Source organism: Diadema antillarum, unplaced genomic scaffold (genome assembly GCF_040938485.1).
Source record: "Diadema antillarum isolate AM-2024a unplaced genomic scaffold, OU_Dant_1.0 seq00000082_RagTag, whole genome shotgun sequence".
Lineage (NCBI taxonomy): Eukaryota > Metazoa > Echinodermata > Echinoidea > Diadematoida > Diadematidae > Diadema > Diadema antillarum.
Window position 1 is genome coordinate 2,055,402 of NW_027271175.1, and position 72,089 is coordinate 2,127,490.

Below are 72,089 nucleotides of genomic sequence, written 5' to 3' on the forward strand. Positions count from 1 at the left end.
CCTTGATTTCTGACCTGCATTGTACATTTTGCTACAAAATGCTACTCCTTTGCCATTTCTAACCCAATTTCATTTCCGTTTGCTTTATGTGATGGCACTACAGTCTGTAGGTGAGGGCTTCAAAACTTCTACACAGAATTTTGACCCTTGACTTCTTTGACCTTTGACCTTGATTTTTGACCTATATTGTACACTGTACATTGGCTACAAAATGCTCCTCCTTTGCCATTTCTAACCCGATTTCGATTCCGTTTTCTTTATGTGATGGCACTAGGTGAGGGCTTAAAAACTTCTACACAGAATTTTGACCTTTGACTTCTTTGACCTTTGACCTTGATTTTTGACCTATATTGTACATTGGCTACAAAATGCTACTCCTTTGCCATTTCTAACCCTATTTCGATTCCGTTTGCTTTTTGTGATGGCACTAGGTGAGGGCTTCAAAACTTCTACACAGAATTTTGACCTTTGACTTCTTTGACCTTTGACCTTGATTTTTTACCGATATTGTACATTTTGCTACTAAATGCTACTTCCGGCGGGGACATATTTTACGCACTGCGTAATTTCTACTTTTCCTTGTTCGACTTAGGCACAGTGAATTTAATGGTTTTTCCGTGAAAGTGTTCTTGGAATTTCATCGACTTAGGCGAGTCTTCGACTTACAAAATTCGACTTGTGAGTGAATTAATACACGTAAGTCAATGGGGAAAAATCGGGACTTTTTAAAATCATCGACTTGTGCAAATATTCGACCTATGCGATGTCGACTTAGGCGAGTTTAACTGTATTTTGATTGTCCTGATTAACATTTTTACATTGGTTGTTTCTATCCCTAACTCACATTTTAGAACTATTTTGAAGCGAAAAAGTTGTTTTTTTGTTTCATCTGCAAATGGTAAATTAATGGAGATGACTCTGTGGAGGACTGTTATCTGATTTTAGCAACTGTCCTGATTAAGGGATCAGGTATTGATTCATTAACAAGCAAAGTTTGTTACATGTGACCAAACACTACACTGTAATTTGGACACACCAGATTATGAGATAGTATCTCCTAACATCTCAGACTTTACATATCTTCCTGTAATTATTAATTGGAAACAAGTTTTTTACATCATTTCCGATAAGTGATTTTAGATTTTGTTTTTGCTAAGCTTGTAACAGGGGTTGATGTTCAAAAACGATTACCTCACACTCTGACTTGAAGAAAATTGTGACATTTGTATGCTCATCTCTACAACAGCAAACTATTTACTGGTATTGTCTTGGTTTCAAGGTGTGATTTTAAGCATGGTGTGCATAGAACAATCAAATGTAGGCTGTTGAATGGGATCATTCCTTTTTACCATACCTAGAAGAATTCCATAGAAGTATTACCACAGAGTACTGTGATAGTGTGAATTGGTGCTGAGTCTCAACAAAGTCACCTAAGGTGATTATGCTTGAATTAAGTGGTCAAAATTATTGGGACGTCTACAACACTGGATATCATCATACTTGTGTTCACACTAGACCCTGCATCACCGGGACAGTCATCAAAGATCTTTTCGTTTTTCATAATGACTGACCATCTACACTACTATCTGGACTGCCCCGCCCCCAAGCCATGGGGGCAATTTAGGGCATGGGGTGAGCCCTGTCGTTTGAAACCAGACTTCAGACATGGGCACACTTGATGAATACAGCTGGGCACTATCAATTGTGGCCCAAGGTCACTCTCCCCTCCAAAGTTTGTCCCCGACTTGCTTAGCCGTGACGGAGGGAAAAGTCCCAATGAGCGTCCACACTGTGGCTTTGGAGGGGAAAGTCCTGCCATGCGGGACTTCCTGCAACGTGGGGACTAGTGTGAATGCGGGATATATATCAAATCATGGGAATAGACACAGCTTGTGTTTTGTTATTATCTTGCGTTAACACTCCCTGCCATCATCTTGACATTCTCCTCTGTAGAAGAGCGATAATCCCAATAAAAAGAAGAGGAAACGCAAGACATCCATCAAGCAAGGATGCCAGGCAAAGATTGAAATGAAAGAAATCATCCGCTTTCAGAAGTTCCAGGTCAGTATGTTTCAGATTGTCCAGCAAGTGCTGGCCAATTCGTGGTGGTGCTGTTCAGACAAATTAAAGATCAATATGTAGATCATCATTAGTTCATATATGTCTCTGTGCTTGTCCTTGATATAAAGCCTTACTTTGTTAAGTGTTTGCTGATCTGTATATTTGCTGACATTCCTCTTTCTATAGTTTTATAGCACAGTGAGATGTCTATAAAACAATCTTGAGAGAAAGTAAGGTGTAATTGTTTGATTTGTTTCCTTTCATCCCAATTTTTGACATTGTCTTGATATGTCTGAGTGAGTATGGTATTAAACCCCTATTAATCCATTGAGGACGAGTCCGGAGTATACCCGGGCAGGTGTCTATGGGAAATGCGTGTTGTAGCAAAATCAAACCGTCCTCAACGGGTTAAAACAAAAATAGCAATAGCCTGTAACCGACAAATTGTAATGAGTGTATGATGTTAACAACTTGTTTTCTTGAATGCCATTTTCATGCAGTGCCCACCACACTCTCACCACAGGCGCAAGAACATCAGCCTTAAGATCCGGGATATGTGGTCAGCGGGAATACCGCTCCACATAGAGAGCCGAATTTACATCCGCTTGCCTTTTAAATCAGAGCACCAGGGTAGCCATGTGTACGAAAAGGTAATGCAGATCAGAGGCAGATGTTGTAAAAGATGTTATATGCATTTGTAAATGCATTTGCAAATTTCTGGAGGGGGAAGGGGCATGATGCATGATTAGGCTTAAAGTCTGCTCTTTCAGAATCTTCCCTGAACTAGGAATCCATGTCTGTCGGCTTTTTGTTGATTTTGTGGTGCAGGGTCTTACTTGGTCACTCATTAAATGCACAGTGTACGATTTCTGAGAGATATACATCATGAGAGTGCCATGCATGTATGAAATTTGCAATATGTGACTCGCCACAACAAAAGGATTCTAAAGTCACTGGGCCGAGAAAATTGATCCAGCGCTTCAGCTAGACTCCTCCCCTAGCAATGAGAGAATGATCTTATTGGTCAGTGCGTGGCATCCTGGTTTCTGATTGGTCATGCATAGCTCGCTGGCATTAAGCTTGAATGAACATCGCGGAATTTGCTAGGAGCATACTTTCTATTGTCCAGAGGTGAAAACCGTCTTGCCTCCCCTTGATCTCGATAGTGTCAGACGGAAAACTTTGAAGGCGGTTAACAACGGTTTTCTCGAAACGCTTATTTCTCTAACCACTCGACATGCGTTACTAAAATCATCAATATTCCTGCTACTGAGTACTGTTATGGTTTGTGTTATATAATTATTATGAAATTACAGTGGAAGAGTAAGGAAATGAGGTCATGTCATTTTCAGAAAATTGTCCTCCCATGACTTTCGGATCCTCATGTTGAAGCGTGTCACATATAGAGATCTTTAATAATGAGCAAATGACAGATAATTGTGCTGCAGTTCTCAGTATCACCAATGCGCTAAAGCTTCTGCACATCCTGCAGAGCCCTGTCACAGATTTACTGTGGGATTTCTCAGGAGCATTGTCCCCTCCAGTTGTCTTGTACGTGTCTCAGTTCCCACGCGATTCAATGCAATTTTCTGTGCTTTTTTTTGGTTGCTGCTTTTTTTCTCCAGTTAGAAATAAGCAAAAAAAAAAGTTTAAAACATCTAAATTTTACTAATTTACGGTCACTGGAGTTATGGTCCGCTCATGCAAGGCTTCAATGTGCTGGTCACATGATGGAAAGCGAAGAAATCTTCAACTTAACCTACCCCTGGAAAAGATGGAACATGACTTCAGACTTGTCTCCAAGTGCATATGCAGCCAAAAACTGGTTGCAAGTTTGTCCCCTGAGCTATCCCATAATGCATCTATAAAAGTGATGCTCGCTGCGCGGCACCCAGGTATTGCCGATCCCAAGAATTTTGTTACCGTAACCCTAATCACCTTTTTACAGGGCCTTATAACCCTTTGATTCTTGGATCTCGTTATTATCCACAGGGGTAATAAATGGTTCATCTGATTCCTGTTAGCAAGGGGTTAACCCTAACTAGGCCGGGCCATTTAGGTAGGTCATACAGCCGGGGGGGGGGGGGGCTCCTACGCCCCCCCTCCAGATCTCGGCCATCGGCACATACATTGCCTATGACGTAATCTAAAGTACCACGAAGTTGAATTTGTAAAAAATGTTCATTTATGCTGAATTATGCTAATTTATGCATAATGATACATGAATTCAGACAATTTGGTATAAATTACTAAATAAAGCTCAAAATGGGCACATTTTTTGTGTGAATATTCTTTTTAGTATCCTGAGCAAAATAAGAGAAAAAAACGTGCCATCAGACAAAAATTTCTTAAGCATTTTATTGTTTTTTGAATTTCTTATGTATTTCCCTGTTTTTTCGACTTTATGTTTTTCATTGTTTTTTCTATGAAACTTGTCCGCGACATTGTTCCGAAGAAGAAAATATGTTATTAACTGATTTTAATCATGTTTTAATCAATAAAACCCCAAAATAATCATGCTTTTAGGAAATTTGCCTGTAAGCACAGTTTGCATTGAATTTGTACACGAATTCACATTTTTGAGCAATTTTGGGTCTGACATGCACGTACATATTTATGCGCAACTTCAGAACCACGCGCCCAGGCATCGCAAATTTGGTGTCAAAAGATGTGGGAGACTCGAAAAAAAAAAGTCATGAAAAGTCACGGCGATAGCTTTTCGCGTTAGCGATACATTGCGCAGAACGTCGAAGGGGGGTGGCCTTGGAGGCCCCCGGCCTAGTTAGGGTTAAGTGTGTACCACCAAGTAGATCCCTACCCCTTTCCACCCATATAATAGCCTAATTGTAGGCTTTGGTGCCCAGGAAAAAATGTTTCACACATAGAGCATGGAGGATCCACTTTAATTTGTTGCCCATTGAGGTATAAAGGCAGCTGATGATGGCATTCTGTCAGTAAGTTTGACCTTTGGACTCAAACGCCAGTTATCTGTTGCACCCACTCATTTGGTGAATTATAGACTTTTTCAAAGGGCACATGTATGCCTTTGGGTAGAAATTAGGGACCCAATGGTTGTACGCATTTCAAAGTTCCTTTGCAAAGTTTCAAATTGTGCACAATTTTCTTTGTAGATCCATATTCAACTTCACTTACAGCAGTTTGGTATTTATTTTGATTTTGTTTTGAGTTTTTATTTTTCCCAGTGGATTGGTGTAATACACGTATTGTTATGAAATGTATAGATGTTATGATAAATGTATCATGTAACACAGCTGCAAAGTCTCCCTGATTGTGCAGGCAGCTTCATGAAGACTCATGGTGTGGTCCCGATATCAGGATGTAAAAATCTTCCTGATTTGGGAATTACAAAGTACTTTTGCCCCTTGAGATGCATGTAACACGTAAGTGCCCTGCCCTATGGAAGCTCTCTGGTTTTGATGGGTAAATTTAATGTCCTCAGCTCTGCATAATGCCCTAGAATTTCCTTAATGAGGGCTGTGGAGTCCTGTATCAATCCCTCTCTGATGTCAAAAGTTATTGAAATACCTGCACAGGGGAACACCCATATAACAGCACATGCTACATCTGGATGAGCCAAACCCCTACTGTTCCTTTAAGCACCCTAAAATCTTTGGGGGTCCAAAGTCCACTGCCCTGGAGCAGGTTTTACCATTTTGTCCATTGAGTGTGAATGAATAGTGGGAGCTTCTTTTAACAGTGGTGTGCTCGTTTGTTACTGTGTGAGACCAGTGTCCCTTGGCGGTACACATAATTGTTGTACTTTTGCATAGGTTTGTTTTTGTTTTCCATTGATTAATTGACATTGACATGCATGCAATGTACGTGTACATGTATATATGTAAATACTGCAAGAGGAATTTGTATTTGATTGAATGTTTACTTTGTAGTTTTGCACGCACTGTGTTTGATTTATGCCAGTGCTCTCCTGCTGTAATGAAATAGTGTACAATGCATGCAGGTCCATGCAGCATTTGGCAATGTAAAAGCAATATGTTGTGTTCAGTATTGTAAAGTCAGCCTAGGGTTTATGCGTTTACATTGGATTCACACATGCATATGTATATAGAGAAAAACAAGTCAAACAACTGCAACACTACAATGATGTATTATTTTCTTCTATTAAGAGAGAATGTGTTGAAATACTGCCTTGCTATGCTTAACAGGTATAAAAAGTATGTTCGTATGTAAAGTAAAGTATTTCTGATCCAATCCTTGAGCATGGATGATCCCTACCCCCTCCCCATCCCCCCACCCATACACAGTGTACATAAGTGTGTCACTCAAATTTGCTGATTTGTGACTGACACAGAACTACCCAAACAAGTGACATTTTTCCACCCATTTTCATTTTTCACTTCCAGAAGCAAACACGTGCCAGAATCATGCAGGCAGTAACACTAGAATCAATAGAAGAAGCTGCCCTCAGGGTCAAAGGTCACATTCACATGACCCCGGTCATGACATGCGGGATGCTTGACAGTCGGGCCCCGGGCAGGAAGCTGTTCTTCAAGTGTGAGCTACTACAAAAGACTGGGTCCTTTAAGGTAAGAATTCTTGTGAAAATCTATGATCTATGTACAGATACTTGTCGATGATTTGTCAATGTTATGCATGCAATCACTCAAGTGTTAAATGCAGTGAGGATCAAAATCAATATGTTTCGAGCAGTGTCGTCACGTCAGGTAAAATGGCGTAATTTCAGAAATTGATTGGCTGCCGACAGAGCCAGAATAGAATGATGCTTTATGTAGACAATACAATATTACATATATTGTCTTGTATATTCAATATATGATACTGGCAGTTCATTGGTAGTTATATTTCCCTCTCAAGACAATATTATCCCTCAGCTCTGCATGCTTCAGGAAAGTATACGGTAGTCTCTTAAGGAAAATATGATTCCCCCTGGAATGTCTAGTACGTATATTCAATTATTGCCTGGACCTTTCTGTGGCAAGTGACAAGTGTAATCTGCCCCTTGATCAGGCTGTCACATTCATATTTACTTTCATAATTTTCTTTGTACATATATGAGAGTTTTCATTTACAAACTTCAGTTTCATATGACTATTTTCTACATGTAGACCAACCCTACTGCCTCATGTCATATTACAATAACGATATCATGTATTGTTATTTTGGCTTTCTATCCTGTGATGTTGAGTAATGTGGATTATAAACCATTGTAAAACATTAACTTGAAAGTTATGAATGGTAAAACAGATAATGTTAGAAATGAAACCATTAAATCACATGAGACATAATTTTTCTTCTTTTTTTTTTTATAATTTCAAAAGCAGCCACATTCTACAGAGAACAAAATTCTTGCGAGGCTATTTATCATAATGATTCCCTTCCTTGTATACAATGTATCTCTAAACTAAGATGTATTTTTTAATGTTTTATCATTTCAGCTACAGCTATATCTGTCATAGTATGTTCACAGAGACTCCAACCCCAAGCACCTTCTGATCTGGAGATTCTCCCGCCCGAAACCCCTAGCAAACGGGAGACTCCAAGTTGATGTGTGCGAAGCGCGAAGTTAGGGTTCTAGATGTTCTCTGGTGCTATCTATATAAGGCTTATTTTTTCAACATACGATAGCAATAAGTGAAAAATTCTTTCCACCGGGAGACACAGAGCCAGGGCGGGAGAAATCAAATCTAAAACGGGAGAACGGGAGATTTTGCAAAAATGGGCTTTCGGCGGGAGATCTCCCGTCAAAAACGGGAGAGTTGGAGTCTCTGTGTTCATCAGAAGTGGTCTTGATTAAATGATAACTAAGATCTTTGTTAATGGACATCCTGTAAAATAGATTACATTTCTTAGTAAATGTGTATGGTAAGCTGTGTAAGGGTGCACTTGTTATGACGTATTCCAAAAGGTTAGAGTGAAATTGTGTGTAGGGGTCAAATATCACAGCAGATGTCGCAGCAATACATACTTACGTAGGAGGGGCAGATACATCGAGCAGTCACAATTGTGAGTGAACGAAATGCGCATGTTCATGCTGAATCGTAATTTTTTTTTTTGTGTGTGTGTGTGTGCATTTGCGTTTTGAAGATTCGCGGAGCTCTGAATGCAGTTACGAAGCTGAAGGAATCTCGTCCTGAAGAAGAAATCAAAGTGGTCACGCACAGCTCGGGGAATTTTGGACAGGCGCTAGCCTATGCCGCCAAGCTGAATGGGATCGAGGCCTTCGTTGTCATGCCAACCACGGCACCGCTGTGCAAGAGGAATGCTGTCTTGGGGTATGGTGCTGGAGTGGTGATGTGTGAGCCAACTGAAGAGGTTTGTGTCACATTGATTCACCCTAGAAGTGTTTTCCATTACAAGGGTAGGGATAGTCATACAATTTTTTTTTTTGTTTATTTTTGAATACAAGTCTATTTTATCAATCTGCATTTGATTTGATTTCCACAAAATGTTAAAGTGTGTTTTGTAGTATTTCATTCTGATTGATAGGCATTTGATTTTTTTATATGAGATTACTTTTGTGGGCTTTTTTTTTTTTTGGTGTTGTTTTTATGTGAACTATTTCCATAAATCTTGACGAAGGAGCATTTTTGTTTCAGTTTTTAGTCTTCCCACACCAAAACCATGACATTGCTGCCCAGCCTTCCTGATTCTGTAGGAGGTTTCCCGAAAACTCAAATATCTCTGTATGTCGATAGCAGAACGTAACAATCTTCCTGACTCAAGAATTATATTTGGCGATTGAGATGTATGTAACACACAAAAATCTGCCTGGCTGCTCTGTGGAATCTCCCTGATTGTGATGGGTAAATTTTGGCAGCCCTACCATGACACTGTTCAGAGCATGTTGCAACAAGTCTCTGATAGGGTGACCATGTAAGTAACACAGGCTTTCTCTTTCATGGACTCTGATCTCTCATGCAGTCTCGAGAGGAGTTTGGCAAGCGGGTGGTAGAGGAAACCGGAGCTCACTTCTTTTCTCCGTCACAGACCTATGATGTTATTTCAGGCCAGGGCACCATCGGCCTGGAGCTTCTTGAACAGGTGACCACCTGAATGGCTTGTTTACTGGCACCTTTCCCATTGGGTGTCACAGTTTAAGTCCCCTGTTCCTTGTCAACCTGATAACTTCCCATTGGCAGGCACACATTTATTTTTCCCCTTTTTACCCTCAATGGAGTCAATTTACTGTAAAAGAGGAAATTCCAATGAATTTCAGTGTGTATGGTTCTCCATCTTTACTTCACGTACAACTAAAAAAAAATAAAATAATAAATCATTAACTTTTTAAGTTTGCATAGTGTGTTTTATGAATTGCCAGCTTGAATTCAGTATATAGCACCAATATATCTGTGCTCTATGTTAAACACAGCTGCCTAACAGAGCATTTGGATTACCAAGGTACCCCAACAGAAGAAAAAGTAATGTGTATTCAGTGTAAGTTTACTGTTCAATACATACATGAAGACATATATATATATATATATATATATATATGTATATATATAATAATAATGGAAGTCTGTCGGGTTCGACAATGACGTCAGTGACGCCGGAGGTGGGAGCGGAGCCCAAAGGCGGACGCACAGACGCGGCCACATGTTGGGCATGCCACAGCAGAAGTAGGGTCCGGGATCCTCTCTTTGCGGGCTTTTCGCTTCTGGTCCAGGCTCCTGAGGCGCTTCTCCTCAAACAGTCTTGCACCCCTTTGGACAGCTGAGCGCCAGACGGTGCGGTCAGAGGCAAGCGACTGCCAGTCATGGGCTGAGATGCCACAGGCAACAAGGGAAGTTTTCAGACTGTCTTTGTACCGCTTCAGGGGCCTTCCAATGCTCCTTGCTCCAGAAGCCAGCTCGGAGAAGAAGATCATCTTTGGTAGACGAGTATCATCCATTCGGACGATATGTCCGACCCAACGGAGCTGGGCCTTCATGATGAGGGCCTCGATCCCAGACATTTTGGCTCTGCGAAGCACCTCAGTGTTTGAGACTCTATCCTGCCAGGAAATTCCCATGATTCGTCGCAGGCAGCGGAGGTGGAACTGGTCAAGTGCACGGTTTTGCCTCCTATACAGCGTCCATGTCTCACAGCCATAGAGCAGGGATGTGACGACGACTGCCTTGTAGACTGCCAGCTTGGTAGAAAGCCTGATGCCTCGTTCACCCCACACACGTGTCCAAAGTCTGCCAAACGAAGTTCCTGCTTTTGCGAGCCTCTTGGAGACTTCCTTGTCCATGCTGCAGTTTGAAGACAGGCAACTTCCCAGGTATGTGAAGCTCTCCACGTTGTTCAGTTTTGTGCCCTCGATCTCGATCTGAGGCTCAGGAGGTGACAGGCCAGGTGCAGGCTGGAGCATCACTTCTGTTTTTTGCAGGCTGATGGTCAGTCCAAAGGCTTTTGCTGCTTCTGCAAAACAAGTGGCAAGTTCTGACAGGTCTGGTTCATTCAGTGCTGCAAGCGCACAATCGTCTGCAAACAGGAAGTCTCTCACAAGGGCCTTCAGGACTTTGGTCTTTGCCTTCAGACGTCTAAGGTCAAAGAATCGGCCATCACATCTGTACCGAATACTGACACCAGCATCACACTTGGAGAGGGCACAGAAGAGCATGGTAGCAAACATGAGGCTGAAGAGTGTAGGAGCCATCACACAGCCTTGCTTTACACCATTGGAGACTGGGAATGGGTCAGAGATATCTCCGTTTGCCACAATGCGAGCCATCATGCCATCATGAAAGGACTGGATGATCCTGACAAACTTAGGTGGGCAGCCCAGCTTGGTCAAGATAGCCCACAGACCCTCACGGCTGACAGTGTCAAAAGCCTTCGTCAGATCTACGAAGAGGATGTATAAGTTCTGGTTTTGTTCTCGGCACTTCTCTTGTAGCTGCCGTAATGCGAAGATCATGTCTATTGTCCCCCTGTTGTTCCTAAATCCACACTGGCTCTCAGAGACCACGTCGTCCAGCAGATGGTGTGAGATGCGGTTCAGAACAACACGGGCCATAATCTTTCCTGCGATGCTCAATAGTGATATGCCCCGGTGGTTGTCACATGAAGCTCTGTCCCCTTTGTTCTTGTACAGATGCACAATGTTGGCATCCTTGAAGTCCTGCGGCACCGATCCTTCTTCCCAGAATTGCTGTATCAGCTCGGTCAGCTTGATGGCAATGGCGGCACCTCCCTCTCTGAAGATCTCTGGGGGTATTCCGTCAGGACCAGGTGCTTTCCCCGCATGTAGTTGCTTGATTGCCTTCAGGGTTTCTGCCAACAATGGGGGGTCATCAAGGAAGGCCAGGACTGGGCGCTGTGGCATATCTTGAATGGCCTGCTGGTCGATCTGAGAAGGTCTGTTTAGTAGCTGGCTGAAGTGTTCGCTCCAACGCTGTATGATGTTGCTTTTCTCAGTAAGCAGGGTTCCATTGGCAGAGCGCACAGGTGCCATTGCATTTGGCGTGGAGCTATACACATCCTTCAAGCTGGCAAAGAATTTCTTTGAGTTGTGCTCGTCTGCATACTGCTGTAGTTCTGCAGCCTTGTTCTCCCACCACTTGTCTTTCATCTGTCGCAGCTCGGTCTGCACCTTTCCTCTGATGTTCTTGAGGCGGTCACGCTTCGCTTGGGAGTCTTTGTCATTGAGCCAGACTGTAAAGGCTTCTTTCTTCTCCTGGAGGAGGGTGGTGATCTCCTTGTTGTTGTTGTCGAACCAGTCTTGGTGTTTCCTTGTCATATATCCAAGAGTCAGACTGGCAGAGTCATACACCACATCCCGGAAGTTGGCCCAGGCCTTCTCGTAGTCTTCCTCTGCTGGTAGATGTTCAAGCTGGTTTGCAAGGTTGGTGATGAGGGCTTCTCTTGTGTTTGGTTCATTTAGCTTCTGGACATCCATTTTCTTTTTAACGTCAGATTTCTGACGTCTATGCCTGCTGACAATGGAAAAGGACAGTTTACACCTCAGCAGCAGGTGGTCTGTCCAGCAGTCAGCTCCCCTCATTGCTCTTGTGATGCGAACATCCTGGATGTCACGGCGCCTGGTGATCACATAATCAATCAAGTGCCAGTGCTTGGATCTTGGGTGCATCCAGGTAGTTTTGTGGATGTCTGGCAGTTGGAACAGGGTATTGGTGATGGTGAGTCCATGTTCAGCACAGAGGGTGAGTAGCAGTTGGCCGTTGGTGTTCTCATGGCCAATGCCATGTGGCCCAATGACATCTGGCCAAGACTGGGCATCTCTACCCACCCGGGCATTGAAGTCCCCTAGTATCAGCAGCTTGTCGTCTTTAGGAACTGACCGAAGCACTTTGGAGAGGTTCTGGTAGAACAGCTCTTTCTCCTCCAGAGTATAGGTCATGGTGGGGGCGTACACACTGATGAGTGACAAGTGCGTCTTGCCATGGAGAGGGATTCTCATCACCATCAGGCGGTCGCTGATACCCCTTGGGAGGGACCCCAGGTTCTTGACAAGGGTGGTGCGAATGGCAAAACCAACTCCTGCCTCCCTGCGTTCATTTAGTGCCTTTCCCGACCAGAAGAAAGTGTATCCAGCTCCAGCCTCGGTGATCTCCCCAGTGTCTGCAAGGCGTGTCTCGCTGAGGGCAGCAATATCGATGCTGTATCTCAGCAGTTCTCGACCCACAAGTGCTGTTCGACGTTCTGGTCTGTCACAGTTTTGGTTATCCATGAGTGTCCTGATGTTCCAGGCTCCAACACATAAGGTGCTTTTCCGGCGGGATGATTTTGAGTTCGTCTTTCGTGTTTCTCTTGTATTTCGACCGCGTGGTAGATGTCCAGTCAGCTGCGGTATGCTGACAGGATGGAGATGAGGCAAGCTTTTTTTAGGTCACCTTTTCTAGACCCTTCCCCATGAGGGGGGAGCAGTGCTGTCCCTGAAGAGGGCTGCTCCGTCGTCAGAGTGGCTGCCGAACTATGCCCTTGCCCCGGTAGGCTGTAGAACGACCATCCTTGCCCTGACCGCCTGAGTGTAGGTCCATGGCTAGCAGCTCCCAGCACCATCTTGCACCTGCTACCGTTGCCACTCGCCCATCGCCTCAGGACTTGAGAGAAGAAGAGAAGAGATGGAGGGTGGAGTCACTGAATCCTGGGCGAGAAGAACTGTGGAGGCCTTGGGTTGCCCAAGCCCAGGACCCCCCTCTCGGTCCAGCTGATCTAGCCAGGAGGGACGCAGGGCGACACATCCTAGCCACAACTGGACTGCAGGAGCTGCCGGAGAGATGATGAAGCTGCAACACCTAACCGCCTTAGGGGCTCCGCTCCGGATTTGGATAAGGTTTACTCCCTAGCCTTTGATTAACCAAAAAACTGCCCGCAAGGCAGCGGGAGACTCGTGGAGGGCGGGGACGTCTCACTACCCGTACAGGACCAGAAGGACCTGCCCACTGCCCAAATATATATATATATATATATATATATATATATATGTATATATAGATAGATATATATAGATATATATATAGATATATATACACACATAGTATGTGTACTAGTAGTTTTAATACTAGTATCTGTTGCTTTTACAGATCCCTGACCTGGATGCGGTGGTGGTTCCTGTCGGGGGAGGAGGAATGATTGCTGGAATAGCCACGGCAATCAAGGTCAGTTGCAACCGATCTCCCTCTCGAGTTTTGCTTGCCATGTTGCTCTTGAAATTCAGGGCCCTGCTGTACTTTCTCAGCTGTATGAGCAGCACACATGACATGATGACTGTGACACATCCAGGAATGCTGCTTAATAAAGAGTAAAAACTAGATATATCGCTACGGCTACTGATATGCCTCCGCCATAATGCATGGTTCTCCTAATAGGTCTATAGTACAATGTCTTGACAATGTGTGATGACAGTTTCACACAATTGGCAAAATATTAAAACGACAGGTTTGACACAAATGTGCTGAATGTTCACTTTCCTAGAACTAGGTTCAATTGGATGAATGATTAAAATGTCAGAGTGCAGGTATTTGGGGAACTGATGATTTTTACTTGACTTTTGACCCTTTTATAAGTTTATGCATTGAGTAATTTTCAAGGTATTGAGAAAAAGTATAATTTCAGTATCAAATGGGAAAATAGCATTATCTAAACCTGGCCTTTGACCTTTGACCTCACAGTTCCAAAGAGAATCACTGTTAGGTTGAACATGCATAAATATGTAAGTTTCATGATGATACCTTGAGTTACTTTTGAGATATGGAGGAAAAAGTGCAATTTAGCACTTTCACTTGACCTTTTACCTTTTGACCTTTGACCTTTTGGCAAGAAACTTCCCCAAAAATATATATTGGGTAATACATGCCATACATCAAGTTTAAAAAAAAAACCTTCAGGCATATTGCATTTTAAGGAAAGTAGTGATATTTTGAGGAGTTGACCTTGACCTTTGACCCCCTGACCTTTGACCCATGACCCCCAACTTCCCTAGATAATCACTGCCCATCGGTACAAGCATATATACTAAGTTCCATGAAGATACCTTGAACCATTTGCGAGATATGGAGAAAAACATGAAATTTCAAATTTTTTTTCACAAAATAACCTGTGACCTTTGACCTTTGACCCTGTGACCCTAAAATCCACACAAAGTATTATCCCCCAAGGATATACCCTCATACCAAGTTTGATGTAAAACCACCACACGGTTCTTGAGATATCGACAAAAACAAAATGGGACGGACGGACGTACGGACGGACGTACGGACGGACGGACGGACGGACGGACAGACGACCTGAAAACATAATGCCTCCGGCCACTTCGTTGCGGAGGCATAAAAAGAAGAAATATTATGTACCTGGATATATTTAGCAGCTGATGCTTATATTATGTATTTTCACATTTCTAGCAAAATGAAAGATTGCTTTACTTTTCCTTCTCTCCTCTCAGAAAGCAGGGATCCAATATTACTCTTCACATGTGTCAGTAACAAGTCAAGGGAATGTGCACTTTTAATAACAAATGAAATTGGAATTCTATGGAATTCCCTTGATTTTTTCTTTATATTGTTGGACGTACATGACATCACAAATGGCAGTAGTTTTCTCATCCAGCGATGGCAGTACAGAAACTTTTACAAAAAAATTTATAACTTTTGAACGAAGTGTCAGATTTTCCTCAAACTTTTACTGATGTGCTCTACTAATATTGATGCATTCACTCACCCCACATCTGTATTTGGGCATTAAATTTTGTCTTTTAAGTCATGCCAATGTGACAAAGAGTTGTTTTGTGTGCATAGGACAAGAATTGAATAATAAATGATGATTAAATGGTAAAGCCTCAGTCTAATGTTACCAGCGTTAATCACTCCTGATTGTTGCAGTCAAAGAAGCCGAGCATCAAAGTGTACGCAGCCGAGCCAGCCAATGCCAACGACTGCTTCAAGTCGTTCCGTGCAAAGAAGTTCATCCCTCTGCCACCAGGCCCCGTGGACACCGTAGCGGACGGACTCAAGGTGTCGATCGGAAAGAGCACTTGGCCAATCATTGCCAACTACGTCGATGATGTCTTCACGGTGACCGAGGAAGAGATTGTGGTGAGTGGACAGACAGCTGCAACATTTTATTCCAGAACCTATTTATTGTTCCTTCACAAGACATCCACACACACATGAACACATACACCCACAAACACAAACGCAAGCTCAAACTTACACAAACAACATGCACATACAAGTGCTTTCAGATGAACCTAGATTTACATCATTTTCAGGTGAACCTTCATTCTCTTATTTGAAATCCCACAAGGTTTCAATAAATACTTCACAACCTAGTTGTTCTCAAATGATTCTTTCACACTATTTTGTGTGTAACTTATATGTTGCTCGTTCGCTGGTACTATATGAAAGCTGAACCTGTCTTTTTTAGCGAGTTGGAAACTAATTCCAAATGGATTTGACATCACAGCACACATAAATCCATCAAATCTTAATAACAAGAATACATGCATTATGCTATCCTCATGTGTGTGTGTGTGTGTGTATTTGTGTGTGTGTGTGTGTGTGTGTTTGCCCTATCAAGCTTCCTCTCTACAAAAAAAGGAAATTCCCATAGATTGTGTACAGTATCCAGCATGTTCTCATAAGCAATAGGTTTAATGATTTGTTTTACGAGTGCTGTCTCTTTCAATGTTATGGTACATTGATATACTCTTCACTCGTGGTAAACTTGAGGAAACTGAAAAGTTGGCGTGCATTTTTGTCATCTTTATCCAGCAGAGTGACATAGGGATAATTGTCATTTGCGTTATATAGAAATCTGTAAATCTCGATGTTATAGTGTTTTACACATGCTGTACATGACTCGGGTTCAATATATTTTGTAAATTTATTTAGCGGTACAACACATTTTGCACATTTTTTCAATATATATTCCCAACATATTTAGTGCTCCATCTTGTTTTGAACACCCCTTCTTGCTTTCATAAGGACAACAGGTGGATCATTGGCACTGGGTATATTTAGACACCAACTTGGTACATGTGTTGTTTTGTTTTGTTTTTTCCCCGCTCAGAATGCCACATGTTTGGTGTGGCAGTACATGAAGCAGTGGATAGAGCCCTCGGCCGGAGTGGGCGTGGCAGTGGTGATGAGTGAGAACTTCTCGCTGCTGCCGCCGGAGATCAAGAACGTCGCCGTGATACTGTGCGGAGGAAACGTCGATATGGACACGGTCAAATCGTGGCTATGACCCAGCGAGGAATGCTGCAGAGTTGCTATGCAAAGACAATGAAAACCTGTAGCACAGGATGCCGTCATCAACATCATTAAAATCATCATCGTCATCCCCATCATCCTCTGCAGGTGTGCTTTGATGATTTGCTGTCTTTCAACCACATCAAAAGAGTTTGATGCTCTGATGTCTGGAACATCATGTGTCGTTGAGATGTTGATATTCCCAAGTGGAACCTACTCTTGACTGCATCCTGACAAAACAGAACATGTTGAATTCATGTATAATCTCTGAAGACTTCCTGGACAAACAAAAGTGTTTTGCTTGGTTTCATCAACTTCTCTATGTCTACTTCAGAAATGTGCAAACAAAAGTGAATTAGGAGAGACGGCGTACCTAAATCCATCATTCAAATATGTGCTGGTCAGTTTGGTGTTGGACAACATTAACAAAAGTGATGGACAAGAAAGTCGTCACTGTACTAAAGTGTAACCAGACTGAGATTAAGTGTTGCTCTTTTTATAGAGACTTAAGAAGTTTTTCACCAGCGCAGTGGCGGATCCAAAGGGGGGCGCAACCGGTGCACGCCCCCCCCCTTTATTTTTCGTAAAAAACAAAAGAAATAAAAAGAAAAACAATGAAATGAAACCCGGAAGTGGCACCAGAAATATTAGTCACGCCCCCCCTTTACAGAATTCCTGGATCCGCCCCTGCAGCGTCTGTTCTGGTTTTATAACCGACTTTTAAAGATATGTTGTGTTCAACAGTGATTCATTTGATATCTGTTGCTTCCAGTGCCAACATGAGTATCTGTTTCACAAGGAGTCAACACTCCATTGATTTGTATTGGTTTGACTCAGTCTCAGGAGAGATCAAGAATCCTCAATTCCAACCCTTGGGAGGAGAGGTTGAACTATGGGCAATCACAGTAGAATATACACATTTAATCACAAGGGGCACTCAAGAAATCCTCTAGTTACTTGGTTATGCACAAGAGATGTATTTCTGCCATTTCTTTTGTTAGAAGAGTTTCTTCTACATAGATATTAACACTATTGTCAGCAATACAAATATTGATGATGGGGGGGGGGGGGGTGGTTAGTAATTTACCAGGTACATGGTAGTTAACATAATGTTGTCATCTCACAAAATTGAGTTGATTCTTTTATCTGTTTGTATGTTTTGGGGGTTCTATCAACAATATTCACAGTATGTCTGTCCCCAACTTTTAAGCTTTTTGTGAAAAGGTGGCATATCCTGTATTGGCAGTCTTAGAGCTGGAAATGCCTGTAAAATGGCGTAACAAAGTTTAAAAAAAGTAATTTTACTGCCACAAGTGGTCGCAGCTCTACAGATAACTGAATTCTTCTACGATCTTTCCAAAAAATTGCAGTGAAGTGTTTGTAATATTTGACACCTGCTGTGGATCAAATACAGGCAAGCAAGTAATCCTACCAGGCAGCACATTGATTTTTCTTTAACACTGTTGTTCCTATTCATACACAGACTGGTGTGCTTTAAATGACAAAGCAGTCAATGTTTGTGAGATAATTTCTTTGAAAAAAAAAATCCTGATAAATTTTTTGATCACCATTAATTCTTGGTGCCAGAAATAATGGACTATGTGTACAACGATTTACAGTCACCTGTGCAGTCGACCTCGCATAAGTCAAATAATCGCCAAGTTGAAGGTCTTTTCAAGTCCTCTTCTTTTTATATTCTATTGATTTTAATCCTTCATAAGTCAAAATTTCTCGAAGTTGCAGCTGTTTCTTCAGTCCAAGTAGATTTGACTTTATAATAGGCAAGGTTGACTGTTGCATTTTCTGTGCCAATCCACACTCAAAGCACACAAGGGTTATCAGGACACTGCAGACTTAAGATTGCTTGTAGGCCACATGTAAGGCGTCATTCCAATGCACAATGGCCCTTCTTTAGTAGATATTTTTGCCAGTCAATTAGGCCTTTCTTGCCTCAGCAATCAACCACTCACAGGCAGTCATCAGAAAGTGAGGCATATTGTATTCAATGAGGTGAAAGTCTGTTGATATCGATCTCTGGGCAACAGGTATCTCTCTCACCAAAGTTGACCTGTACATCTGACTCCAGATATATTTTGTTGTTGTAAGTAGAGCTGTTCCCACTCCATGCACGTGGTACCTGGTTTATGGGCCTCAAGATTTTTATGTCAAAAGGCTCATGATCAATAAAACAGAAAATTGTTCTTAATCAAGGGGTCTTTTGAAGCCTGATTATGCTCTCCAGTTATGTACAGAATGTGCTTGACATGAAGACTTAATAGACATGAATCCTTTTGTACTTGCTAACCCTAACTAGGCCGGGGGGGGGGCCTCAGAGGCCCCCCCTCGACGTTCCGCGCGATGTATCGCAATCGCAAAAAGCTATCGCCGCGACGTTTCAGGAATTTTTTCTTTCGAGTCTCCCGCATCTTTTGACACCAAATTTGCGACGCCCAAGCACGCGGTTCAGAAGTTACGCATAAATATGTACATGCATGTCAGACCCAAAATTGCTCAAAAACGTTAATTCGTGTACAATTCCAATGCAAACTGTGTTTACAGGCAAATTTCATATAAGTATGATTATTTTGGTGTTTTATTGATTAAAATCAATGAATAATGTACTTTCTTGTTCGGAGCGATGTTGCGGACAAATTTCATCAAAAAAACAATGAAAAACATAAATTAAAAAAACAAGGAAATACATAAGAAATTAAAAAAAACAATAAAATACTTAAGAATTTTTTCTGATATCACAAATTTTTGTAAATTACATTTGCTAAGGACACTAAAAAGAATATTTACACAAAAAATGTGCCTGTTTTTATGCCTCCGCCACGAAGTGGTGCCGGAGGCATTATGTTTTCGGGTTGTCCGTCCGTCCGTCCGTCCGTCCGTCCGTCCTTCCGTCCGTCCGTCCGTCCGTCCGTCCGTCCGTCCGTCCTTCCGTCCGTCCGTCCGTCTTTCCGTCCGTCCGTAATGAATTTTGTGGACAAGGTAACTATCAAAACCTGTTGAGGTATCCGAATGAAACTTGGCATGTATGTGTATTAGGGGGTGAAGTTGTGCCTATCAACTTTTGGGTGCACGTGCTCAAGGTCAAAGGTCAAAAGGTCAAGGTCAAATACATAAAATTTCACTATTTCCACCATATTTATGCAATGCCTGAAGATATTTTCTTCAAACTTAGTGTATACATGTATTACCCAATTTAGATTCTCTGGTGAAAGTTTGGGTCATGATGTCAAAGGTCAAAGGTCAAAAGGTCGAGTAAAAGTATTAAAACTTCTTTTTTTTCTCTGTAAATTGGAAAATTGTTCAAGGTATCTTCATGGAACATAGTATATACATGTACTGACTGGCAGTGATTATCTAGAGAATGTAGGGTTCATGGGGTCAAAGGTCAGGGGTCAAAGGTCAAGTGCAACACTTCAAAATTTGACTATTTCCCTCATGTTCATACAATGCCAGCAGGATTATTTTTTTTTTACACTTGGTGTATGCATGTGTAACCTAAAAGAAATTCTCTGGAGAGTTTTTTTTTTTTCTTTTTCTTTTTCTTTTTTTGCCTCAAAGGTCAAAAGGTCAAAGATCAAGTGAAAGTCCTGAACCAACTTTTTCCTCCATATCTCGGAAGTGGCTCAATTTATCGTGGAACTTACTGCATATTTATGCATGTTCTACCTGAACGTGATTATCTTATGAATTTTAGGGTCAAAGGCCAGATGAACATGGTAACAATTTACTATTCACTACAGAAATTGCACTTTTTCTCCATACCGGTACCATGAAAATTACTGAATGCATAAATGTATGAATGGGTCAAAGTCAAGTTAAGTCCTTAAATCCCCAAATACATGCTCTCCTATTCATCCAATTAAACCAAGGTCAAGGAAGGTGAACATTCAACACATTTGTGACAAACTTGTCATTTCATTATTTTGCCAGTTTTGTGAAAATGTAATTACACATTCTCCATATGTACTATCTAGACCTATTAGGAGAATCATGCATTATGGCGGAGGCATACCAGTCGCCAAAGCGACATTTCTAGTTGAGCTTTATTTTGTGATTTATACCAAATATTCTGATTTTATGCATCATCATGCATAAATTAGCACAATTTAGTATAAATGATGATTTTTTTGAAAAAATAACTTCATGGTATTTTAGACTACATCATAGGCAATGTGTGTGCCAATTTTCGTCGCGATCACGCAGTCGACGGCCGAGATCTGGAGGGGGGGCCTGGGAGGCCCCCCCCCCCCCCAGCTCTATCAACTACCTAAATAGCCCGGCCTAGTTAGGGTTAAGAGTCCAGGGGAGTCTTTTAACCCCAGACAAGACCCTCTTCCTGGAGCCAATCCCAGCTAGACTTTGCATGATGATATCCATGTATATTCAAACAATCACTGTTTGAATTTCAGTAAAAGTACATCTGACTCATTGCTGGATTAGAAGACTACACAGGTCCTATAGTTTGTGATGTCACATATGCAGAATGATATAAAGAATATATGAAGAGAATCCCACATTGTTTCATTCCTTATGAAAAGTATACAGTGCACTCCCGTTATAACGAAATGCTCGGGACCGGCAGTTTTCTTTTGTTATAACGAAATTTCCTTATAACCGAACAAATACAATATATAACGAAAACAAGGAAACCACGTATGTATATCATATTCTGTTTGCTGAATACTCATGATACACTGGAAAGCTATGTGAAATGTGATGGGATAACTGTATTACAATAATAAACGCAAGTTCCCCTCAGAAACTGTGCGTGACACAAGGAGCGAACACACAGTGGTGTGAAGCGTTCACCCATGCATAGACGCTATAAATGGTTGTTCTGCTACGTATTTTCAAAAGCAATTCGCATTTCGTTATAATTGAGCACATTTCTTTTGTTTTTCTTTGTCTGTGGCGCTCAGAAAAGACTTCGTTATAACGGAAATTTCGCTGTAACCGTGTTCATTATTAGCGAATTTCGTACCGTAGACTTTAATGGTGATAATTTTGGGACCAGAAGATTTACTTCGTTATAACGAAATTTCGTCATAACCGTGTTCGTTGTAACGGGAGTGCACTATACCAAGTACATTCCTTCAACTTGTTGATACTGACATTCACATTTATTTTAAGGGTAATATTATTCCCCCTGCTATCTGAAAGAAGGAAGTCAACTACATCTTTAATATGCTAGAAAAGTGAAAGTATGTTAAATTTTCTTCACACATGTATTTTTCTTATGTTATTCTTTGTATGTGACATCACAAACTGTAATAGTCTTCTCATCCAGCAATGGCTGCATAAAAAGTTTCAAAAGTTCATAACTTTTGTACTGATGGTCAGATTTTCCTCAAACTTCCACCATTATGTTTTACTGTATGTATCGCTACATTCGCTCAATCAACACATAGGTGTACATGTATATTGGGGTATTGGGGTATTTTCCCCAAAAATTAAGCCCCTAAATCATACTTCTTTTCCCGAAAAAAATCAGGAATGCGTATATGGTACAGGACCCATTTCATAAATAGGTGAATAGGCCTACAGCAACTTTTGCTGGGATATCATGGCACGTAATTCAATTGTCATGGTAATGACAGGAATCAAGCTTCCTGGGGATGAGATTATAGGCTGTTGCCACAGGAATTTGCTATTCCTTCAAGAGTTGCTATATCCTAACATCTTTCATGAATCGGGACCCATGAAATGATGACCACCTGAGTGGTGGTGTTGGGGTGTATGGGCAGGGTTGTTATGCCTAACAAATAGGCCTAAAGCGTATCCGGGCAATTACCCCCCAGAGGGCAATTACCCCCACCCCCCCCCCCCCCCCCCCCCCCCCCCCCCCCCCGGCTAAATACTGGTTATAGTGGTAAGGTTAGAGTAAAGATCCGGGTTAGGGTTAGGTTTAGGAAAAGGAGTTTGTGTAAGCATTAAGATTAGGATTAGGATCAGGGCCAGGGTAAGGGTCCGGGGTAGCCTACCGGTCAATTGCCCAGGGGATAAATTGCCCTAGACCCGCCTAAAGTAAACTCGTTTTAAAACGAACGCGTTTGACAGTCTTAGATCAAATTCTGGTTACAACGAAGTAAAAATTCAGGCCGCAACATTGTCCGTTCTGTGTGTTTTTTTTTTATTGTTAATCTGTTTGGTTACAACGAAATTTCGATATAATGAAAGAAAACTGCCGGTCCCGAGGACTTTGTTGTAATATGTAGGACCCTACTGAAAAAAAAGGGGGGAGTGTATATAACTGTATAGTACCACTGGCATAGCAATGCATCTGATTAATTGCATAACTTGTTGAATCATCTTTTTGTCTTATTTAGCCCCCCCCCCCCCCCCCCCCATGGCTGCCATAAGCCATAGTGTTTTAAAAGCGAATATGTTTTTTCTCAATTACTAATAGGCCTACTTATACTTTGTGTAAACTAGAAGGGGATAGCAAAATGAGTGTCTGCGAAATGTAGACTACTAGTAGCAAACAATAATAAGAACAAGAACAACAACAACAACAACCCACCGACACCGACATGTGTGTGCATGTTTTGGGCTGTTCTCACACCGTACGTACATTTGTACGTACTGTACATACACAACACCCCGCCGCGCCGATTCGCGATATACGTGGTGACAAGTTATGTTAGACGAACAGCTTCTCGCTCGGGTCCCCGCCTCGCCTCACGTTCATGAAAACGTCATTCTTACAATGTCAGATCCTGGGAATTGGGCACAGTTAGTGTGCATAAGTGATGCAGATGGCCTTGTCATCCCTATCTCAACGGACTCCTTCAGTATCGGTCGGGGAAGAGGTTTGGATGCTACTTTGTTTTTGTTTCTCTGGTCTAGTCCCATACGTGTTAAATTATGTTGGAGCGGTATTGCAACGTGTAATGAACATTAACGTGCTTGCTGTAAGTGTCCCCAGCAATTCCCATCTCATGAGTGTAATTAAAGTTAACCTAGAAAAGACACGTGATAGAACGTACTACGGCATACTCGTGAAATAGGCCCCACCACACCAATTTGTGTCCGTACTAATACTACGGCGGCCGGCGGCTCGCCTGTTTATAGATTATATAATTTACTCGTGAATTCAGCCCCACCGTGCCCGTGTGGAGTATGGCGTTCATCAGTAAATTTAGATAAGCACTGCACGGCATTGGTTATGGGGCTTTCTTCCACAGTATAATACTGACCACTGTATTCGAGCTGTTATATTCGCATACAGTTATTTTCGTGAATGACGAGGTCACAGACATTTTTCGTGAGATGTGGTTTTCGCGAATTGACACAGGCTACATAAGCCCACTACTAATGTAGTAGTAAAATATTACTAATTATAAACCTACTACCGTCACCGTGACATTCTCGCCTGTTATTAAATTCACGTCCAACTGAGATTCGCGAAATTTGCGAAAATTAAACCCTCGCGAAAATGACAGCTTATACAGTACTCCGACTCACTACTCTTGAATGCGGCCCCACCAAACAGCGTTGGTGAGATTGGTACAGCGGTGGGGCAGATTTCCACAACATTGAGCATAGCATCTTTCGTCCTCCCTTTCTCTCGTTTTTTTCTTTGGTCTTCACCTTTTTATTCTCGAAAGGACTCCCTAATAATGTCCCTCAACTAATTTAACGGCCAATTTAACCCTAACTGGGCCGGGCTATTTAGGTAGTTGATAGAGCCGGGGGGGGGGCCTCCAAGGCCCCCCCTCCAGATCTCGGCCGACGACCGCGCGATCGCGACGAAAATTGGCACACACATTGCCTATGATGTAATCTGAAATACTATGAAGTTATTTTTTCAAAAAATCATCGTTTATGCTAAATTATGCTAATTTATGCGTGATGATGCATAAAATCAGACTATTTGGTATAAATCACAAAATAAAGCTCAAAACAGGCACATTTTTTGTGTAAATATTCTTTTTAGTGTCCTTAGCAAATGTAATAAAAAAAATTGTGATATCAGAACAAATTCTTAAGTATTTTATTGTTTTTTTGAATTTCTTATGTATTTCTTTGTTTTTCAACTTTATGTTTTTCATTGTTTTTTCGATGAAATTTGTCCGTGACATCGCTCCGAACAAGAAAATATGTTATTCATTGATTTTAATCAATAAAACACCAAAATAATCATGCTTTTATGAAATTTGCCTGTAAGCACAGTTTGCATTGAAATTGTACACGAATTAACGTTTTTGAGCAATTTTTGGTCTGACATGCATGTACATATTTACACGTAACTTCGGAACCGCGCACCCGGGCGTCGCAAATTTGGTGTCAAAAGATGCGGGAGACTCGAAAGAAAAAAGTCATGAAATGTCGCGGCGATAGCTTTTTGCGATTGCGATACGTTGCGCGGAACGTCGAGGGGGGGGCCTCGGAGGCCCCCCCCCGGCCTAGTTAGGGTTAAGCATAAATACAACCCTAGCTACCTAACCCTAAACCCTAACCCTAAACCTAGCCTTGCTTGCTAACGCACGGGTGCACACGCACTGCGGCGGGGCCTATTTCACGATTTTGCCCCTACTACTCCCTTTTTATTAAATGTTAAAATCTAATATTGGTAATATAAAATTTTGTACTGTACAAACAAGTCCGGAAGTAGGCTTTGGATTTGTCTATCTATGTGGCACTTCTCTTCCTCCTACATACCGATAGTCATAGAGTCAAGTTACCCACATTCAGCAGTCCAAGGTGACATTTGCAATCAGAGCTAGATCTAGAGTCTAGTAGTTCTAACACAAATATGGTTGTATCTTTCATTGAATACAATTAACACATTGGTGAATGTTACCTGTGCATACCACCATTACCAAACTTCACACAGTCTCTTCTTGACATTTCAGCATGTCAAAAAATGCATGAGATATTGTTTACAATACAATCAAGATTTAGAACGAGTAGAAAATGCTCTCAGTAGAAATGTATGGTAATGACTCTGGAGAGTGGAGTATGTGCCTACCCATAGTAAACTACTCATGGGAATTGCTAGCTGGGGACCATGTACAATTGTACATAAACCCTCATTGATTACAATACCTCGCTTAGGCAAAGGGTTGATTAATGAATGGAGAAAAAAAACACAACTCTACCACTTAAGTCAGTGACAGTAGAAATCTTGGCAAATCGAAGTTCAAGGCTCTTACCGGTACCTTTGAAAGCTGACAAGTGGTGTGGTCACTGCAGTGTGTAGATACAGTGTATGCCGTACTGGAATCATTTCATGGTTGTTTCTCTCTTTTTTCTCTATTTCTTTTTTTTTTTCTGGCCAGTTTGTGATCTGTCCATGCCAGATAATAAGGTGATATCTGGCAATCACTGCAGGCTCTACAAGCAGGGACAAAATGATACTGTCTGGCTGGAGGACACAAGGTTAGTAGAATACTCGTAGGTTGTACGGTGTTCCATATACGATATATGTGAATGCAAAATACTAGTGTTTGTGGTATATATCAACATACATCCATGAATCCTGACATCTTTCTCAGATACACCATTTCTCTTCATTTTTCAAAGGAACATGCAATTTTTTTCTTAATCTACATTCTATGAAATCCAGCATTTTGAAGAATCCCATGTTAGTTTGCCAAGCAAAGCTTTTTAAACAGAAGTTACTTGCACTGATAAGATTTCTTGGTTCAAAAAATTAGAAAGTTTCTAATTCATATACCACAGAAAAAAAGAAAATCTTCCTGAGTGTACACTGTATGATGGTTTAATCATCATTTTATTGTGTTTTCTTTGTTATAGCACAAATGGGACTTGGCTGAATGGAGTCAAAGTTGGAAAAGGACAGGTGACTCAGAATGCTATTTTATCTACTGTTTAAGTTAAAACAGTCTTTGAGGTATCTGGTACTCTGGATGCAGAGTTGGGAGAGAAAAGGATGCTAGGATTTTTTTCTTCTTTTTGTTGTTCTTCTTCATATATGTATTTAAATAGATAGTACCTTGAATACCCACTCAATATCAGTACATGCAAAGATCTAAAGTATGTGTTGTCACATTATAGGAAGGGCATTTTACTATCCCTCTGAAGTGATGAATTACACGAATACTGTTCATTCCACAAGAAGAAGGGACTTGAAATGTCTCATTGATTGAGGTAATTGAAGGAGACACCTTTTTTTATTTTGTTATTTTGTTTATTTATTTGGGTTTTTTTTTTTGCTCCTTTCTGCTCTGTATCGGTATTTCAGTATACCCTGCACAGACTTAGTGTTGTTGACAAGAAAATGGCTTACACTGCAATTTTTCATTTCATTTCACTCCGGATATAATAATGTGACCCTGCATCACAGAACCAACAAAAAGTCGCCCGAGATGGATTTTTGATTAAGGGCAGATTCTAAAAGAGCAGACTCTGAGCTTTAAAATGATGTATAACTCAGTTCAAATGGACTCTCCTAACCTATCTAAATGTTGGAAAGAAAGCACACACTCTGTAAATGTGTGAACTGAGAAAAGAGGCTCTGAAATAAAGGGTCTATTCAAGCGCTTAATCTTTAGAAATCGTGCTGACTGTGCGATGAATGGGACAAAACACAGGATGTAAACCACTGTAGCAACAACAATGAATGGATTATCAGTTGAAATTGAGCATGCTCACTTAGCACATTCTGTCCATAATAAATGCAAACTTTCAAGGTGGTAGCTCTATCGCTTCAAAAGTTATTTTAGAGTTGAAACTGAAGGGTGTGTAAAGGATTTTAAAGAAATAAAAAGGGACCTCTGAAGACGTACCTAATCGCACTATTCTTCAAAAAAAGGGGTGGTAGAAAAACTGTTGAAAACACACTTTCCTGTCCGTTTTATGACCCCAAACTTATGAGTAATGTAGACGAAGAATAGCTCTTTCAGAAACTATGAAAAACTCAAGATTGACGTGGTCAACCTGTTTCACCCTTTTGAGGTCCTCACCGTCACGCAAAATCAAGGGCTGCGACTTTGTGTTTGTTTTGTGATGCACGGTCACATATGATAAAAGACTGAGATTTCCAAAGATGAATAAGGAGAACACAAGCTTTGCTTTTTAGTGGATCACTATTTTCCATAATCGAATCTATTTTCCACATGCCCACAAAATATATATGCATTGTTTCTCCTAATTATTGTTGTTGTTATATAACTTATCTTATATATTACATGGATCTTCTGCAAATGTTTGAACAATATCATTTCATAACATGTATACTTTGTTTTTTGTTTTAATTTTCGTTGATTGGAAATAAACTATGATTGAATTAAATTGAACATTTCAAATTTCACATACACTTGTACTCCCCTAGCCTCTTCTTCTTTCTTTGGATTGATGTTTGACACATATTACTATCTAAAAGAGTAAAATTTTGATGCAAGTTGTATTTGTGTAGCAGTTTGCCATACACTATTTGTAGTTTGACTTCATTGTAATTGTTTGAATTTGCAGAAGCAAAGACTATGTCACGGGGATGAGATAGCTCTGGTATTCCAGAAAGGAGACAAAGCACAAGATAGTAAGTACAAATTAGATAAAGTAAAGCTACATTGTGTTTCTTTCCTTTTATATTTGATTGATGTGGATAGGGAAATGTTATTCTCTTCAAAGCTTGTTGCTATGTGCATTGATGTATGTAGCTCACTTTTAAAGGCTATATGTGTGCTCCTCTGACTTTCTTGCCTCATCAACAAAGAGCGTTATAGCAATATCTGCAGAGTTCTACAGTTTTGAAAATCATCTTATTCTCAAAAAATGTGTTAACATTAGTGAACAGTGAGATCACATAGTTTGTACAACTGTATGTCTGTTTTTATTTTGTTTATTTTGTCTTGCATTGCTAGAACAGTCAATACTGGGTTTGATACTCATAAAACTGAGTGTTTATCTGATTCCAAGGTAAAGTATGTGTATAGAATGTGTACTTCAAAGTTATACCTGTAGGAGCTTTCTAACCATGGTGAAATCTACAGGGATTATTTACAGTATGCATGATCTAATTGTTACATACAATGTGATTATTGGTCTTCTTCTTTATACTCAAGCATGATGTATGATTTCCATTTCCGATATTACAAATTCTTTTATTCCTTCAGATATAGTCTACAGGTTTGAAGACATCGAAAAACTGGATCAAACTCAGCCACTGGAAGACTCAGGTAAGGGCCTGGAGGCATTGGAGGGGTGATTTTTCAATTTTGGTCAGTTATAATTATAACAATGCAAATATATATTGATCAAAACTTGCAGAAATTCAAAAAAGAAAAGTGTGAGATGAGAAATGCACACTGGGGAAATCATCATGATAAGCTGGATTCAACCATTCATTTGTCAGATGTGGTGTTGCTGTAACAGTTTTATATTCTTCAGGAGGTCAACATGGATATGATTTTTGATACACTAATTCACTGCTTCTGTTTGGTTGACTAGTAATTGCCTACCTCCGTCAGTCCTGCATCTATATACATCAGCTGTGCTCTCAACATTTGAAGATAATGTTCCATGTTTTTAAAATCAGAAGTCCTGTTGACAATTACATTTTAAGGATAAAGAAGATAATGCCTCAATTTTTGTTTTCTTTATGTGCTTTGTGTGATTTGTCATACCCTGTCAGAAAGACATCGCAATTGACATAAATCCTCCTACTGTAGTTGATCTGTTAATAGGCTTTCTTCTCAGAACTTTATGTGTGAAAAGTGCTAACTATTACCATGGACCTATTTGTTGTAGGTCCATGCTATTACATTAAAGTTGAAAATAGAAGTGTTCCGGATAAGATAGAAGATTTGACAATATTGGAAGAAGCATTTCAATAAGAGTTTCTTAGATAAGCTATACATGATGCATTCAAAAAATAGAGGGAATTGTGCAAATAGATTAATTTGTGTTTCTCAGATGAAAACACTGAAGACTATGCCTTTGACGAGCAGCATGACGACAAGCCAAAAGGTGTGCACCAAGCAGATAATGAGCAGGCTGAAACTGTCCAGGAGGAAGGTGCGAGAAAGAGAGAGATTGACAATGAGCAAGTAAGTATTTTGTGACAACATCAAAAAACCTAGTTTTCCGCCCTCATTTTGTAGTTATACAAATGACCCCCATTAGAACTACAGTCCTCGGAATCAGCTGTATTCTTTTGTTATGTAAAAATTTCATGACAGCTGAACAAATGAAATTTGTAAAGATGTATAGATGATAATTTGTGACTTTTATTTAACTGTGTCGAAAAAAGTTTCGTTTTAACTGTGTTTGATATAATGAGATTCACTGTAATACGACATTGTTGCATGATCACACTGTGAATAGACTAATGCAATAACTGTGTGTCATTTTCCACCCTTCAAGAATGAAAATTAAACTTCCAATAAGCAAAAGAGCCATGAGCTTCTTTACAATAATTTCATGTGTAAATGACAATTTTAATATTTGAAATACTGAGTATCTCAGTCAGGGATGGAAAGCTCATTATTGGCCTCTTGTGGTAGATCCAAAGAGCTGTTTTTTCTCTTCAATGTTTATTTTTTATTTTTTAATGATGTTAGAAGCCGCAATGATGGAACCAAAGTAATTTGACAATATGCATGTTGATGTTTTTGACAATTTCATAACACTTACAAATTCACTTTCTTTTTTATTATTTAGTAGAAATAGAAAAAAGAAAGAAAGTAAATTCTTAAAAGCAAGGCCGTAAGTTTCTTTTCATGAATGATATTAAAGTAAAGGTTTGTCACAAAAGGCAACTGAGTAGTGTGCCATTTTTGTTTTACTTCTTATTGGTAGATTTGTTGTCGAAGTAGCTTTGACAGATGTGGTAACAACAGGGGAAGATTAATTCCAACAATAGGAAAGAGTGAGGTGTGAATGCTTTTAGTAGGAATGAGTATCTGCACACTTATATGGTGCATCATCAAATTGTAGTACCTTTGGTAACATTCAAGGCCAACATAACTAACATTATGAGATCAGCCGTACTGAAATGATTTCCACACAAGGGATGCTACATCACTACTGAAGCATACTTGTTTTATCTTATAAATTCTTTAAGGAAGCAGTTGAAGAAAGTGAGCCATCCACAAAGAAGCAGAGATTAGAGGAAAATGTCAAAGACAGCAGTGCAGCTTCTGCGGAAAATAAGCTTCAACCTGAGAATGCACAAGCTGGTGAGCATACATTAGAGAAAATCGTATTGCTTTTTAGTACATGTAACCATGTATTGTCAGACGACAGACGACCCATAAGGAGTGTTGATTGCCATTATGAAAATGGTGAAACAAATGCTGGTCAGTGTAATATGAAGTCAAATCTGACAAATATGCCCAGACATCTAACTCCAGTAGGCGGCCTGCATTGACTGCTGAGGTGAAGAGGTTGTGATATAGAATGCATAGAACTCTACAGTCATATTGCAATCAAAATTTTGCCCACACAAAAATATTCCCTTGCTTTTGCAGTATTCTGCCAAATGTATTTGTTGTTGTTGTTGTTGTTTGGGGGTGGTGTATTTTTTTTTAATGCTTCTGCTCTAAAGTGTGTTAGAGATATTATAGTTACTGTTTCTGTTTTTGTTTTGTTTTTTTGAGGGGGCAATGGCAGTTGTAGCAATGGTATTGCTTCATTTTAATAAATCAAAGCTTTGTCAGCAGATAACAACTTTCCTTTGCTTATATGATGTCATTCAAAATACATATATTGCTCGAATTAGGCGTCGTGTGATGAGTATGTCGTCAGGTTGGTAGCACTTTTCAAGACTCATCACATGGCTTTACTCACATGCTTAAAAAAAATAATCTCATCATCAGAAAAGGAAACTGCTGAGGAAGAGAAGAAAGGGGAAGAAGAGGGGCTGAAAGGGGAGGCGGAGGCAGCTAGCAAAGCAAGCCAAGGTGGTGACAACAGTGATGGGAAGAAGGACGCCCCCAAGGATGGCGACCAGCCAAAAGCGGAGGAAGCCAAAGCTGAAGAGGAGGAGACGGATGACATCCTGGAGACCTTGATTTGCAGCATCTGCCAGGACATTCTCCACAAGTGTATCAGGTAGGAAGGTGTATGATGGCGGTATGATAAAGGGAGAGAGGGGTGTAGAGTGGACGTATTGTACTCTATTAGAACTTTAAATACCAGAAAATAGGGCGAGTATTTTCTTTATTGTCTGTCTTTATTGCATGGCAGCAAAAAGTTTGCTGTGTATCAAAAGAAACAAATCAAAGTGTGCCATGAAATAAAGCCAGTGTAAAGGTTTAGCAGACTCATCTTATTTCTGCCTGTAAATGGTGCCACTTGACTCGGTTGCCATCATAAACCACTGCCTCATGATAGTATAAATGCAGAGATTGACTCTTTAGATGCCATGTTCGCATGTTTGACTCGGTCGACGGCATGTCAAGTTTGCATGTTTTGCTCAAACACACAAACCCGCCTAGAAAACCCATAGATAAATTGCCTAATGCTGCCGTTCAATGAAATCTTCACTCGCGAATCCATTCCTCACACATTTAGCTAGTAAAGCCTTTTTCAGGAATAGCATTGTTCAGGTTTTTTGAATAAATTCTATCCTTCTGTGCTGGTATTGTCTGCAACAGTCATGCCTCCCAGACCAGGACTGTATAACATAACTACTGGCCATTGGCAAGAAAAATAATCTTAGCTGTGTTAAAACATATTACATTAAAGGGATAGTACAGTATTGGTGGAGATGAAAAATGGGCTTTTAACTTTTTGCGGGATACCAGGAAAACACTTATGAAATAGTAGAGAGCATACCATTTTGAGAGGAATTCAAAGTTTATTTGATGAAATTCCGGTTAGGAATGACTGAAACATCCAAAAACACAGTAAAATAAAGCGATCGTAATAAAATGTGGGTCCCACACTTTATTAGAATCGCTCTGTTTTGGATATCTCAGCCATTTCACAACCAATTTTCATCAAATGAACGTTGAATTCCTCATAGAATTACATGCTCTTTCATATTTCATATGAGGTTTCTCATCTCACCAAAAAATGTAAGAAACCTGAAATTAGGTCTCAGCCAAAACTATACGATCCCTTTAAGACAAAGCTTGGAAATTTTCTCTCAAATTTTGCTCATTGCTTGTCTGGCATAAGAGTTTCTGTAAAATGTTACATGGCTGTGAAAAACAATGTTTTCCCAAAGCGCTTGTGCGTTGCAGTCTCAGAATAATGTGCCACACTGGCAGAGACTCCAACTCTCCCGTTTTTGACGGGAGATCTCCCGCCGAAAGCCCACTTTTGCAAAATCTCCCGTTCTCCCGCTTGAGATTTTATTTCTCCCGCCCTGGCTCTGTGTCTCCCGCGTGAAATGATTTCTTACGTAATATCATAGTATGTTAAAAAAATAAGCCTTAGATAGCACGAGAGAGCATCTAGAATCCTGGGCCCTGGACTCCGGCCAAAAGGAACTTCGCGCTTTGTGCTCGCGATGTGCACTTCGAGCACATCAAATTGGAGTCTCCCGTTTGGTAGGGGTTTCAGGCGGGAGAATCTTCCGATCAAAAGGTGCTTGGGGTTGGAGTCTCTGCACTGGGGGTTTACATCGTGGCATAAAAGGAGTTAATAGAAATTGTATTCCCACCTCAGAGAGATGCCTTTCTGTCAATTTCTTTGTGAGACCATAGTCATGAAAAAGTGTCAGTATAAATGTCAATCACACTACCAGTATTTCAACCTCACAAAGATGGCATTATCCTTCATTTCCACAAGAAACCACTGGCATTAAATAGTGTCAATGTGAAAATTTAAATGAATTCTTATTTTTCACCTTAATAAGAAAACTGTTTCCTTCATTTTCAATGTAAAATGAAATACCACTGCTTCCTCCACTCCCCTCCAGCTTACAGCCCTGTATGCACAGCTTCTGCTCAGCCTGCTACTCAGGGTGGATGAAACATTCCAAGAGGTGTCCTCAGGTGGGTGTTGGATCATCTTGTTTAGCATCTCAGATGTTTGCGCACGAACCCTGCATAGGCATTGCAGTGGGTCCTGTGGCATCAATCAATAAACGCCGCATGCGGTTGAACACATCGTCGGGTGCCCGTGCATAGGCCGCTAACGCAATACAAATTGTATTGCGCTAGCGGCCAATGCACGGGCACCCGACGACATTGTGTGCACTCCTCAAATAGGCGCAGCTTGAATCCCTTTTGTTGGCCCTATCCTTAAAAAAAAACCAAAATAAATAAATAAATAGATAGAAACTAAAAAAAAGGTTCTTGGATCCAGACAGTGATCTGAATTTCTACCAAAATTTAATCATGTGTTCCTTGTGTCATTATCAAATTTTTCCTGTAGACCCTTAGTTTCATCCAATCAAACACATACAATCAAACAAAAAATAAAAAACAGACAGACAGACAAATAAACTAACACTGAAAAAAAAAGACCTGTTTGGCAGAGGTCATTTTGGACATCTCAGTCATTCCAAATCCGATTTACGTCTAATAAACTTTGAATTCCTTGTAGAATAGCATGCCCTGTTTTATTTCATAAGTGGTTTCTTGGTATCACACAAAAGCCTTAATCCTCATCTCCACCAATACAAGTACCATCCCCTTACCCATTTGCCTGTGCAGTGTCGGAAGTATGTACGTCGCATTGGCCACAACTACATCGTCAACAGCCTCGTGGATGCTTACTTGAAGCAGCACCCAGGTAAGGCATCACTTCAAAGCTATGAAACAGGCATTTATTGTTCTGCTGCATTGAACCAGTAGATAGTAAAAGTCAAGATCGGCTTGGTTGACCCCTTTCACCTATTTTCAGTCCTCACACGAAATCAGTGTGTGCGACTTTTTGTTCGTGTTGTGATGCACGGTCACATATTTCCTTCGACATTTTGATTGTGTCACACAGAGGAAACACTTTCAACGTGTGACAGTAGGGTTTCCAAATTGACCATAATTTTTCCATCATGTTTTGTTGTTATTGACAACTGAAATTATGGCCACATAGCTGATTTCATGACATGTTGCAAATCGTGATTTCAAAACATTTAAGTGTGTCAAACCCAAGTTTCATGATCTGGAAGTGATCCATTACTATTTTGATTATTATCACACTCAAATAAAGTTCACAGACCTTACTTTGTTTTTATGATAATATATGTGTTAAAGCAGTTCATTTAATTTAGACATCTTTCCTATTTCCTACCCATTGTTTCCTTTATAAATGCCTAGTGAAACCAACCACTAAGCTGAACAATATAGTCATGGCAATTGACATGGCCCGTATTTCCTGACCTTCTAATCTGTGATATGACAAGTTTGTGACACAAGAAACGCAACATGTCTGAGATGATTTTCTGTTATGCTCTGTTTGCAGAAAAGCAGAGGTCAAAAGAAGAGCTTGCTGAAATGGATCAACGTGACCAGGTTCCTTTCAATCAGGTAAGGTATACTATCTATGAATCTATTATGCTTTGTTAAAGACGTAATAAAATGGTTTAGGCATTTTTTTCTCAATGATGTAATAATATTAAATGTTAAATTCTAAGTAATTCTATGGTTGTGCGGGGTTTTTTACTGTTCTGGCGGGGCGGGGGAGCGAGCTAGCGAGCGCATAGCAGGTTCTGCGCTGCACTATTGTCATTGGCTAAGCCTTTAGACAAAAGAATATTCAATGAACTGTATCGGATTTAATACTGCCAATAATACAGATTACAACTGGGGTACGCTTAGATATCCATTCTTTTCGGCAAACTCGTGAAATACTAGTAGGCCCCACCACTGCGTGTCTGTACTAACAATTACGGCGACTCGCCTGTTTAAATACTCATGAATTCAGCCCCACCGTGTGGCGTTCATCTCGGTAGGTAAGCGCGGCGGTGGGGCTGCCTTCCACAGTCAATACTTGTGAATGCGGCGAAAATGACTTCATAATATGGCCCTCGACTAATTTAACGGCCAATTTAACCATAAATACAACCCTACCTAACCCTATACCCTAGGAGGACCTACCCTTGCGGTGGGGCCTATTTCACGATAGCCCCACCACCACTGCGTGTCTGTACTAATACTACGGCGACTCGCCTGTTTTATAGGCCTAGACCTAGTACCTACTTGTGAATCCAGCCCCACCGTGGCATTCATCGGTAGACCAAGCATGGCGTTTGGGCTTCCTTCCACAGTATGATTTTTAGCATAAAACAAAAACTACTCGACCAAAATTGACGATCATTCTTGGTATCGTTTTTCTTAGAAAATGACGCATCTAAATTACTGATAACAAATATTGCAGAAACTGACTATGGGAAACTGGTTAGGCCTTTTTTTTTATTTTTTATTTTTAGCCACGACCCACCCTAAACAACATATCCCCCTAACTGTTAGGCGTTAGAGTGTAGCCTCTGTACTACTACCAAAGATTCTGCTATTACTACTTACTAGTCTACTAGACCTATAGCCTGACCAGACACGATTCGCGACAGCGGCTGCGTGTAGTTACTAGACCTAGTGCCGTAGTGGTAATAGTGCTACTTCTAGTAGTAGTACTACTAAGTAGTAGACTACTACTACTACTAGACTACTGTAACTACTAGTAGACTGCTACTAGTAGACTGCTACTAGTAGACTGCTACTAGATCTACTACTAGACTACTACTAGTAGTTTAACTTGTAAGCGCCGGCCGACGGGCCAGGCCACGGCCGGGACGCTCCCGCTTGCTTGCTGCGGCCGGAGTAGCCGCTCACTTTGTGAGCGAGCTGGGTCTGTTCTTCTAATATACTTACTAGACAAACAGTTACAACTTACAATGTCAATCATGTAGAATACAGTACACGTATATCCTTTCTAACGTTAAACTATATGGGGGCATACCAGACATACCACTCTGTATTTCCCAGGGGATCGTTTCCGTGAGGTCTATTCTCGGGCTTGGTGCCATGTTCGTTATACGCTCTTGCACTGGCAGCGGGGGAGATGCAGCTGGTTCATATAAGGTGCAGCCCCACGATAACGTTCTGGTTCATTGGCTGCCTCTCCCTCCCCATCTTCCCCTTCAACTTCATGTGCCTCCTCTTCTTCTCCGCTATCGTCAGAGCTGCAGTCTTCATCATCATCATCAATGTCGAAGTTTACCCATATAGGGGAAGACATGCTCGAGGTACAAGGTATCTGTGCAAGCTAACTTAGTGATAATGTACGTGGTAATGCGTACATGTCGACAGTCAGTGGGTTGACCGCGAACGGGAGCGCACATCCCGCAGGGCCCGGGCCTGGCCGGGCTAGCTATCGTGTACGCGCGTGTACCAAGCTAGTAATCTGAGTGCTTGTGCTGAGCGGCGTCTGCTATTTGAGCACAACTCCGTGCTTATACGTCATCAATCGGTTCAGGGGTGTTGGTCACGTGACTATCTTTTTCGCAAAAGCTGCAACGGGGTCCTCCAAAAATGTGATATTTGGGGGAGTTTCTAGAAGCGATAAAAACCGGAACGACACTGACAACATATTTACATTGATAATCATGACATATATTTTACATTTCTTTTGCATATTAAAACATTTTGCAAGCATTTTATTAGGTCTTTAAACCATCTACTCCCAGATTCTGAGAGTTTCTGGTTAAAACTAAGGTCAGAAGTGATGTGGAAATAGTACTATTCACTGAGGGAAACAGCCCAGAAGTGAAGAGTACTGTTAGAGGCACTGATGCCCATACTTTAAGCAGAAATTGGAAATTAGGCAGAGTGTATTTGTTTTATATCTTCAATCTAAAACTGAAACAAAAGAAGGGGGAAATATGTCGAGAAGTTGTGTGGTATAAGCGATATTGTGGAGAGATCCTACAGTTACTATATGAAGCAGCATGTGATGTCACAATTACTTTGCAACATCATTTCACAAATTGCAAACAAGTTGTTGTCATAAAATGACACTCGATGGTATACTATAATTATGAAAAATTATGTCAGTTTTTGTCCCCGCCGAACGAGTTCGAGCAGGGGACTATGAAACGGGCTCCGTACGTGTGTGTGTCCGTGTGTCCGTCTGTCCGTCTGTCCGTCTGTCCGTCCGTCTGTGCGTCCGTGTGTGATCAAAATGTTCAAAATGCTACTCCGCCATTTCCAACCCGATTTTGATTCTGTTTGCTTTATATGATAGCACTACATGGGAGCTTTGAAACTTCTATACAGAATTTCAGTTGTGACCTTTGACCTTGACCTTTGACCTATATTGTACAGTTTGCTTCAAAATGCTACTCCTTCGCCATTTCTAACCCGATTTTGATTCCGTTTGCTTTATATGATGGCACTAGGTGAGGGCTTCAAAACCTCTACACAGAATCTTGACCTTTGACTTCTTTGACCTTTGACCTTGATTTTTGACCTATATTGTACATTGCCTACAAAATGCTACTCCTTCGCAATTTCTAACCCGATTTTGATTCCGTTTGCTTTATGTGATGGCACTAGGTGAGGGCTTCAAAACTTCTACACAGAATTTTGACCTTTGACTTCTTTGACCTTTGACCTTGATTTTTGACCTATATTGTACATTTTGCTACAAAATGCTACTCCTTCGCCATTTGTAACCCGATTTCAATTCCGTTTGCTTTAAGTGATGGCACTAGGTGAGGGCTCCAAAACTTCTACACAGAATTTTGACCTTTGACTTCTTTGACCTTTGACCTTGATTTTTGACCTATATTGTACATTTTGCTACCAAATGCTACTCCTTCGCCATTTCTAACCCGATTTCGATTCCGTTTGCTTTATGTGATGGCACTAGGTGAGGGCTTCAAAACTTCTACTTAGAATTTTGACCTTGGACTTCTTTGACCTTTGACCTTGATTTTTTACCTATATTGTACATTGGCTACAAAATGCTACTCCTTCGCCATTTCTAACCCGATTTCGATTCCGTTTGCTTTATGTTATGGCACTAGGTGAGGGCTTCAAAACTTCTACATAGAATTTTGACCTTTGACTTCTTTGACCTTTGACCTTGATCTTTTAACCTATATTGTACATTTTGCTACTAAATGCTACTTCTGGCGGGGACATATATTACGCACCGCGTAATTTCTACTTTTCCTTGTTAAAAAAGTGACATAATTTTTCATAATTATGGTATACCATGGAGTGTCATGCCAACATTTTGAAATATCTGAAAATGCATATACACTGTAATCTTGTGAAACTCTTTCAACCAAACAATAAAGGATGATTTTTTTTTTTAATCCAAAATATAATACATTGACAAATTTTTGGTTTATAGCAAATTTGAGTCAGAGTGCCTGCCCAATTGGTAAGATTTGATCTGTGAAAAGCATATATGCTTGTGCAGTGCAAATATTCCACATGTCAGTCAATGCCATAATTTTGTATACATACACTTTGCTTGAATTAAACCTGTTTCTGTAGAAATCCCAGTCGATATCATCTGTGGCATACCCAGACCCCATAATTCTGGATGAAAGGATTGGAAAGTAATCAGAGCAAGAGTTTAAGTCATACATTTTTTTTTTCAACATATACTCTGCTTCACTGTAAACATAGATTGATGTACGTTTTGTTTGCATTTCGATATTTGCTTGCCTGCCCTGCCCTTCAGACAATTGACTATTCACAGGATATCGATGATGATGACGAGGATGAGGAGGGCGACTACGACCCAGACGATGAGTACGAAAGTGACGAACCTTCCCCCGTAGCCGTCCAACCGTGAGTGTTGCTATGACAGGGCGACAGGGCCCACAAGTCATTCATTGCCCAGTGGCTACTATAGGGAGTAGACAGACCATAATGTGTCTTTTACATCCCAACAGATTGTTCCCCCCCCCCCACGTGCTTTTAACCCTCAATAATCCACAACACTTTGTAGTAAGAAGACTCTTGAAATCCCAGAATTTTTGTAGTCCCATGACATGCCTACAGTAGACTGCTTTCCCTCCAAGTCCGCAAACATGTAATGCACTCCTCGTTTAACAGTTATACCTGTCTTCATTCCCTTTTTGTGACAATGTTATCAAATATTAACACATGGTACACAAAAAAAAAGGCTTGTCATCCTGAGTGATATGACATTCATAGATATACCCTGCATTTTTTGGTGTGCGCCTCCATAGGTAGCCCCACTCATTTAGGGCTCTGATTATATTGTCTCTTTTACCTGGTTTTTTGCTGCATTTTTGCAGTATGGTTGTTTATATTGTATTCTGTTTGTGTCAAGGATCTTGCTAGACCATTTCCAGTCAATTTGTTGGTAAGTTAGCTGTATATTTAAGCAGATGAATTTTGTGTCTTGATACTGTTGCCTACTCTGTATTGCCATTTTCAGTGTCCAGCCCAGTGTTGCACACTTGCTTCATGCATCTTGTATGTGTACTTGCTTTGTACTTTCAATAGCACCTTTTGTTGTCACACCGTTCACATGTGTATGTCAATAGCATCACCTCCACAGCAATGGAGGGGATTAAGATCTGGCGTCTCTGGAATCTCTTCTTTTGTATACCTCTGATTGTATCTCTCTTGAACGTGAACCATGTATTCATGCTGCCAACTGATGCTTGTAACTGTAATCACAGTCTACGTTCTCCTGTTCACAGGCTTGTCAGACACTGTGGTAAACCTGTTGCATACTATAGCAACACATGTGCATGTTTTCAGTTAGCCATCCTACTGTCCGGTGACATTCAAACAAACCCAGGTCCATGTACTGAAGTGGATGTAATGCAAAATGCTAATGAGTATTGCAGTAGTTTTCAATTGAATCGTATTACATATGATGTACATGCCCTCCATCAGTTTAATGGGAAGCCCAGTCATCTACTTCCTTTGACTGTTTGGAGAAGGGTATGTGATCTTGGGATTGCGCAGCAGCGGCGTACTCACAGGGGACGCCGTAGGCGGAGGATTCCAAGGTCACAGTCCCTTTGTGATGCTTCCAGTGGGTCTCAATTTGGTTTATGGAACGCAAGATCCTTGACGAATAAAGTCGATGCAGTGTCAACTCTGATCATAGATAATGATATTGATGTGTTAGTCATCACTGAGTCATGGCTTTCAGGTGACCAGAGGGATGAGCCTACCCTTGCTGAATTGAAATTATCCCTTCCAAATTTCAATATTATCAATCATCCCAGAAAGACATCTAGAGGAGGTGGTATCTGCGTCCTGTATAGGTCTGCTGCGCGTTGTGTTGTCAATGACACACACAAATTTATGTCTTTTGAACTGCTAGATTTCACGATTCATCTCACTTCTTCATCTACTGTTTGGGTTTATTGCATTTATCGCCCACCCCATTCCTCTCGTCACACCTTTACCAGCAACGACTTTCTTGATGAGTTTTTAACTCTCCTCGAGAGTGCTGCTGTTGATGCTCATCCAACCATTCTTCTTGGTGACTTTAATATACATGTAGATGATTCTGCTGATAGTTTCGCTCAGTCTTTTCTCAATGCCGTTGAAGCCTTTGGGTTTCATCAACATGTTAAGGGTGCCACTCACCAAGCAGGCCACACACTTGATTTAGTCTTTAGTAGGAAATCTGAAGATATTATTTCCCATATCACTGTATTGCCATCTTTGCCATCTGATCACTCCGCCATTCTTTCCGCCATTAATCTTAAAGGCCCACCAAATCCTAGAAGGAAAGTAAGCTTTAGAAAGCTTCGCAATATTGACACCAACTCTTTCCGCCAGGATATTAAACAGGCTGTGTTGACTTCCCAGTGTACGTCTTGTCCTACAGAAGCAATTTCAATGTATAATGACATGCTGAGTAATCTGTTGGACAAGCATGCCCCTTTTAAAACCGTGACTGTGACAATTAGGCCCAATACCCCTTGGTTCTCTGATGAGATTAGGGAGGCCAGGAGGCGTCGGCGTCGTGCTGAACGTCGCATGTTGAAGTCCGGCATGCAGACTGACATGGACCTGTATCGTCAAGAATGTGAGCTGTACTACAGTCTGATTACTGATGCAAAGTCCCAGTACCTGAGAAAAGAGATCGCCAATGCTGACTCGAAACGACTATTCAACTTCGTGAAGAAACTGTCCACTCCTTCTGACTCTTCTATTTATCCTGAACACTCATCTGATTCAGAACTGGCGCACAGGTTCAGTATATTCTTCATGAAGAAAATCGATGATATTGTGTCTTCCTTTGTATCTGACGTGAACCATTTGGAGTTATCCGTCCAGGCTCCTGAGAACTCTTTGAACTGCAACCTGAGCGAGTTTAATCCAGTCACTGATGAACAGCTTCGACGTCTCATCATGCTATCTCCACCAAAATCTTGCAGTCTGGACCCTCTTCCAACTTGGCTGCTCAAAGAGTGCCTTGATGAGCTGCTTCCGGTTCTAAAAAACATCATTAACACATCATTGTCATCGGGTATAGTTCCAATACCTTTCAAGACATCTCTTGTTTCCCCTCTGTTGAAGAAATCGAACCTAGATCCCGATGTCCTGAGCAATTACCGACCAATTGCCAATCTGCCATTTGTGAGTAAGCTTCTTGAAAGGATTGTGTCTACACAGTTAATGTCTTATGTTGACAGTAATCATCTGCTTCCCACAAACCAGTCAGCATACCGCAACCTCCACTCAACAGAAACTGCCTTGTTGAAAGTGCTCAACGATCTCCTTCTTGCTGTCGACAAGGGCAATGAGGCTGCTCTTCTTCTTCTTGACTATTCAGCTGCGTTTGACACGCTCGACCACACGTTGCTACTACAACGACTTAGTAATGACTATTCCATCACAGGCACTGCCATCCAATGGATCAAGTCATATCTTCAAGATTGCACACAGAGGGTGATAATCAATGGGACCTGGTCACGTCCTAGTCCTATCAGCTGCGGAGTTCCGCAAGGATCCGTTGCCGGCCCCCTTCTTTTTCTCCTCTATACAGGTCCACTCACCAGAATCATCAATTGTCATCATGGAGTCAACTATGCTATGTATGCTGACGACACTCAAATTTACATAACTATGTCACCTGGCGATAGGATTGCTGCTGTTAATTCACTGAGAGAATGTCTCAACGACATCAAAGCCTGGTCCACTGCCAACAGACTCCGTCTGAATGAAGACAAGTCTGAACTCATCCATTTCTCATCACAGTTTAGGAGCACAGTTCCTCTACCAGATCTAACTACTCGGGATGGGATTATTAAGGTCTTTGACTGTGTTAGAGACCTTGGCTTTACTTTGGACAAACACTTAACTCTTAAACACCATATCACAAACATTTGTAAGTCTGCATCATGGGGTATTTTCAAAATAGGGAAGATCAGGCGTCTGCTTGATCAATCATCAGCTGAGCGGCTCGTCCATGCCTTTGTCTCCTCCTATCTGGACTACTGCAACTCCCTCCTTGCCGGCCTCCCTCTTTCTCACATATCCCCTCTCCAACGTATCCAAAATTCAGCCGCTAGATTAGTCTCCCTTAGTAGGAGACATGACCATATATCTCCTGTTCTCCGCTCACTCCATTGGCTTCCAGTACATTCCCGTATTACTTTCAAGATCCTACTTCTGACGTACAAAATCACACGTAATCTTGCACCCATATATCTTCAAAACCTAGTCTCTCTCCGCTCCTCCTCTTCTGCCAGACCCCTCCGTTCATCTTCCTCTCTCCAATTACTTCATGGCCCACGTACAAAAACCCGTTATGGTGACCGAGCCTTCTCTTCCATTGCTCCCACTCTTTGGAATAAACTCCCTCTTTATATTCAGAATGCCTCATCTGTCGAATCATTTAAAATTCTTCTTAAAACTCACCTGTTTAATCAGCTGTAATTTTTTTTTTTTTTTTTTTTCTGGAGGCGCACACAGTTATCAATTATTGTCCCATTGTATCACATGTATTTTTCTTTTCTTTTCTTTCTTCTTCTTTTGTTACTGTTGACGTTAATTTTGTTAATGTTATTGTGTTTTCTAGTCTATTTGTATGAGCAGCAAAGTGCGCTTAGAAACGTCAGTATGAAGCGCCATATAAATGCAATTATTATTATTATTATTAAAAACGTATAAGAGTCAGATATTAACAAAATTATTATTTCTTTTATATCATTTACATTCCTCCAAGAGATCTCTCCAAGAGATCAATACAACAAAAAAATTCTGCTAGGTTTATGCTCTGTATTTATTCAGTTTTGTTATAGAATAAGAGGCCAAAGGGTTTATTGTCTTTGCTTGAGATAAGTATATTACACAATTATGAAGTCCAAGAAATACACATAGATTTAAAGCATATCCTTGCTTCCATGGATGTTTTGATGCACTATGTTGTATTACTTAAAGGTGCTCTTGAAGTTTGCTTCCTGTAGTATTAAAAACAGAAATGTATGAATTCTAGAGACTTTTTTGTTTCCTGTCTTTCTGACACCGATTATTTTGTACAATTCATGCAGAGCCTGCAGACAGTGTCCCCATTACGTGTCACCTGTCATACCGCTTAACTTCTTCGCAGTAACGGCCCTCTCGAGCGCCATCTGTGGCACACCTGGGCCATCGACGAGCAGCGCAGGTCCATCAGGAGCAGGTGGGAATAGTTCCAATCATGTTAGATTGTGTTTGCTGATAGGGGCATCTGTTGATGAACTTTTGGTTAGCAATCAGCCTACAATGTCCTTGAAGAACCTATATACATGGGATTTTGCTCAGTCCTTCTGAGAGCTGTTATCACAGTATACAGGGGGGTGAGAGTTAAGATTTTACTGTAAATATGGAAATTTTCGCGCATTTCACGCAACCAGAAACTAGCACAAAAATAAAAGTATGTAAATATTTTTGCTTGCCTTATGGTCCAGTAGTTGATGTCTTGATTCCGCGAAATTAAAAACACACAAAACTCTTCTTACCCTGTCGAGTGCGAAAAACTAGTCACACAAAAACATCCACTTTTACAGTTATCTGATTTCAGATTTGTTAACATTTATTTAATTTTTTTTTACTCTGCCCAAAACTCACTTTTCAGAATTTTTGGCTATTCAAATGCATTGAAATCTTCACAGTTTAATGCACTTCAGACTTTTTTTCCATAAGTTTCAGATATTTTCAGATTTTTATTTGTAAGTCCTCTCACACCCCTGAGGATATCACATTTACCTCCAAGCATGATTGTCGCATTAATATGCCTGAGTGGGTGTGTCTGAATTGTAGGAAATTAACTGTAGGTCAGGATACCATCTAGCAGGATACAAAATGAAAATTATGGCTATGCACAGGGGCATAAAAAGCAGAGCTGCCAATTTGTGTGTGTACACTATTTTTAGTCCTTCCTTCTTCATTGTGTGTAAATCTATATTCATATTTCTCAAAGAGTTGGGTCTTTTACTGTTGGGACTGATTGACGAATTGCTCATTGATGTAAATGTGCACTGATTACTGTAAAAGTGGTTTCTTTCGCGTACAGAAACTTTCGCGGTTTCCATCGGTGCCGACTTTTCGCGTGTGTTTAAATTCGCGGTCGGTAATGATAGCGTTGTAACAAGCAACGAGTTCAAAACATTTTCGCGTGATGTTAAATTCGCGGTTCAACCTCAAAGCGCGAAAATTGCGAAAATAAAACCACCGCGAAAGAAACCACTTTTACAGTATTCAGTGTTTTAGTAGTAGCCATGATAAAAGATCATGGGCTTACATACTCCGAGTACTTGGGTTGGACTCCAACTTATAATCTCCTGATCAGCAGACAGGCATCTTATCCACTAGACCACCAAGCTTCCACATGACAACCAGTGCTTGTTCTGATCTGTATAGGGTGCAGTGGGTACATGTACTGTGTATATATATATATATAAGAATTAATGAATTCTTACATCAAGTTATTTTTATTGCAACTGACTGACAAACTGCCCTTCATTTTTTTTATTTTAGATTATGGCTACTACTGAAATATTGTTGAGGCAGAGTGATTTTGTTGCAACACGCGTTTCCCATAGACACTTGCCCGAGTATATTCGGGACTCGTCCTCAACGGGTTGATAAGTGATGCTTACAAAACGTCAATGAAGGGCAGTTTGTCAATCTCAGTTGCAATACAAAACAACTTGATGCATGAATTCATATACTGTATACGCCGTATATTTCGCGAGTCTAAAATTTCGCGAATTGAGAATTCCCGACAATTTTGCTAGTGGTTAAATTCGCGATTGTGGAGTCCTGTACTGGAACGGAGAAGTGTACACGAGTACGTTACATTCACATTGGGATCAGAGTCAATATTTTCGTGTGTCTTTAATTCAGGAATAGCACCTGACTCGCGAAATTCGCGAAAATAAAAACCTTGCGAAATATTCGGCGTATACAGTATTTGAATAAAAATAATCTGTCAGCATTTTCAAAATAGAAATACACAAATGTTCATGCTCATCATTATGGCATAAACATAGGAGCCCTGTGAACTGCTTGTCCAGAAGCAAAGTAAGATTTAACTGTTTATCAGTCACTAGCGACTTAATGCTGCAAAAATGGTGTTGAAACTCTGATGTTATCAGCTTCATTAGACCCAAGATATGTTTAACTCTTTATGTGCCATGGTGGAAATCCCCTGTGTGACACATTATTCTGAGTCAACAACATAGTCATACTTTGAGAAAACGTTCTTTTTTTTTCAAATCCAAGTGACTTTTTTTTCAAATCCAAGTGACTTTTATAGATTTCTGTTGAGCTTGACATGTAGTGAGCAAAGTTGTAGAGAACATGCCAAGTTTTGCTTTCATGGAAATTTTACGTCAAATCTACGACTGTTTTTTTCTTTCAAATGGCCAGTAGCTATATATAGCAAAGACATGACCTTTGCACAGAAAATAGTGACAGAAACTTAGAATTTACACGCAAATCCAGTAGGGGACACCACATGCTAGTCTATCACCACATAAAAAGCAAGCTAAATATGAGAGGAATGGAGTCACAAGAAGTGCTTTCATTATACTGTCGTATTTGGTGATTTATCGATTGGTTTGGGCGGATTTGTGCGTCTGAGTAGAATATACATATACGAAGTTGGCACGCCGTCGACTGAGTTGGGCGTGGGAATGTGGCTCATAAAGAGTTAAACATGGATTTCTAGGTCTGATTCCCATCAATTGTGGTGGATGCTTTTGTAGTATCAATTCCTCTGAAGATTCTCATACCATCAAGTGAGAATGATAAGGACGTTCAGTTGCCTCGAACACTATATCTTTAGTGGCAACTTACAGCCCTTGTCATGCTCAGCTGACGATATTACAATTAGTTTTAGAAGTCCTCTGCTCTGTAGTTACTTCAGGCTTTCCAGATTCATTTGTGCATTGTACAATATAGGAGCTGCCTCTGGCTCTGGTGGTAGTACAGGACAGAGCAAAATTGTTGGGGGCGTGTCTGTACTGATGCCCCAGCCTCCTGCGTTCCAGTGCCAACCGTTCCCTTCCCATGTGAACTGCTACTGCTGTTCAGAGCTCATGCCGCTGCGGGCCGAAGCCGCAGACCTTCCTCCAATGAGATGTGAGTGACACAAAAATTTTTTCCCTCTCCATCACTTTCTCTCTCTTTTATTCGTCTGTTTATCTATCTCTCTATCTTTCTATCCATCGGACTATCCGTCTATCTGATATATCTATTATTCATATATCATTATTTATCTATCCATAATATGTCTATCTATTCATATCCATCTCTCTGTCTGTCTATCTATCTATTCATCTGTCAACCTGTCTATTCATTTGTCTATAGTAAATAGGTAGAGTAAGATAGGGCTGTGATTGGTTAGATTGCATGACATGATTATGGGAAAACTTTTGTATAGTAGCACGGTCGTGCCACTACACTGATCGCTTACAGCATGCCTACACTTTGTCTATGCAGAAATTTGCGCCGTGAGGGACGTAGTAGGACAAGGCCAAACCTTTCATCGAATGCGCGCGTAGAGCACTGAACGCAGAAAGTAGCAGCCTTTTATACGCAAGAGTCTACCCAGCTAGCAATGCGCACATCCGCGGCTGAGCTAGCTGTACATAAACAAGGTTATGGCTCTGTATGCAAGAAATCTATGGTGAGTCGAATGTTAAATCTAACAGTTAGTGCTTCTCCTGGGGCCTAGTCCTACAGAGAATGCATGTTGATCGAGGGACCTATTTACTATAACAATTAGGGCATGTTCTATTGATGCACCAGTACTGGACTATAGAACTCAAAATACTGAATTATCCCTTGTAAAGTTCTATTCACTGTGGCCTCAGTGAAACAAAACAGCACTCGGGATAATTTAGTACTTGTTGTTTTACAATCCAGTATAGTGCATCATAGAGCATGCTGTATGTGTATAATGTATCTCTTTATACCTCAGTCTCTCTGTTTCTCTCGCTCTTTCTTTCACATTTCAGCATTGTTTGTAAACAATACAACAGACACAATTGGATGAAATGGTTATTAAATTGATTGTTTTTTACTTTTTCTCTTACTCCTCTTGTCTTTGTCTTTCTTTTTTTCTCTCTTTCTACCTCTTTCATGTTAGCTTCATCTTAAATGCAGAATACCTTTGATTCATATTTTATTGAATGCAAGAATAAATCATCTTTAATTAACTTTTTAACAGAATGACTTAAGGAGCAGTCTTTGCCACGCAAGATGATACTCAGTGTTGTCTGATAGATAGAGAAGCTTACATTTCATATGGTAGATAACAAAATTCGCCCAACATCCATCCATCTGTCAGCCTTGATGATGTTTATCTTTTCCTTCTATGAACATTTCCATCTGAGGTGGTGTATGCAGGCGATACTTCTGCCACTTGTACTGGGGTTGCCGGAAGCACAACTGTTACGGCTGTCTCAACAAATTAAAAGGTCAGTGAAGAGACTGTGGGGAATTTTCGATACTTTCATGCTATGTAAAATGTATGACGGAATATAGATGGTCTTTCATTTATTTCATTTTCATCTATTTGTTTCCATATCCAATATAGATACGACAATTGCAAAATTGTTGGGATGAATGATCTTTACTCTTCGGGGATAGGGTACACTTCATAACAGGAAAAACAAACATTTTTATGGAGATGAATTCCTGTCTTTCTTTTGAAATATCAGAATTCAGTTAAGTATGTTATTTCACATTCTACAAATGGCCACTTGAAAATAGTGAAAATAGTGAAAATAAGCCGACAACATGCTTTCAATTTAGTAACTCAAGATATTGCTGTAGTGAAAGGAGTTACAGAAGAAATTAAATCAGTATTTTTTTCTTCCTTTTATTGGATCACAAAATTGGCAGATACTTTCTTTGAATCTCAATCTTGGGTCTGTTGTGCTTAGTTTGGATTTTTGTAGTAAAAAGGTTTGATTTCATGCTTCATTAAAGGTCTGTGGTTGGGAGGTGGATTTTTTGTTTTAATTGTATGTATGTTTGCGAATTGTTTTTCTTCAGAGATGCATTTTCAAGATCAAGTCTTGCATGACATTATCAACCGCAACACATTTGAGACTCAAGTATTCATTGTAAGTACATTTGTGATTCAGATGTAATAATAATAATGATTAATAATATTATTATTATTATTAATTGTTGTAGTAGTAGTAGTATCTCCATCATGTAGGTTGTTTATGGTGGCATAAGTTGATTCGTTTGTCCATTTGTCTATTTGCAAAATAACTCAAAAAGTTTTGAACAGATTTGTATAAAATTTACAAGAAAAGTTAATAATAACACAAGGAGTAGTTGATGTACAATGTAATTCTGATACTGATCCCGATGGATCCAGGAATTTTGATAAATTTTTGAAGGATTTTTATCTTTTGGCAAATAGGGCCAGTAAACTTTGGAGGTTAAGCTGGACATATTTGAAGATAATGATGTTAACGCAAGGCTTCTTTATCATTTGGAAATTATTAAATCTTAGAATGAATAAATGCATGCTAAGATGAGCACAGACCTCGATCACAGACACAGACCACAATCAGCACAGACCTCTATCTATCACGCAGATCATTTTCACTTATAAATTTATAAGTGAAAATGATCTGCCTGATTGAGGTCTGTGCTCTCCGAGTGTTTTTTTATTTTTAGTTACTAAGATAATGTGTGTTATACATGTAAATGGGATGTAAGTATTCAAATGTATTTAAAAGGAAAATTAAATAAACAAGGAAAAGTAGAAATTACGCGGTGCGTAATATATGTCCCCGCTGGAAGTAGCATTTTGTAGCAAAATGTACAATATAGGTAAAAAGATCAAGGTCAAAGGTCAAAGAAGTTAAAGGTCAAAATTCTGTGTAGAAGTTTTGAAGCCCTCACCTAGTGCCATCACATAAAGCAAACGGAATCGAAATCGGGTTAGAAATGGCGAAGGAATAGCATTTTGTAGCCAATGTTCAATATAGGTCAAAAATCAAGGTCAAAGGTCAAAGAAGTCAAAGGTCAAAATTCTGTGTAGAAGTTTTGAAGCCCTCACCTAGTGCCATCACATAAAGCAAACGGAATCGAAATCGGGTTAGAAATGGCGAAGGAATAGCATTTTGTAGCCAATGTTCAATATAGGTCAAAAATCAAGGTCAAAGGTCAAAGAAGTCAAAGGTCAAAATTCTGTGTAGAAGTTTTGAAGCCCTCACCTAGTGCCATCACATAAAGCAAACGGAATCGAAATCGGGTTAGAAATGGCAAAGGAGTAGCATTTTGTAGCCAATGTACAATATAGGTCAAAAATCAAGGTCAAAGGTCAAAGAAGTCAAAGGTCACGACTGAAATTCTGTGTAGAAGTTTCAAAGCTCTCATGTAGTGCTATCACATAAAGCAAACAGAATCAAAATTGGCTCATAAATGACAGAGAAGTAGCAAATTGAAGATTTTGATCACACACGGACGCACACACGGACACACGGACGGACACACGGACGGACGGACACACACACGTACGGAGCCCGTTTCATAGTCCCCTGCTCGAACTCGTTCGGCAGGACAAAAAGGAATTCATGATCCTCAGGTAAAATGAAATCTCTGAAGAAAAAAAAATCATCTGTAAATGGAATGAATTAGTAATCTGGCTTTATATTGCTAGAAATGATTCTTTCGTGTTCCTGTGGATCAATGGTCACTTGACGTGCAGTCGAAGGTATTTAGAATTTGCTTCTGATCTGTATTCTTTATACATTATTGTCAACTTGACAGTGATTACAATCATTGAAAAGCAACATCCTATTAAGCTGCGATCCCGAGTCTTTATCTTTCCTATATTCTTTCACAGGACTACATGAGGAGTCAAGGGGCCACTTCAGCCAAGGAGATTCTGAAGAAATGCATTGACAAGCTGGATGCTGGCAGCATTTCTTCACCTCGTAAGAGAGAAAAGAGTCCTCTTTATTTTTCTTTATACCCCCGCCAAACGAAGTTTGAAGGGGGTATATAGGAATCAGCGGACGGTCGGACGGTCGGTCGGGCGGTCGGGCGGTCGGGCGGTCCGTCCGTTGCAAATCTTGCGTCGCGAACTACTTCCTCAGTTTTCAACCGATTCCCATAAAACTTGGCACAGATGGGTGCCTTGGGTTGTAGATGTGCAAGACGTATTTTTTGACAGTACCCAAAAGTACGTTGCCATGGTAACGGCATATTATGGGCAAAAATGGGTACAAATCTTGCGTCGTGAACTCCTCCCACAGTTTTTGATCAATTTTTATGAAATTAGGTACAGATGTTCAACTGAATATGTTAATGTGCAAGACACATATTTCCGCAATGGCAAAAAGTGCGTTGCCATGGTAACGGCATGTTATTGGTAAAATATAGGGCAAAATGCTTCATGGCAAAACTGCTTCATCAGTGTTCTTCCAATTCTCATGGAATTCATATTGAATGTTTGTCTTAGGATATAGGTCAGCATGACACATTTCTTGATAGTGACAAAAAGTATGTTGCCATGGTAACAGCTCACATATTATGAGCCAAAATGATGGAAAATTTTGTGTTGCAAACTACTTCCTCAGTTTTTGCCCAATTTCCATGAAACGTGGTACAGATGTGTGCCTTTGGTTGTAGATGTGCAAGACGCATTTTTTGACAGTACCCGAAAGTATGTTGCCATGGTAACGGCATATTAATGGCAGAAGATCAAGGAAAGATCTTGCGGATTTAAGTACTTCCTCAGTTTTTTGACCAAAGCTTATGAAATGTGGTACACACCTTGATCTTGGTGGGAAGATGTGGAAGACATATTTTTCGGACGTGTCGGAAGCTGCGTTGCCATGGTAACGGCATATAAATGGCAGAAGATCAAGGAAAGATCCTGCGGATTGAACTACTTCCTCTGTATTCGACTGAAGCTCATGAAATGTGGCACACACATTGGTCTTGGTGGGAAGATGTGCAAGACATATTTTTTGGACGTGTTGGAAGCTGCGTTGCCATGGTAACGGCATATTAATGGCGGAAGATCAAGGAAAGATCTTGTGGATTGAACTACTTCCTCAGTTTTTGACAAAAGCTTATGAAATGTGGCACACACAATAGTCTTGGTGGGAAGATGTGCAAGACATATTTTTCGGACGTGTCGGAAGCTGCGTTGCCATGGTAACGGCATTTAAATGGCAGAAGATCAAGGAAAGATTATTCCTTGGGTAAGACTGTCGTCACGGGGCGGGGGTATTAATCACCTTCAGTGATATTTCTAGTTTTACTTGCAATCCATGAGTCATCGTAATGTGCATAGAACATAACTTTAAGGTAAATCTGCCTCCTACATCGTGTAGAGATCTATCTGATATGACGCTGGATGTTATTATTGTATGATACCTAAATATAGTGTTTTTTCACTGAAATTAACTTACACGCTGTAAAATTGTGAGTTTACCATGCTTACAAGCATTGTAATTATTTTACCCATATTGTTTTGTGCAGAGAGTTGCTGTAAGGAATAATTTTCTCTAGTCAACTCAATTGGGACCCTAATGAAGGTCCAAAAGACTGGACAGCCGAATACCTGTTGAAGAGTGGCTATGTCTACTTCTCCTCCCTTCCTGTTAACCCATTGAGGATGGTTTGATCTTTTCTACAACATGCATTTCCCATAGACGCTTGCTTGAGTATACTCGTGACTCTTCCTGTACGGGTTGGTGTGGGTGTTTATACATACATATACACACAAAGTGCATTAATTTGTGTAGTCATCATTAACTTCTGCAACTGCCAATTAATGTGTGTTCAACTTCATACCATCTGTTTGCTTCCTCAGAAACAAGGCAGCATAACTTGACAGGAGAGACACCGATGTGTTTCATGTGTGCCTGGCCAATCTTCAGGGACCTAGCTTACGAGTACAGAGTGTCTATTCCTACCTCCGACCTCCCTGGTAAGCCTCAGACTCTCAAACAATGGAACCCCTTTCCCACACCTGCCGGGTTGTACATGCACTTGACAGGGTTCAATAACATTGAATTTCCTTTGTATATGTGTGTGTGTGTTTTATGAATATCAATTTCAATGGACAAGATTTACATGTGGGTATATGCGATTGGAACATATATGGCAAAAGTCTGGACGTGCAAAATACTGTGATGAAGTCGAAACTGTCCCATAAATCAATCAATCATTCATTCAGGTTGTCAGGTTGTCAACTTTTGGCAGCTCAGTGAAATGTCATGCACTCAAAAGTAATGGACGAGTGTTGGAGCTGTATGTAACAAACAACTCATAATCCCATCGACACTATCTTTATGATTTGATTCTCAATGACGCATTTATCATCTCAACTTAGAAGAGGACAGTGCTTTCTCCATTATTATCCACTTGTGTTATTTCAGCTTGTCAATCTATCAATGTAAATAGTGATTGGTCATGAATGCCTTGGTGCAAGATTTTGTACTGTACATTATTTGTTTTATGCAAGACCTGAGACATTACAGATAGTGTTCGAGGTTGGTTTCTGAATATAATACAGTAATGCAACCATGTTTTCAGGAAAAGCAAATGATATCGGCTGTATTAGGAAGTGACTGATTGATGAAAGTAGTAAGTGATTGAGCATGCACTGCAAAGTATGTTTATTGTGAAATCAGAGGAGAACTATGAGTTTGAATAAAAGCATTTTATAGGAGTAAGTGCATATGGTTGATGTCACGTGAGAGTGCAATATTCAAAACTGCTTGACGCAAATTGCACACTTTAAAACAAAAGCATGTAGTGGTACTTTTTGAGCAAATAGTGCGTATTGAGCAGTTGGCCACGGGGATAAGCCACAATCTGTTAGGTGTTTGTATTGTTTTAAATATGATGCATTTCTTTGCTAGGTTCCTTTGATGTGGTAGTTTATTAATGTTGGAATATCATGTGTGTTGTCTTCCTTACATAATGCAGCCCACATAGCAGCGAGATCAAACTGTCACTGGGGGAAGAACTGCAGGACACAGTACAACAAGCCGCACCATGCTGCGTGAGTGTCTCTCTTTACCCCCTCTCCTGGGTCTGATGCTAGGGATTGGGTTTTCAGGATAACTTGGAGCCCATCAACCCTCATTGTATTAAAGCTTGCTGACTGGCTTATCAGACAGTGGCATACTGTCTGCACACATCAGCAGAGGAGGTCCTGAAATCTGATCTGTCATGGGACAGTAATAAATGATTGTGTCACTCAGTGCGAATATTGAGTCCCCCCTATTGCCATAACAGCTTGTTATACAAGTGAACCTCACTATAAAGAGGTCATATATAACAAAACCTTTGTATAACTAGTTGATTGTGCAAGTCTCTATTCTTTATACCATGTTTTCATTTTTGTACCCTGATCATAGTGAGAAACCTGATACGAAAAGCTAATTCTCCTTATTGCATATAGCCAATATCAAGCAATATCAGCTCGCGATACCGATATCTGATCGATCACTTTTGGGACATACACGTCCGGTTTTGCAGTTCTGGAAAATCATACCAAAGATTTTACGTAGTGTAGGATCTTTGATCCTACATTCAGAACGCACAGAACTCGTCATGCATGAGCAAACGTGGATCAACCTGATGACCAATTTCAGAGAATGTCTGTGTCGCGATTAAAGGATTTTCATAGTGAAAAAAATGTTCCTACGACAGGTAAACGAAGGGCTGGGCATATCTCCCTGTACGCTGCCACGAAGTGGCCTCTTTGCATTCAGGTCCACGTTCGGTGCAACTAGGCTGGGCCCTGGTCTGGGCAATGATTGCGAACTGGCCCAGATCCGTTGGTGCTCAGATGGAACACTTCTCTCCCTTCGTGCTTCATTTTGTCCGAAATTGTTCCAGTAAAAATATTTCGATGGGGCATTTGCAGTGCCATCTGCTAAAATTGCTCCTTTCTGAAAATGTCTCGAACAAATACACGAGTTTGACTTCAGGTCGAGGTGGTCTTTTCTGCGAAGCAGATTTTTCCACGCTCTCTGCTGAACTTTGTCTGTTGGGAACTTCACCCATGTCACGTCCTTCATCTATGGATATTTTCCATAATTTCGGCATTTGGCATCATCGGCCCAGCATTGGGCCGCTTCACAGAAAAATCTCATTTATCAAATGTAAAGTTACAGATTAGAAAATAACTATTAATCGCGAGATTATAAGACAGAATTTGATACGATCTTTGAATGCTAGTACTTCCGCGTTTAATGTTTATAAAAGTGTACATTTACACATTGCGCGTTCATAACCGGAAGTTAATCTCCCAAGAATTAAAGGTAAAAAAAAGTAGAGTTCCACACGCATTCAGATTCGGAGAGCTATATGCAATAGGGAGAATTGTGATGTTTTTAGGTCCTCGTTCTACAAAAATATATTTGCATGTGAACAGCAGATTTTTTATATTTCACATATTGAGTGTTACATCATTGTTTTTTTCTTGCAAATTTAACAATACCCAGACTATATACTTGCAACTGCTTACAGCTTATCAGACAAGTTGAAACGGAACACACTTAGATATTAATCCTACAATAGAACATTCAGTAATTTCACTCTGCTGGGTTTGCCAAAAGAGAAAGAAGGGTGCTTATTACTTTATATTATCTTTATGCAAATTGAATGATTATTTGTCTATTTGATTGTGTTCATTGTTTTATCTAATCATTCATTCTTTCATTCATCTCTTAATTCATTTATTTTTCTATCTGTCTACTTGTCTATGTTACTGTTTCTATAACACATACTCACAAAGCAGTGTATTTCTTTTCATCCCTCAGCAGCAATGTCTTTGTTTGTATTTCTCTACCCCACTGACATTTAGTTTTGTGAGGAGGAAAACAGTTGAAGCAAACAAAGTATTTCCATTTAAGTTTATTTGTTTTTACCATGAAAACAAATCTTTGTTTTACATACTGCAGAAACTTCAACCACATCTGTGATCAAACACGGTTTTGATTGAAGCAGTCAGCTACAGGTAGAACTGATAATAGCAAGAGTTCTGAGTCTTCACGTACCAATAAATGGATGGATGGATTCAGCTCAACCCATTGAGGACGAGTCCCGAGTATACTCGGGCAGGTGTCTATGGAAAATGTGTGTTGTAGCAAAGTCAGTCCATCCTCAACGGGTTAAGGTTTAAGAGTCTTTAAGCAGTACATACTAATTGCATACTGTTAAGTAGAGTCCTGATTTGTCATGGATATGATGAGTTCTGTCTTTCAGCATATTTTCAACTGATCCCCAAAATGTTATGGGCCACTTAAGTGATACATAGCCCCTACTTCATCGATCAATCTGCACTTCAACTCTAATCCAATGCCGAAATTTCCATGTTTGCTGTACATGCTTGTGATAATCAATTCACCTTACGAGAAATGTATAACATTTAGGTTTCCATTTGAAGACCAAATTGCCTTGAATAGGATACTTCCCACTGTGGAAGATGAAATAATCATTACATCAGTAACTGAGATAGCACACTTAATTTTTAAAAAATGGGAGGAGGGCATCAAGGAGTATCGACCTCTGCACAATATCAGAAAAAAAACAAAGAATTAAAGGACATAACTTTTCAAAGGAGAAAGTGAAATATTCATCTTCGATGTTTTGCTCCATGTGAAACAAGAATAAGGATTTAATGTAGACCAAAGGCAATTTGTTGTTTCTCATCATATACTTGTCTGAACAAAAATTAATTTGGAAGTACGATTGAAATTTCGAAGGCAGACATTTGAGAGCAAGAAAGGCGTTGACACACTGTAAATTCAGTGTGATTAATGTCCTTCTGCTTCTCTGGTGATGACAATCATTTCTGTCAGAATATGGGTACGTTGGTTGTACAATGTATCAGTTTTCATATTTCAGCTACCTTAAAGATATTTCAGATTTACTCAGCTGGAGTGAGTTCTGTTTTCCCCATGACTAGCATTGGTATTATAATGTATGAATAATCTTTCGTGTCATGGATATGTTTGCATGTATGTATGTATGTATGCATAATGTGTGTGTGTTTGAACACGTAATTCAAAAACTTGGCTAAGCCTAAAACTTGCTGTCAAAGAAATTTTTTTATCCTGAATGGATATAAACATGTGTTCATTCAATTGTATAAGTTGAAATTTATGTAAGTGAACGGGTTTTAGGCAGTTTGGTGTTTATGTATATATATATTCATAAAACATATAAAGATAGATAGATAGATAGATATATATGATAGATAGAGAGAGAGAGAGAGAGAGAGAGAGAGATAGGGAGAGATAAATAGATAGACATATATATTGTATATATACAATGTATAATATTTCTTGTACCAATTCTTTTTTTTTAAAACTTAGATTGGTACTGGCTGTGCATGAGAGAAAATTCTACAGATTGCCTTTCTTTCTCAAAGACTCATATTATATCTTCCGAGATCCAAGATATAAATGCTGATATGGAATGTAGCCTAGGATAACTGAAGCTGATGTGTACAAATGAATTCATGTATTGCATTTCATAATTTCTTGTGTTCAGAAAAAAAAAAAGAAATTGCCTTCTCAAGAGATTTGCTGGAAATATAAGGAAAATGGATTTTATCTATAAGCAAAGTCCAAAGTCACCATGAATTTGGTTTTAGCATTTTCATCGTCATATTAGAAGAAAAAGACTTTGTGTCATTTAGCTAGGATGATGCATTTCTCAGCATTGTGCAATATTGTTTGCCGAGTAGATAAACATGTACCTATTGAAATAATACTTGCTGTTTCCTTGGAGGTCAGGGAAATATGGAGTAATTCTTTTGCAGAATACCCATAAATCTGTCAAACGTTTGTAAGAAGTTGCCGCTGTGCTGGCGTAAATTGGACGCCGCCCTGGTTGGTTTGGAATTGAGGTCTGTGCTCTGCACAGCCTGTGTTTCAGTCAATATACTGAGTGCTAATGATCAGACTCTTAGTTTTATTGGTTCTTAATCCATTACGGCATGAAGACTGTAAGATGGTTGTTGTTCTTCTTTTTTTCCACAATGAATATGTGCTTTGTCAGGTTTATGATTCCTTGTGACAGCATGTTGAAGGATGGGTTCAAAAGTGGAGCCAAGTGCCAACGGGACCATGATGAATTGAGTAGTGTGAACGTGTTGCTCGAGAGGGCAGTGTTTACACAGACAGCCCTAAACATGCAATTAATTTCCCATTCTGTTGGGGAGCGATGACTGGTAGTGTGCATGCACCACATGCTTGGCTACGAATATACTGATATACCGCTGTCGTAAATCATCAAAAGCTGTTGGAAATGGCCCGTAACTTATCTATGAAACAGTACTTTAACAGTATGCTTTGTCATAGGAGTTTGCATTCGCATTGAAAGCATTATTATTAAGAATTAGCAACATTCCCCCAAGCCTAGCTAAAAAAAAAAAAAATACAACTTTGTAGAAAGAATAAAAAATGCATGTTGAGTTAGATTACCATTTCTTGATTTCTTATTCTAAAAAAGCAAAACAAAACAAAAACTAGGTATCAATTAGTACATGTATTGTTTTGTTACTTCTGTTCTCTTTGTGTGTATCTTTATTATTCCAAGACTTCTTTAGGCTCACTTCTATACGGGATGTCATTGACATATTTTGCAGAAATCTGTATTTCTTTCTCCATGGGGTAACATACCAAACTGGAAAAGTGCCTAAGATTTAGGTTAGTCGACATTATTGGAGTGATCGTGCAAGTGCTCGTCATAATTGTAGATGAGTCTTTCAGCCATATATTCACAAATGTCTGAATATTTTAGCAGTTGATACAATAGATTGTGACTAGATTGTAGATGTACACATTTTATGCAACAGCTCTTGACATGTGCAGAAATATTTTAGCTCATATACTTATGTATATTAGATATTCTAAACAGAATAATGCTTTAGTTATGATATGCATAATACTGTATATTAATAGTGTGCAATGCATATGCCACTTGGGGAATTTGGTAATGTTAGTGTCCATATGAACAATTTGAATTGTGAAGATTAACATTGAGTTGAATTGTATGAAAAAAAATTATGCCAAAGTTCATAGTCAACTGCAGTTTTATGCTGATAATAATACTAATCTCTGGTTAAAGTTGGTGTATATATGCATTGGTATTACAGAAATTTAGCAACCATAGCAGTTTGAAATATTTGCGGGTACACAAATGCTATGAGGAACAATAGCACAGATTATTTTATGTCATAATGCGAAACAATGCAATTCTCCAAGAAATAAACATGCTCATTTGATGACAGGATACACGGACTGATCAGTGTCATGATATTCCATTGTTCGCTGCAAATATTGATTACGCTGGAAGAGACGTTGTAAAAAGTAGAATTATATGATACATTCCAGAGGCCTCGGGATTAAAAAAAAAAAAAGATACAAGCAAGCAAACAAACAAACAAACTATACTGAATGGTGAGCTGACTGGATGCACGTCATGAGCTTGACGCCCATGAGTCATACACCCCACGAGTCACACACATACAACCCACGAGTTGTACAACTTACGAGTCATACAGCCCACGAGCTTGACACTAAGTAAACAAGACCCAGAGCATGTGCTCGACATCACGTGAAATGAGTCCACAAGCTATACCATTCACGAGCTGGACACTAGGCAGATAAGGGTAGCGAGCTCAACATTTCTTCAGACTTGTCTAGCTCATGGGTTGTATGACTAGTGGATATGTCTAGCTCGTTTGATGACCCCAGCAGACCTACTAATCAAAGGGTTACTTTGAAATAAGTCGTCGAAGATTTGTGAAAACTGTTGAGCGTTTGGAGAATTACATTTTTTATGCCTCCGCAACGAAGTGGCCGGAGGCATTATGTTTTCGGGTCGTCCGTCCGTCCGTCCGTCCGTCCGTCCGTCCGTCCGTCCGTCCGTACGTCCGTCCGTACGTCCGTCCGTACGTCCGTACGTCCGTACGTCCGTACGTCCGTCCGTCCCGTTTTGTTTTTGTCGATATCTCAAGAACCGTGTGGTGGTTTTACATCAAACTTGGTATGAGGGTATATCCTTGGGGGATAATACTTTGTGTGGATTTTAGGGTCACAGGGTCAAAGGTCAAAGGTCACAGGTTATTTTGTGAAAAAAAAATTGAAATTTCATGTTTTTCTCCATATCTCGCAAATGGTTCAAGGTATCTTCATGGAACTTAGTATATATGCTTGTACCGATGGGCAGTGATTATCTAGGGAAGTTGGGGGTCATGGGTCAAAGGTCAGGGGTCAAAGGTCAAGGTCAACTCCTCAAAATATCACTACTTTCCTTATATTTATGCAATGAATGAAGGTTTTTTGTTTTTTTTTATTTGATGTATACATGTATTACCCAATATATATTCTGTGGGAAGTTTCTTGCCAAAAGGTCAAAGGTCAAGTGAAAGTGCTGAATTGCACTTTTTCCTCCATATCTCAAAAGTAACTCACTTATAGGTATCATCATGAAACTTACATATTTATGCATGTTCAACCTAACAGTGATTCTCTTTGGAACTGTGAGGTCAAAGGTCAAAGGCCAGGTTTAGATAATGCTATTTTCCCATTTGATACTGAAATTATACTTTTTCTCAATACCTTGAAAACTTACTCACTGCATAAACTTATAAAAGGGTCAAAAGTCAAGTAAAAATCATCAGTTCCCCAAATACCTGCACTCTGACATTTTAATCATTCATCCAATTGAACCTAGTTCTAGGAAAGTGAACATTCAGCACATTTGTGTCAAACCTGTCATTTTAATATTTTGCCAATTGTTTGAAACTGTCATCACACATTGTCAAGACATTGTACTATAGACCTATTAGGAGAACCATGCATTATGGCGGAGGCATATCAGTCGCCGTAGCGATATATCTAGTTTCATAATTATTATTTTTTGCGATGTGTGGAGTGCGAGTATACAGACAAACTGATTTACATGATATAATGATTATAGCATGCAAGTCTTTATCCAAAAAAAAAATAATAATAAAAAATTACTATAAATCACTCCCGAAATGGTCCTCGCTGTGGTGCCTGTTTGAAATAAATGTCACGTGATTCTGTATGGCCTAGCATTATGACAACAAAATATTTTGTGTTTATCATCTCTTTAAGTTCCACTGACATTGTACAAGCCACTCTCATCATTTAGGTTTGATTTTTTTTTTCAGTTCTTCCAGAATATTTTGAGTGTTGATGTGTAGAGCGTTGGTCTCCTTTCAGTCTTTGTTAGTAAAACAGACAAACAAACAAACAAACAAACAAACAAAACAAAACAAAACCGCAAAACACAACTTGAGTGTATCTAGTATTTGTCAGAAAAAAGAAGAAAGTCACTCATAAATATGATGATGGTCATCTTCTTCATCAGAACTATTGTATTGTTATCATTAGTTTGATGATAAAGAAAAGGGTTTATGATAATATTTACAATGCTGATACGTACACACGTTTACGATGAGTGATATGACTATTTTTATACAAAGAGCGTATTATCTTTGTCAGCATAATTAGTTTATCACAATACACACTGGTTACCACAATGTTAGTAGGACGTTTTATAAACGTAAATAAACACTGAGCAATTATCAAGTTACGATACGAGAGTGTGTAATGCATTTTTGTGGTTTCTGTAGTAAGTGATAATATAGGCGTATAGACAGTATTAAATGTAAAGAGAGAGAGAGAGAGAGAGATAGAGTAGTACTGTAACATCGATGTCTTTGTTTTGTTTTTGTTTTTGTTTTCCCCGTGAAGTAGCACGGAGTTTCCGGCTCAACAGAACTACATGTATTTTGATGGTGCTGAGCCCTGGGGTTTACCAGCAGCCTAGCGATGGAGATTGGGAGATTTGGGATGCATATTGACGCAGACATTTTGAAATATCCATTTCCAGTTGGAGGGGGGGGGGGGGGGGGGACCACATGCAAACAGAGCAAGAACGCAAAGCCTGTCGATTGCATCACAAGAAAGTAGAAATAGCAGTAAACGCTTTGCTAATTCGTCCTACCTTGTACTATAAAGCGGTATGAAAGATTGACGTGCAACAGAAAAAGAATGCGTGAACATCTCGTCTCGCAATGTCGGGCCTCTCCAATTTTGTTATGTATACCCATGTGTCCCTTGACATTTGTTCGTAATGTGTGTGTTTTATCTCTGATGTAAACAAATTCACAAGGTGAGCAGCTGAAGCTCTTCGTGGCATCTCCTCCAATATAGATATGTGAGTATGCAGATTGCCTCAAAAGAGTTTTCTCATCTAAAGCGCTATTTACCAAGCTTGCCTGCAACTTTCGGACAATACTATGAGGACAATAAGATGGGATTTATTCTCTGACAAACTTCCAAGACGGAGTGCTGACGTCATTATAATGTGGAATGTTGATATGTCTGGGTAAATGTGTATGTTATAATGAATGAAGATGGAGACTGGTATCTGATGAACTTATAGCTGTCCGTGTTCAGCTAGGGGTAGGAGTGTCGGCATCCTCTCGCCTCTCGTGGCGGGAGTTATTTCGGAACGATAAGACGGCAGACGGATGAGTCGTATCAGCTGGCGATGAACGTCGAGGAAACTGGATGCCAATATGGGCGTGTCGCCATGGATAGATGAGCATCTTCACCTGCAAACTGGTACGAGGTGTTACATTACCAATGGAATCGTTATGTTTATGTATAAAAATGTAAAATTTCTTTTATTCAATGATAAATGCTGCCCTCTATCTTATATATCTGCCCAATCGTGATGGGACACATAGCTCGATCGTTACGAGCCTGTCAAAATAAACATTTTAATGTTTTCAGACAGCACTAAGCATGCATTTTCCTCACTGTTATGCACTGCTACTGTAATATGGGGCATATTCGAAGTAGTTGCCAGAGTAACTCCTTGGGTATTCCTAATTATTTAAATACAACATACAAGTGTACCTCGACATAGGCTGCAAATGAACTGGGGGGGGGGGGGGCTGTATGTTGTAACACGTGGATACCATGTTCTTTTTTTAGCAGAAATACTAATTCTGTACTGAGAGATATCCAAGTCATTTAAGACGTTGTAACATTACACTGTATAGTTGTCAACGCAAATCAGAGCAAGAAAGTAAACATTTTGAAGTGAGCGCCTAAAGGCCCTGTGTTTAGAAGCTATTAAGACAGTATTCTGTTTTGTATTTCAAACGAATGAGAGAAATTAGGTCATTAAAGCAAGGTTTTGTGTTTTGGAATTTGTATCTTATATAGACACGATCTTGGAACACACAACATCAAATTTGAGTGGCGTTATGGAAGACAAACATTTAAGATTTTATTCCAAGGCCACTACCTTGTTCTTCCAATTTCTTTTTCTGCCAAGTTTTACTAACGAGAGAGGGAAGATAAGTATATGAAGTGTGGAGGATAGAGTTGGAGAGGAGGGCGGAGGGCAATGGGTAAAAAAAGGAGAGACAAACTGAAAGAACGAAGCACCCCTTTCAAAAAAAAAAAATTCACCACCAATACCATTGTTGTTTCTCACGGACGGACAATGGCAACACCGTTGTGACGACAGCAATGCAAATACATGTACAATGTATTTCGAAGTCCCAACTCCAAGACAAGGCGCGGACGCAGGAAAAAAAGGACTTTCAGTAAGCATTGGTGTAAGAGACGATAATGGGTTTGATTGTACATATCCCTCGACACCCATGTGATCTATGTCAAGATGCGATGAAATTAGATATTTTCTTTCACCTTTTCCTTTACATTCTTTGGCCTGACTGTGGCTGCGATTCATTATCAACTCAATCGTGATTAAACTCAATCGTATTAAACCTTCTGTTCAGTGAAATCTTTCGATTTATCTAATATAAGTATGTAACATCTTATATTCTATCTCTGTCAACTGTGTCCATGGTGATGCGCTTTGAATTGGTTGACAGTGGAGTGGATGTGGCCACGATCTTCATTAAAACCACTCGCGAGTTCGTTGACGTTGAAATCACAGAGTACATTTTGCTGCACCCGTATTCAGGCCGTTCATTACCACGTTGAAGACATTTGATGAGAGTGCGCTGTAATCCATTTAATCATTAACGGACTGTGTCATTAGCTAAACAAACACCACTCCAGCTAACTGCACCGTCTGCAACGGACTTGCTTCGGTTTGGCACTAATTGGCAGAGAGGGTGTCACGCGTTCGAATCGATGGCATGCTCATGCTATATACTAGTGACGGCTTTGTACTATGATTTAGTGGAAGTTGTCTAGTCAACGGTACGAAGAGGAGCTTAATTCCTTCTCAGATCTTAAACGATTTCAAGGTAAGTGGTATCGGTTCGACATTTAATCGCACATTCAGATTAGAATGAAACATAAGTTTTTCGAACGGTAGGTCTATTTCAATTTTTCGTAGACTTTTGCACCGGCACCGTTTCACACACTCTCAAAACGGTATGAAACCACGTTACACGCCCGGGTCTTTTTCCACCTCCCTGTTCTAATTATGAGGACAGTGAACCTAACGAAAATTTAGGTCCGAATCATGATCATGATAGTTATCAGTCACTTTCTTCAAGAATCACGTGAGATGGCAGCTATTAAAAGCTATGTCTTTTACTCAGCCCCCCCCCCCCCACCCACTACGCCCCATGTGTATACCCCCTTACAAAAAAGAACCATGGTTTTACCATGGTAATACCATGGTATGGTAATGAACCATGGAAACCTGGTAATTTTGCCCTAGTAAAACCATGGTACATTACCATGGTATTACCATGGCAAAATACCATGGTATTACTGCTCTTACCATGTACCATGGTATATTACCATGGTATTACTGTGCTTACCAAATACCATGGTACCGGTACCATGGTACAATACCATGGTATTTCTGAGGTGAATTTACCATGTACTGTGGTGATTTGACCATGGTATTACCATGGTAAAATTACCATGATATTACAATTTGAAAAGAAAAATAATATTAATGATTGTGTATTTCCAACATGTAGTACTATTATGTTACCTACTTGACATGGCCTCGAATCGCATACACCTGTTTCTACACTATTGTACAAGACATACATCCTATTCTACACAGGTCTACCTATCTGTATACCTAGAGTATACTTCCTATTCCTAGATACATTGCTAGTGTATCAGTTCTTTATATATGGGCTGATATCTGAAAAGGTTTAAGGCATGGTTACTAACTACATGTCATACATAATATTAGTCCTATCAAAATATGAATATGCATTGTTATAACACAAGTTAAAATAGTTGGTAACAAAAGAGAAATTTCCCAACATACTTCAAAGTTTAAACCCAGACTATATACTTTGGGTTTTTATGTCTTCTTTCAATTTTCTCTCCTTTTGCATGTTAGATGCTCTCTCATGAATATTCATGAGCGATACAGAAACCAAGTCAAAACAAGGATCGTGCAACTTGAATCAACTTGTGTTACATTTTCCAGTTGGGTAGATGAGGTTTAAACTGCATGGGAAGAAGTCAGTTGTGTTCGTGGATATATTAGTACTAACCGGGTGTTTGCACTCACCCACACCCACACACACACAAGCACACACATACACACATACACGCATACACACATTCACACATATAAACTAAATACAGGCTGTACATTTATTACATGAACGTACCGGTATAATATTTTGGGTCGTACTTGGAATTTGTATGAGATAACACACAATGCGAATTAGTTCCAAAACAAATGAACTGTTATATATAAAGAATTAATTAGTTTGCTTATTTTTAACGGGCCGGGCTTATTTGGCTATAAATGCTAAAATTTGCATTTTGGGAGGGAATTTTGCCTCACCCCCCCCCCCCCCCCCACAAGATCTTGACCATTAGTATTACGATCGTTATAGCGAAATTTGGCACGTGTTACAACTACAGTGTAATCTACAAAATTATGTCTTATATGTCTTAAGAATTTTTTTTGATTGTCAATTTCTAATTTTAATTCATCAATTAATTATTTGTGCAAATTAGGCCCAACATCTTATTTTAGCCCAATTAAAAGCATTAAGAGTCTATTTCTTAATTATTTGTAAGTCTGTTTTTACATGTTTAAAGACTGTATGCATCACACATTAAAGGACTTCCAAAAGCCATTTTTTTAATGTATATGATTGCTTTTGGAGTTTCAAATGTATTTCTTTGTTTTTTAATTTTTTCCTTTGTGTTCTTATTGGAGATTCTCATTGACCACCTTTATACCATAATTAGCATAAGATCAATCAATCGCAGTGATTAATGTTACAGCAGTGATAGCTCCAGGGGGCCCCTTCTTTAATTTTTGATAAGATAAAAATAAATAAATAACAAGAAAACAAAATGAAAATGGGCGTGTGTGCCCCCTTTAATTCCGGAAGTGGCACCATGACAGATCCCTCCCCCCCCCCCCCCCCCCCCCCATTTACGGAATTCCTGGATCCGCTCCGCTAAAGAATAGTCAGATTTTTCAAGAGTTTCTTTGTTGCTGTTTTCAATCAATCTTTGCATCGATTTTTTTTTTTCAATCGGAGAAGGGACCGCACTTCACAAGCTTTGTCTTTTTAGTGGGTCCCTCCTTTTTCCATACAATGCATATTTCATTTATTTCACTTTTGTTACCTCAGCAACCATTGTATTGTACCCCTACTTTAGGTTTTCAATTATTGCTTTCTCTGTACAAATTACATGCATTATACTTTCATTGAAGAAAGCGAGATTTATGTTCACCAAATATATTATTTTGCTGTGGAAAAAACAACAATGAATTTGAAGTTGAACTTGAAAAAAAGTCAAAATGTCTCATAACAGGGTCTCTTCCATCGCAGACTCGAAACGTCGAGGGTGGATTCCGCCCTTCCCTCTCCTGCCACGTCCCTTAGAGTTTAAGGGGTTTACCTTAAGAATCAGTTGATATATATATTTTGATTTTTCCCATTTGTTGCAAGTATACTCATAATGGTCCAATAGTTTTGACTGTAATGTATTGGTACGTTTATAATCGTTTAAAAAGTGGAATCAACTGGTAAAACTGCCAGATTTGATGAACTGGTATGAACTTCCCCAGTCATGCCAGTTTGGTCCATTTATCCCGGCTTGGTTCTACTAAATGTTACGGCCTAAACTTTATCAAAGTGCATATGTAGGTTAAATCTGCATTGCTTTCAAGTTGAATAAATCTATCAGTTGTGTCAAGTCATTTGCAACAGGTATACAAGAGCCTGGTTCAAAAAAGCTGAATCTGCTGGAATCATGGAGTTGATGTTTTAGTATGCCAGTTTTTACTGGTAAATCTGCCAGTTGTGTCCAGTCGATTCGACCTGCACCAAATTGGTCCAATTTTTCGGGGTCATCCCACAAGTCATAAGGCCCACAAGCTCGACATTGCATCATGGGGCTTACGTTATTGTAAAAGTGTCGTGGGCCTTATAGTGTCGCAGTCATATGGGCCTTGTTCGCTAGGCGTCAAATTTATGGGTTGTTTGATTTGTTGGTTGTATGATTTGTGGGTGTTGAACTCGAATGTGCACTCATTGTTTCTACTGGAATCAACTGGTTGTTGTATGCCATTTCACACAATTTCTTTCAAGTGGATCATCTACTGAAAAATCTGCTTGTTGTGTCCAGTTGATCCCACTTTGTCAAAGGGCATACTTTGGTCTATCTCTTCCTACTGGAATCAACCAATAGGCTTTAATATTCCAGTTCACTCAATAGATCTAATTTTTTTAATCTGTCATTTTCATTAGAACAGTTCAACTGTTAGTGGTATGGCAGGGCCCTGTGGTATAGAGCAGTGGCAACAGTGGAGAGGCTCTCCTGGATAAGACCTTATTATTATTATTATTATTATTATTATTATTATTATTATCATCATTATTATTATCACCAGTACTACTATGCTACTACTATTATGTGTGTTATTATTAACTCACTCATCACAGTTTGATCCATTTGTTCAAACTGGAGTCAGCTGTTTTCTCAGTGTACCAGTCCATTCCATCGCTTTCAAGTGGAATCAACTGGTAAATCTGCCAGTTGTGTCTTATAGTCAATTTCAATACAATTATTAAGGGCCCGTTTATGTCCAGCTGTATCTATACAGGAATCGGGTAGTTGATATTTCAGTATGACACTTTATTCCGTTTCTTGCAATTGGAATCCAGTGGTGAATCTGTAGGTTATGTCAATAAATTCTAATTGGTAGACAATTGCGCAGTTTATTTCATTTGTTTCAGTCTGTCAGTTGGAATGAAATGTTAGTTTGGAGTCAACTTGTCTAAGTGGAGTCAACTAGTGAATCTGCCAGTTGAGCGGCATGTTTTCCAGTTGGTACAAATAAAACTTCATAATCAATGATTTAGAGCCAGGCCATATATTCAGCTGGAATTGATTGGTGTTTTTCAGAGTGTGCCAGCTCATTAAATTTAGTGTCAGCTGGAATGGTGTGAGTTGGTATTAATTTTCATTTTTAACTGTATGGTAATTCACACCATGGTAATGTGAACGAGTATCGGCCTACTTCCAGTTTGCAACTATTTGAACAAGTTGGGTCAAACGGATAGCTACAATGGGACCATTTTTTCCTTGTGATACCAGTAGAGAATGTACCTTTTTTGTCATTTTTTGACATTTAAAGGGAGTATACAATACTGGACGAGATGAGGATTCAGCTTGTAACGTTTTGCGAGATATTTAGAAACCACTCTTTGAAATGGTAAAGAGCAGAAGAGGACTCAAACGTTTATTTAATGAAAACAGGCTGAGAAATGACTGAGATATCTAAAAACAAATTAAAACAAAGAGCTCCTAGTGAAAGATGGGGCCTGTCAATTTCATTTTGATTTTTTTAATTTGGGGGGGGGGGAAGGGATTGGTAATCTCAGCCATTTCAAGACGAATTTTCTTCAAAACGTTGAATCCTTCTTGAACTTACAGCTGTACATGCTCTTTCATATTTCATAAGAGGTTTATCATCTGAATGAAAAAAAAAAGTTATAAATCTGAATCCTCATCTCAACCAGTACCTACTGTACAATCCCTTTCAGCTATAAGAATATCATAATTGATATTTTGTTGTTGAACCACGGTATCACCATGGGTATTTTTGTGTACCTTTAGAAATACAGAAGATAACATAAAGACTATGATTATATATGCTGCGGTACGATTAAAGACCCTGTGGTTGTAGTACATGGTATGATGGTTGTTATATGGTATCTCCATGGTTATTCTATGGTACAAGTAGGCCTAGTAGTGCCATAACCGTGCTATGGTATGATGGTTATTACATGGTACAATATATCCATGGTTAATTAGTGCAGCAATACTGAGGAAATGCCCTATATACCATGGTTATTTTATGGTACAAGTGGTAATACCGTGGTGACGCCATGGTATGATGCCCATAACCCGGCATCACAATAGTTATCTTATTGTACCTGTATAGTTATACCAGGCAAATGCAGTAGATGGCATGGTTTTTCCATGGTACTGGTAGTAATACCATGGTAGTGCTATGGTATAAAGATTATAACATACTATTACTATGGTTATTTTGTGGCGCCTATGGTAAGACCATGGAAATACCATAGACTTCACGGTTATTCTATGGTATACGTATCAGTACCATGGTTGTGTCATGGTAATGATAGTTTACCATGGTTTTTCTGTGGTATCACCATGCATCACCATGGTTTTTCTGTGGTACTCATAGTAATACCATCGATACCATCGTTGTACTATGGCAATTGAGGTTTTACCATGGTTTTTCTGTGGTATCACCATGCATCACCATGGTTTTTCTGTGGTACTCATAGTAATACCATCAATACCATGGTTTTACTATGGTAATTGAGGTTTTACCATGGTAATACCTTAAATTTCATGGTTATTTTTTGTAAGGGCCGTTAGATACTTATCAAGTTTGTGTCAATATACCCGTCTTACGTGCAGCACGATATAAAAACGACGGGTACTATATATTTGTCCATAGACTGCTCATTCACTGACAAGCCATTAATTGGAGTCTAGAAGGCTCATTATTCATTACAAGTCCACATTGATTGCAGCTGCGCGGTGTACAATGGAAGAGTTTCAGAGTTTTAGGTTAAAATGTTCCTTCATACACACACTTCACAAAGTAGAGGTGAATTTGGTACTAGGATATATTCGCGATGCTCTATATTATGTCTGTGTAGGTATCATCCATTGTGTGAAGGGGGTAGAGCATAATTTATGGAATGGTGTTGGATTATCGTGTTGTTGTTGTTGTTTGTTTGTTTGTTTGTTATCAATTAAATTCACTGGAGTCGGCCGACGAGTCTTTTGGCAACGGTTGCGTTCATCATGTCATCTTTAATCGATCACAGGTAAAACCCAAAGTCAGATGAATGATGATTATATCACGGAGAAGAGTACTAACTTGCATCATATGTGGGGTATATGTCCATGCTACTAGTATACCGATTTCGGTCCTTCATTCTCGAACACGCAGGGTCGAAACCAGTGCCTACGGCCAGCGAAATGGATGTCAAGTTTAGAAGTCAAACAAAGTGATCCTCAAAACTGACTAATACGAGCGAGTTATGTCTCTATATGCCACTCCTCCCCTCCCCCTCCCCCTCCTTCTCCCCCCCCCCCCATATCGCGGGCAGAGATAGCGCAAAACCGTAAATGACATTAATAAATCAACACGTAATGCTTGCAGGCTGACCACCAACAGACGAGTGTAAAGGCAGGCAAATATTTTGAAAGGATTTATTGGCACATTCCTTGAGAAGGAGTGGACACATTCCTTTTAGACCCATCGCTCGTTTCTTCACATCAGCTAGCTGTCTGATGCTATCGCCAAATGGCGGGAGAACGAGGCATCCGAAGAAAAGAACACCCATTCACACATGTTAAAAGTATGTTACATAACGTTTTAAAAACTGAACGTGGAATACACATTAATGAATAATTCGTCACCAATTTTTCTCCATCTTTCTCTCCTTTTCTCCCTCTCTCCCTTCCTCCTTCTGTCCCTCCCCCTCTCTTTTCACAAAAGAATTTGCAACAAATATGATATTAGGTATATATTTTCAGAGAGGTGATATTAATAAAATATGCCATGTAATTTGTACATTGACTTACTAGTTGTAAACTAAATTTGTCAGATATCAATTTCATTGCGCTGGCGCTCTATGCGAAAACAAGAAAAATAAAAGCATAAACGCGCGATCGAAGAATATCTGATTACAAATCCCTGCGGAGAAATATGGCATAATTATGTTTAGCTTGACTTCATTGATAGATCGCAATCAAACAGACGTGATATAAATGAGGTAAGAAAGATGATGATATCAGGCACGCCAGTCTCCCATTGATCCGCACAGATTTCATTACTCAAACTTTCTTTTTCTGAGATGTTCGATACAAAGAGCTTATTACATCCTCCTGCATCGGATAATAGGTTGTTAAAAAAAAACAATGAAGAAAAGTATGATTTTTAATTGGAAGGGTTTTTGAATGCCAAATCTTTTGCTTACACCAAAAAGCGAATATATAGGAGATGGTGTGTTTGATGTACCAAGTGACGGGAAAGTTCTGGGGAGATAACACCATCCCTCCATATCAAGCCAATGACAAACACTGACAAAATTCAATTGCCTTCCACCTATATCACCGCTTCATATGACGCCATGTGAAATTGTACAATTCAATTCAATTCAATTTAATGTTTTATTTCATTTTTCGACAAGAAATACAATTCCATGATACTCCTTTACTTTCGGTGTGAATGAAACGATTTATTTATTTATTTATTTATTTATTTATTTATTTTGGTTGCTTAACATATTGAATCAACATGGGCTCAGAGCGGGATTTTGGAATGCTCAGCCGTTTCAATCACACTAAAACGCCACAGTATAAAAAAAGAAAAGGAAGAACGTTTTCATTAATTTTGTACACGCATAGAGACTATCTCCCATGCGTTC

The 72,089-nt window shown here is 39.8% G+C and overlaps 2 protein-coding genes and 1 long non-coding RNA gene across 3 annotated transcripts; all 3 read left to right on the forward strand.

Moving 5' to 3' along the window:
* The first annotated feature begins 6,464 nt into the window (after positions 1–6,464).
* Positions 6,465–16,755, forward strand: LOC139726255 (serine racemase-like). The gene is made up of 6 exons (XM_071637322.1): positions 6,465–6,626; positions 8,146–8,373; positions 8,983–9,102; positions 13,593–13,667; positions 15,387–15,599; positions 16,576–16,755. Exons 1-6 carry the CDS (start codon positions 6,465–6,467, stop codon positions 16,750–16,752), a joined length of 975 nt encoding a protein of 324 aa, XP_071493423.1. The 3' UTR covers positions 16,753–16,755.
* Positions 16,756–23,457: 6,702 nt separating this feature from the next.
* LOC139726304 (E3 ubiquitin-protein ligase CHFR-like) lies at positions 23,458–56,636 on the forward strand. The gene is made up of 18 exons (XM_071637372.1): positions 23,458–23,581; positions 26,054–26,153; positions 26,532–26,577; positions 28,209–28,275; positions 28,853–28,915; positions 31,697–31,790; positions 33,607–33,682; positions 34,346–34,424; positions 35,094–35,158; positions 39,324–39,433; positions 44,137–44,267; positions 47,033–47,212; positions 48,469–48,552; positions 49,133–49,203; positions 50,946–51,036; positions 52,926–53,042; positions 54,047–54,122; positions 56,032–56,636. Exons 1-18 carry the CDS (start codon positions 23,479–23,481, stop codon positions 56,066–56,068), a joined length of 1,590 nt encoding a protein of 529 aa, XP_071493473.1. The 5' UTR covers positions 23,458–23,478; the 3' UTR covers positions 56,069–56,636.
* Positions 29,456–31,670, forward strand: LOC139726276 (uncharacterized). Its single transcript, XR_011710596.1, has 3 exons — positions 29,456–29,785; positions 30,802–30,916; positions 31,556–31,670. It is a non-coding gene; the product is annotated as an uncharacterized lncRNA (long non-coding RNA).
* Positions 56,637–72,089: the final 15,453 nt, after the last annotated feature.

What these genes read in the sequence shown, in the direction of transcription:
- LOC139726255 (XM_071637322.1), top strand. Translation starts at nt 6,465, where the DNA reads ATGCAGGCAGTAACACTAGAATCAATAGAAGAAGCTGCCCTCAGGGTC. An exon ending in AAAAGACTGGGTCCTTTAAG is followed by an intron (nt 6,627 to 8,145) that starts GTAAGAATTCTT and finishes TGCGTTTTGAAG; the next exon opens with ATTCGCGGAGCTCTGAATGC. An exon ending in TGACCGAGGAAGAGATTGTG is followed by an intron (nt 15,600 to 16,575) that starts GTGAGTGGACAG and finishes TTCCCCGCTCAG; the next exon opens with AATGCCACATGTTTGGTGTG.
- LOC139726304 (XM_071637372.1), top strand. Translation starts at nt 23,479, where the DNA reads ATGTCAGATCCTGGGAATTGGGCACAGTTAGTGTGCATAAGTGATGCA. An exon ending in CAGTATCGGTCGGGGAAGAG is followed by an intron (nt 23,582 to 26,053) that starts GTTTGGATGCTA and finishes TTTTCTGGCCAG; the next exon opens with TTTGTGATCTGTCCATGCCA. An exon ending in TCAGCCACTGGAAGACTCAG is followed by an intron (nt 28,916 to 31,696) that starts GTAAGGGCCTGG and finishes ACCAGCCAAAAG; the next exon opens with CGGAGGAAGCCAAAGCTGAA.